The sequence below is a fragment of the Leiobunum rupestre genome, chromosome 2, assembly GCF_980474605.1.
Source record: "Leiobunum rupestre chromosome 2, qqLeiRupe1.1.hap1, whole genome shotgun sequence".
NCBI lineage: Eukaryota > Metazoa > Arthropoda > Arachnida > Opiliones > Sclerosomatidae > Leiobunum > Leiobunum rupestre.
In genome coordinates, this window is record NC_143385.1 from 50,193,394 (window position 1) to 50,265,482 (window position 72,089).

Sequence of the window (72,089 nt, forward strand, 5' to 3'; positions counted from 1 at the left end):
CCGGGCCGTTCAGTTAGGCAGTCGAGCGCTCTACCACAGAACCAACGATAACTTCAAGCTATACTGCAAATAAGACACTCATTGTAAGCATAATAGTTAACAAAGTCTTGAATTTTTTTACGAATGAAATTGTGAAGGCCTAATGTGGTTTTTTTACGAAAAAATTATAAAGACTTAATCTTGTTTAATATAATAAGTTGCTTTATTTCAATTTGGTACTTTTGTTTAGGGTTTTTTTAATGAATGGAGTTAAAGATTGTTTTCTTCTATTATTTGACGTTTTATTTTTGCGGTTGTATATTTGTTTTATCTTTTATTCTTTTAAAATTATTTACTTCTTCCGCAAAATGGTTCATTTTTTGGAGGAACCTTTTTACTTATTTTTTGTGTATTAATGTTTTGAGAACCTTTACGTTTGGGAAAGGATAATTTTTGACGGAACCTTCAAAGTGTATACGTCGCATTTTCAAAAAATTTAATGGCCAAATCTTGTTTTAGCGCAGTCAGCAGATAAGATAAAGGGTAGAACCCGTTAGTTTTTTTGTAATTTATTTAGTTTTTTCAGTCGTATATTCTTATCTATTAGGTTTAGCGTATTGGTTTTCAAGCTTAATAATTCATTTATTAACAACATATCGAGTTGGTCTGGTTTTCAACTCGGTCGTAATTTCTTTTAAACGTTTTCTCGGCTGATTAAGATGTTTAATGCAGTTCATCAATTGGGTTCGTTTGTGTTTATTTATAAAGAACCCTAACTATTCCCTCTACGGTCATTTATTGATATACGTTTAGTCAAGTGGCTTTCTGTGCTTTGTGAATTGTAAGTTTTTCGCTTCTTGTTAATAAGTTTTTTGGTGGTGTGGATATTTGGATATCTACGATTCCTAATGCAGTCATTGATATCCTGGGTGTGCGAGTCATTATATGATATTGGAAATTGGACGGTTTTGGTCTTTTTCATGCGGTATGTGTCCCAACGTCAACAGGATGGTTCCGACAGTCTACGAGTCGTCCACTACCAGATATCTACGGTATCTTGATCGGGCGAACGTTGAAATAAAATGAGCGTTAACTATGCGGCAAGTATTTCGTAAGCGACAAAAATACAAATACCCTCTGTAGATATTTCTTTCATTAAAATTGGCTTCGTATTATATTTAACTGCTAAACTTGTACCGTAAATAGGGTTAAAGTCAATTGTGCATTGTTTTAGTACGTCTAACTCACTGTTGTAACTACTTAATTTATAATATTCTGAATAAATTAATCTCGGTTGTTTCGTCTCAATTATTTTAATTCAAATTAAAATTTTATACCGGGCGGGATTGAACCGGGATTACGTTATTAGTAAATAACTCTGAATTGGGGAGATATAACTTTGAGGGTCATATCGAGAAATTAATACCGCTAGTTGTATTTTAATTTTGATTGTGTTGAGCTTTTGGGCGGTATTGTTGGCTTTAATTATCATTTTTTCGTGTGAAGTGGTTTAAAGATGGTTTTCTGTGTTGTTATATTGTAAGTGATAAAAATACAAATACCCTCTGTAGATATTTCTTTTATTAAAGTTTGCTTCGTATTACATTTAACTGATAAAATTATTCTGTAAATAGGGTCAAATTCAATTGTGCGTTGTTCTAGTTCGTCTAACTCACTGTTGTAACTACTTAATTTATAATATTCTGAACAAATTAATCTCGGTTGTTTTGTTTCAATTATTTTAATTCAAATTAAAATTTTATACCGGGTGGGATTGAACCGGGATTACGTTATTAGTAAATAACTCTGAATTGGGGAGATTTAACTTAGAGGGTCATCTCGAGAAATTAATACCACTAGGGACAATGCTTCCGAGGAGAGGTATATTTTGGCTTGCCAACTTGTTTCTTGGATGCATTTAATCCACTTAATTTCGGCCGCTGCCATTTCCTCCGCGGTTATTGGGCCTATTTGTCTTTTTGGTTTATGGGAACGATCTACATTTCTTAAGACGTACGCCGTGACTCGAAGAGCCTTATCCAACAAGCTAAATCTGTTTAAATTTATTATCTTATCAAGACCAGGTTTTTGGGCGAAGCTTATTACTAAAGCGTGAGCGCGCCTTTCCCTGTCTAGCTCGTCTTTATCTACCTGTCGCTCTTCTTGGTTATTACTGGGCCACTGCGTCTTGGGCTCTCGAAGACACCTCGGACCTCCCTCCCACATTTCGTGGGCGTTTAGTTTTTCAGCTGAAATTCCCCTTGTCGGGATGTCTGCGGGATTTTGTAATCCAGGACAGTGATTCCAATCCCCAGGATTGGTGAATTTTCCAATTTCTAATACCCTATTGCTAACGAAAGGCTTCCAATTAGTAGGAGTGTCTTTAAGCCAGTGTAAAGCGATTGTGGAATCTGTCCACAGATAATTCTTAACATTTAGATTCGAAAATACGTCTCTGATGTAGTTCGTTAATCTGGCACCAAGGAAGCAGCCCATTAATTCTAAACGAGGTATAGTCAATTTCTTGAGGGGTGCTACTCTTGTTTTGGAGGCTACGAATGAGACTCCTATTTCTTCGGAACTAGTTACGTAACGGACATTTATTGTAGTGGCGTACGCGCTTTGGCTAGCGTCGCAAAAGGTATGTATTTCTAATTCAGTGACGTTACCGTTCCCTTTAAAATAGTGTCTAGATAACCTAACGTTACGTAGGAGTGGGAGCTCACTGTACCAAACCCTAAATTCATCGCGAAGTTCCCCCGTAATTTCTTGGTCCCAGGTTAATTGTTTTTCCCTTAATTTTTGGAAAATTATTTTGGCCCTAATTGTAAAGGGGCCCAAAACTCCTATAGGGTCAAATATTCTGGCCATCGCGCTTAAGACGTGTCTCTTCGTGGGCCTAATAGTAGTATGTCCATTAGGGCATCCAAATTAAATGAAAACGTATCTTCGTCCGTTAACCATTTTAATCCTAATACTTTTAGATTACCCGGGTTTTCTTTTCCCTCGAATAAAGGAACGTGTTTTCGGGTTTGTTATTTCTCACCCCAGAGGGCTCTTAATTCGGGAGAGTTCGTTTGCCATTTACGAAAGTTCATGTTAGCGCTGCTAATTAGCTTGTTGACGTTTACTGATAGGTCAAACGCTTCGCTGACACTTTTGTCCCCTCCCGTTAGATCGTCTACGTATAAATCGTGGTCCAGGGTTGTTACCGCCTTTTTATCGGCCTCCTTCGTGTGGTGAATGTGGTATTTGATAGTATTTGCCAGTAAAAATGGACTAGCGGTGATTCCGAATGGCACGCGTGTCATTCGAAGATGGATAAAATGATTTTCCATTAGTTTGTTACTCGAGTCCTCGTTATACCACAAAAACCTCACGGAGTCCCTTTCGTTTTCTGATAGCGCGATTTGTAAGAACGCCTTTTCTATATCTGCTATAAACGCGATTTTATGAATTCTAAACCTCAACAAAATTAGTAGTAAGTCGGGGTTTAAGTTAGGTCCGCTGAATAATAGGTCATTCAACGAGGGTGCGCCCATAGCGTGTGAGGAGCCATCTAGAACCACTCTCACCTTAGTCGTGACGCTGTCGCGTTTTACGGCCTGTGGTGGGAGATAATACGTGCCCGGGGGTTTTATTTCCGGTTGGGGGACCTTCTCGACTATTCCTAAACGTAATTGTTCGTCAACAACCGCCTTGCATTCTTCGTACAATATTGGGTCTTTATTAAATTTTTTAATCAAGCTATTTCCCCTAATAGTGGCCTGTCCTAAATTATCTGGTAACGCTAATTTATCAGTTTTCCAGGGAAACGTTACGTGATATCTACCGTCAATCATTTTAATTTCACGGTTGAAATTTTCCACTATTTCGGAATTCTTTAGATCCATATTTGTTTGTTCCCCATCTTCTATACCCATGCTTTCTAAAGTCCAATGTTTTCCATTGTTTTGGAAATTTCCCTTTCGGTTACGCTAATTCGGAGAGCGCTGATTTGGTTGCAGTGTACTCCAATTCCCCCTTCTTTTTCTCCGCAGGGACCTTGTACGGTCCATCCGAAACAAGTTTCTAGCGCCACTAGTCTTGAACTAAATCTTTCCGGTCACTATCGCGTAATAGTAATCTCCTCCAATAAGGACGTCCATGCTAGAGCTATCCATCAATTTTTTACTAGGTTTATCGGCTAATTGTAGGCCTTTCATTTGCATGTAATTTTCTACTTCCTCACAGTTTAGAGACGTTACGGCATTACAAACGTACGGAACCTCAATGGCGATAATTTCTACCCTTTGTTTAGGGTTGCGCGTATTTTCTAAAGTTAACCTAACTTTATTTCGAATATCTTGCGAAGTACTTTTCGATCCAAATTTACTTATTTCTATTTCAATTCTTCCCACGATGGGTAATTCTAGTTTTTTTCGATAAATCTTGTCGTATAAAGCAAGCTTGAGCCCCAGTATCTAACAAACATCGGATTTCCACCCCCTCCGAATTATTGGGAGGTCTAGCTATGGCGAGGGCCGTTTGCAGTAGTACGGTTTTCCCCCTTCCCCGATTGATGCCTTGGCGCAAGCTACGTTGGCTGAAGCTTTCTCGTCGTCTTTCCCCATTTCGCTATTGTTATCCAACCCTTTATTCACTTCGTTTTGTTCACATAGCGCGAAATGATGCCTTCTCTTACATTTGCGGCAATTTTTAAATTTGGAGTAACAATTTTGCATTTGATGCGAGACCTTGAGACAGATATAACACCTTTGTTGGTCCCTAATTATTTGCCTTTTTCTTTCTAGAGAGTGTTTAACGCAATTAAAGCTTTTGTGGGAATTTTCTTGGCAAAATACGCAATAAATGTTGTCTAAATAATTAGTATTATTTCTGCTGTTTTGGAAATTAGGTTTTTCTACAACGGTAGTGAGCGCCGAAGCTGAATTTGCATATTTAAAGGGTTTTTTAGACTGATTTTCGTTTAAATTATAGGAATTATACTCCTTGAAATTATTAGAAACCCCCGCGCCTAAAAGGGCCGAAGTTTCTCGGCTTTCTACTTCTTGTTTTAAAAACTCTAATAGAGCATCTACATTCCAATTAGCATCTTTCACGTGCTTCCTACTGTATTCGAGTCTTATTTCGTCAGGAAGACATTTTAATAACGTGGGGCATAAAAATGTACCGTTAGCGACCGTGCTCACACCGAGCGACCTCAGACTTCTGATATTAAGTTCACGAGAGTCAAATAGTCGCCGGAGTGCTTTATGATCGTTAACTTTTCTAACGGGTTCCATGTCAAGCAATTTACTCATGTGAGTATGAATAATTAAATCGGTACGCCCAAATCGATTATTTAGAATTTTTATGGCTTCGTCGTACGTTTCATTTGACGCGTACAATCCCGCTAAAGCTAACTTAGCGTTGCCTTCTAAATAAGACAATAAGTAGTTGAATTTTTCAACTTTTGGTAAACTCACATTATCATGGATTGCGGTCTTAAATTGATTCCAAAAACTGTTGAATTGGGTGATGTCTCCGTTGTACTTCTGAAGGACGAGTGTAGGTAGTTTCGTCCCCGTCTGGAATGATGCGTTTGTTCCGGTTGCTCCTGCAGTGTTGGGGCTCGTAAGTCCGGTTCCGCCATTGATGGGGTTTGTAGATCCGGTACCGCCGTTGATGGAGATTGTAGAGCCGGTACTGCCGTTAATGGAGTTCGTAGAGCCGGTACCGCCGTTAATGGGGTTCGTAAGGCCGGTAGCGCCGTTGATGGAGATTGTAGTGCCGGTACCGCCGCCGGTAGTATTTGCGGGCAATGTGGAGCTGGTACCGCCGCCGATAGTATTTGCTGAGCCGATACCGCCGTTATTCGTGAGAACCGCACTGCCGGTTATATCACCGAGTTTCCGGATTTGGCGCTGGGCTTTTCTGGTGATTAAAGTGATTTTTTCCCTGTATGTTTCGTAGGCTGTCTGTATATCTCTCTCCATATCCTCATCGTTGTCGATGAGTACCACTATTTTGGAGTCGTATTGAATTAGGTCGGCCTCCTTTTGTTGTAGTATCAGGATCGCGTCGTCTAGATCCTCCGCAGTAGTGTGTGAATCGTTAATGAGGGTCTCGATTGAAGTTATTTGTCTAGTAACGAGACATCTAACGATTTTGCGTGATGACTTTAGATTCATCAACTGGGCTTCACGTTTCGCCTTCGCCTGGTCGGGCTGTTGAGCTGGATCCGGCATTGTAGTTTAGGTTCCCGTAGTCTGGGATGGTTGATCCTCAAGTATTGGATCCGCTGGTTCCCGTAGTCTGGGCTGGTTAATTAGATTTTTGTTGAAAGATCTCCTGAGTATCGGATCTTTATTTTTCTCTCGATAACTATTCCCTAATCTGGTTTTACTTCCCGGGTTTCGGCACCATGTAGTTTTTAGTTTTAGGAACTACCGGGGTTGGGAGAGCTAATTATTTTTACCATAGCGCCGACTGAAAAACGCTAGGTTTACTTTTGCCTGCTCGATTAGGGACTTAAAGTATAGTTAAATAATAACGATGTTGGTGAAAAAGAAACATTTTATTTCGCGTCAAGTCATGAGAGAATTTTAGAAAGAGACAGTGGTTACATTTTTGCGGAGGAGGTATTTATAGATTTACAAGAGGGGGGAGAGGGACCAAGGGGTCAGGTGGCGCCACTGGTGGAAAGAATATCTAAATCTTTCCCTTCCAACCCGTGACGCTGCACTTTTCCCACCTTGACCCTCGTGTTGCAATTCACGGGGGCGCGTACAATGGGTAAGATATTTCGGCTTATAACTATACAAGAAAATAGACAAATACATTAGTGGAAATTTTACTTCCAGACAATCTGGCGCCTTAATATTTTCTCGCGACAACTTGTTTTATTTTTAGTTCTTTAACAAATTATTAAAGGTTTTCACAATTATAGGCTTCTGTTATTGAATTAATTGTACCTAGTCCCAACCGAAATCCGAACTGAGAGTCTGAGATAAGTTTATATTTATTGCTAAATGATAGTAATCGATTGTTAAATGCTTTATCAAAGAGTTTAGATATAGAAGGTAAAATTGAAATTGGCCTATAATTTTTACAGTCGAAGGTATCGCCTTCAGTGGCGGATTTACCATAAGGCTGAAAAGGCTGGAGCCTAGGGCGGCAGATTTTAGGGGCGGCAAATTTGGGGACCGAATTTTTTTAGCCGTCTCACAGAAATCAAAAAGATTTCTGTTCGGCGGTTTTCTGATGTCTTGCAACTAAAGAAGTCTACAAGACATTTTCCGGTGACTTTTCCCTTTTCAATTTCATTGTACATTTAACGTACCGCAAATTTCTATCAGTTCTATAAGCTCTATGCTAAAACACCCAGTTCCCGGCCCACAACCAGTAATAGGCTTCTGCGTCTCTGCCTGTATACTTTGTATGATTGAGAAGAGAGCAAAATTGCGGCAAATATATTTTACACTCTTCCCGAGACTACCCCCCACTCATACAAGTCCGCCTACTGGTCAGGGGCGGCTAAATAGGGTACGCAGGGTACGCAACTGCGTACGAGCGCAAGGGTTTTTTGGGGCGCAAAAAATTCTAGGATTATTAAGTAAGCAATTTTTTTTAGTTGGCGCAGTGGCAGCGTTTGGAAGTTGTTTTAATTTAATTTAAAAAATAGAAACATTTATCCTGCAAAATGTATCTGATACACGTTAAAAAATTAAGTTACGGAGTAAAATATAAATAATAAATAAATTAAATAATAAATATAAATGCATCTGTATTAGTATTATCGAAGATTCCAAATACGTTGTTTTCCTGAGTCAGGCGGCTATTAACGTAGTAATAGCCGTTCGTGCTACTCCGTCGAAGTTTTAGCCGTTCGTGTGTAGTTTTTAGATTAAAGGGAATATAACCTGCAAAGCAATCTTTATGGAAGACCCCTTCAATTTTTCAAATTACCCTGTACAGTGGCGCCCAATATTTCTAAAGCCAAAGGCAAGAGCGGCCAGAGCTGCAAACGTTGGTGTTCCACACCAAATACCTGAAAATTGCGGAGTTTAACGGTAATAGTAAGTGTAGGGAGCTGACGGTAAGCTCGCGTGGCATGAAGGGCCACTCGTAAATAAGGCAATAAAAGTCGTTTGCGACTTGGAGCCTGTGGTGGTGCCTAAGGTATTAGTCTAGTTAATTATTAAAAAAAATAGATACCCAAAAACTATTTCTTGTGTAATTTCAACCAAGTTGTTGTATTGTAAAAAAATGGGAACTGACAATTGTAAAGGAAAGGGCGGCAAAATGTGAACAGCCTACTTTTGGGAAATGTGTAAATCCGCCACTGAATTCGCCTTTTTTGTGAATAGGAGTAATAATAGTGCGTTTAAGTGCTTCCGGGTATTTGCATGTACTAAAAGAAAGATTTATCATAAATACTATTGGTAGTAAAATATAGGGAAGTATAAGTTTGATTGGTTTTGTTTGTAGATCATCGAATCCGGCGGCCGAGTTGTTAGGAATAGTAGCGGAAATGGAGCGAATTTCATCAGCTCTTTCACTCTGTGACGGGGCCTGCTGTATTTGCAAGTCAACTTGATGATTTACAGATTTTTGATTTGTCATTGTAGACGTATCTCCCACAGCCTGAGGCGTGTTAATCGGCGTTCCCATGTTATTTTTGTTATCCTTTAATGTGTTGCCAGTGGCGGCCTAAGGGGGGGGGAGGGTGGTCCGCCCCGGGTACCAGGGCAGCAGGGGATGCCATCGGAGAAGCTCGAGGAGGGGGGGGGGGGTGCAAATCAGAACGATTACACTTGAAGAAGACGGACCCTTGAAAACTTCTGCACGGTCCTGGGGGTGTCAGAAAACACTGCCGCCGCCCCGGGGACCCAGCCTTCTTAAGCCGCCACTGTGGTTTGCGGGTGAAATATTCAAACTGTACGGCCCAATCTGGCTCTTTATTCTCCAAACACTTGGGATCTTTTCTTGATTTTGTATTATCATGTGACATTTGTTCTGGTGCGTTACATTGTTTCAGTTGGGTAATTTCTTGATTACAATCTTTGTCTTGAATTGGTCGAAAATGGTAACTGTTTCTTCGGTATTTACTACTATTTAGCACCTCGAGCTGTTATGATATGAAATAGCGTACGTTTTGTCCTATTTCGTATTGCTTTGATGGACGATTTGTTGGATTCATCATGCGATTGCGTCGGGCTGTTAAGCCTTCATGTATGCTCTTTATGGGATAGTGTGATTGAAGCTTTGCTGATGATGCCATGGTAGCTGGTGTCCTTATTAACCTTCCCATTAGCATTTCAGACGGTGAGGGTAGATGGTGCGATGGCGTAGCTCTGTACTCCAACAAAATGTAGTGAGGGTCCACCCCTGCAATGTTTGCTTTATCTAGTAAATTATTGATTGTTTGGATGTGTCTTTCCGTCATTCCCTTACTTTGTGGAAAGTGGGGACTTGATGTTACGTGAGTAACTCCCCACTGTCGCAAAAAAGTTGCGAACTCTTGTGAGTTAAATTGTGGTCCATTGTCCGTAATTACACGCTCTGGACATCCGTGTCTTGAAAAATGTGGTTTTATTGCACTTATTATAGCTGCCGCATTCGTATTTCTGAGTTCATCGATTTCCACATATTTCGAATAGTAGTCTACACACAGTAATGCCGGCTTTTGATTTTGGTATCTCTGGAGCGGGGGACGGAGAGGGAACGTTGTGTGTGTTTCTTCTATCCTTTGAGCGACGAATTTCGCATGCTTTAATGAAATTGGTTAGGTCTACAGTCATTCCGGGCCAGAATGTGTGTAGCTTGGCTTTAAACAAACACACATTTGTTCCTTGGTGTGCCCCGTGCAATTGCTTCATAATCTCAGTTCTCATATTTTTGGGGATTATTAGTCTGTCTCCTCGATATGCGAGTCCTTCATCCATCATCCATGTGGATTTCATCTTTGTGTGCCTTTTTTTTTATCATCTCCATATTTACTCCATTAAGATGTTTTGGCCATCCCTGAGCACAATATTGGGCTAGCTTCTGCATTTCCGGATCACTTGCCACCTCTTGTTTCATCTGGGCCTCATTTGTTTCAGACATTGCTGTCAGAGAGTGTAACGCTGCTTGCGCTCCTTCTAATTGGGAACTATCGGCAACCATTGTTGAGAGTGGTACTCGTGATAAGGCATCTGCTATGTACATCTGCGTACCTGGTACGTATGTGAGAGTTATATGGAAGCGGCTAAGTCTTAAAACCAATCTTTGTAGCCTCGGAGATAGAAGGTGCAATGGTTTATTGACAATCGCAAGGAGTGGCTCGTGATCTGTATGAATAACAACTCATGTTCCGCTGATATAATATTTGAAATGTTCAACGGCGTAAACAATTGCCAATAGTTCCTTTTCGATCTGGGCATATCTTTGTTGAGTTGGATTAAGTGATGTTGAGACGTAGTGTACAGGGTGTCCTTCCTGTAATAGTACTCCGCCCAACCCGAATTGGCTTGCGTCAGCTGATATGATGGTTTGCTTCGATGAATCGTGAAATGCCAGGACAGGTGCTGCCCTAATTTCATACTTGAGAATTTCCGTCCCATACAAATTCCGAAGTTTTCTTCAACATATCTCGTAATTGTTTAGTTTTTTTCTGCGTGATGAGATATAAATTTGCTTAGAAAATTTATAACCCCCAGGAAGCTCTGTAGCTCCTTTTTAGTGGCCGGAGGTGCCATATCCTGGATAGCCTTAATTCGATCATGATGAATTTGAACTCCTGAAGCTGAAACGGTATGTGCGAGGTAGGTAATCTTTGATTTTGCTAGCTGTAGTTTCTTTTCTCCAAAAGTAATCCCTTTTTCTCTTGAAGCGAGTTACTTTCTTTTGCTAACAGCAAGTCATCTGTTGCTATATTCATGTTGAGAATTCCATCGAAGGCTTGGTGCATGTAGCGCTGAAAAATATCCGATGCACTCGCAATCCCATAAGGCATTTGTAGGAAACGGAATCTCCCATACGGTGTTGAGAATGTACAGAGTTTTATTTTGTATAATACACAGCCTGACAGTGTTGGTGTTCCAAGCTGGTCTCTTTTTCTTGTAGTCCTGACTAAGTCAAGCAGAAACAAGGCTTCGTCATCTTCTGCTGCAGCATCATTAATAATAGTCGTAAGTCTTTGAAACGGTTTTATTAGCGTAATGTTGTAATAGCTAGTGTAGGGAGCTGTTGGCTCGCGTGGCTTGCAGGGCTTGCCACCACCCTCCTACGCATTGTAACCCGGCCACCTGAATTTAAAGGCTTTAAAAGTCGCTCGTTGACTTAGGCCTAAGGTGGTGCCTTGGGTATTAGCCCTAGCTGATTATTATTATTATTATTATTAGTTTCTAAAGAATCAATTTTATCTCGTTGGACTTGCAATTTGTTATTTAAACGCCATATTTTTGTGCGAAGGTTACGCAATTCCAATTGCAGGATTAGCAAAGTCTCCAACAGCTTGGCATGATTGTCAGGAGATACAATTCTAATTACCGGTGGGAAATTATCTGCATCAGTGCGTAGTGTTTTAGATGGTGGATCTGGACCATTTTTATTTCTATTGGGAAGTTTTCTCTTGTGTAGCGGATTCGGTATCATAGAAGTTGGATATTGTGGGAATACCATAGGTATTGCCGTTTATTCAAGCTTTCGTAATTTAAGACCTTTACGGTAACCTGTTTCACAAAAGTGTAAACTACATAACGCTCGATTCTGAAACTATAGGGGTTTTGCCTTTTACCGAAGGGCAATAGGGAACACAACACTAAGACATTTTTGGGTAATTTCTAAAAACCTTATTGATGTGTAACAACTTTAAATAATAATTGAAAAATGAAATAAATATCTTTTTACATTAATCAAATACCATTCAGCATTAAGTAATTATCAAGTATTTGAATTTATCGCCGGGAAAATTGTTTTTAAAGACGACAAATCTAAAATCCAACAAGGCTTAACTATTCAGATAAAATATTTAAAAATTACGTAACTATAATAATGAAGTAATTGAGGGGTTATATGTGGAAATTGAACCTTTAAGTTAAAACCTAAGTATAAAATAACTATAATTTTGCCATATTATAGTCAAGTTTCGCGCCATCGAAACCATGTTTTTTATATCGTAAAAGTAGCTGACTTTAAGGTACGGAGGTGGCGCTCCCGGCGGCCGACGAAGAAAATAAAAACCAAACTTTTGATTCGTGGCAATACATGGATTTGAAATTCTTTGGGCAGGCCGCCTGGTGCGAGCGTAGTGAGCGCACGAAGTTGACCATGCCCCGGGTGAGCCTGAGGCCCCGCAATCACGGCCAACTTCGACACTCGCGCAATTGCAGCCAGAGGTGGGCAAAAGATGTGTGTTCATAAATTTATAATCTCGCTTAAAGATTAAGATAAAAAATCTTATCCTTATCACATTAACTCAAAAAGTAAGCAAACAAAAATATATTTTACTTAGCTTGCTAACAGCGAAAACTGCAATAATCCTAAAATTTCGAGTGAACATGAGTAGTCGATTTTTAAGAAAGTGTTTTCTGCGAGCAACTCAAGTCCTCGAGCCATGTCGCTCTCGTTACAAAGAGCGTGTTCTCTCTAATAACCTCAGCTTCGCTTACGGCGCGGCGAGCGAGCTTAGTGCGAGCGGAGGACTTCTATTTTATCGTTTAGTGCTTTCTGCGCCGAGAGTGGTCTATTCCGATCATTTTGACGTGGCGTTCACGAGCTACCTCTTTCGAACGGCGAGCGTTTTTCGCGAACAGAGGGAAATGCTGTTCTCTCCTATTGTTCTCAGAGCTGGATTATGTCGCTACGGATTAAATCGGCGTCAGGTTCGCATGCAGCTGCCGACGTCACGGCGAACAAATTTACCTCTCACGGCTACATAGTGTCTACGTTCAGTAGCTTGCAACAAATTAAACGTTGAAGGACTTCGGAACCGGTTTTCTACTGTACGCTTTTTTCCATTTCCGGTGTGACGTAGCGTTGCTGAACCGTTGCTGAAACATTTGAACCTGCTCTTCCAGCCGGTTTCTTCGTTGTTAAACGGAATCGTTACGTTACAGCACGCGGGAAGGCTAGCTGCGGACGACACAACAGACGATATTTTATAAAAATTACAACAATCATAAAAAAGCGTTCAACAGGCCAGGATAAAAAATCTCAACGCAAACGTAAAACGGTATAAGACCGTTAAGCTTCACTGAACGTAGCCAGTGTAGACGATATAAACGTTTAAACAGCAGAATAAAGCATAACCAACTATTATAACTAACCAAATAGTGGTTAGCTTTGAATTTGCTATCCTCGCTAGTTTATTTCGGTGTCCTTATATATTTATCAAACGGAAAATGGGTCACTCTTCAATCTTGTCATCTTCATACTTTATATTACCTCTTTAAGGCTTTATTTTTTAAACGGTTTCATATTGGCAGACCACAATTCATCTACTAACTACTGGTCAGCTCATTTCGGGAAACGTAAGTCGTAATACCATAAGTCTATAATATTGTTCCATAAATTTGTCACTTTTTACTGAGAGTTAGCAACCAAGTGACGTCATCACAAGAAGCAAATCTTACCTTATCGAGGCGCTCTCAAAGGCTACGTGTGACGCGTTAGAAAGCGGATGCAAAACGGTGACGAAGCCCGTAATGCAGTCTGTCCTGTCAGTAAAACTTTTGCATGTGAAGAATAGGAAGTTTCACACTTATGTAACAAAAATATTATACACTTATGGTAATACCTATATCCATTTTTAGCCTCACCACTCTTGGTGAGGAGGAATTGTTAGCCACACACCTCTTGTTAATGAGGGATTGTTAGCCTCACTTGCTATAGAGGAATTGAAGCTGTTATTTTAACTCATACGGTGTTCGGTGTAATTAACGGTGTCGTTAGCGGTGAGGACTTAGTGAAAGTCAACTGCTCCTCAACGGCACTCAATAGAAATGTAATTTATACGTCCTTTGATTGGTTTTATTTTTCTCTGTATAACTACGCCAAAGCAGCACCGTTGTTATTAATCGTAATAGTTTTCGTCCCCAAAAACAAATGTTACTTTTAAGTCGGGGATTGACATCAACGGCACTCGATCAGAAATTTATTGAAACGTCCGTTTCCCACAAAGATCACCCGAGTATTCACGAAGATCACGCGTGGTTACGCAATTAGCGAATCACGTGAATGTCTTATATTTGAACTGTGATTATAAACTCTGTTTGGGACTCTTTGGTATGAAATTTTATGCCGGGTGAATGTTTAATGTCGGACTCTATTCTATGATGAGTACTTCCAACCGCAAATTTTGGGACTGCATTGCAATTGAGTAGTCTAATTAGATAGATTTTTTTTAACAGAGTGAATGTTCTATATCGGGCTGCGATTATTTATTATGTGTATTACTTTTTGGTGTTACTTTTTGTACAGGGTGAAAGTAATATGTCGGAATGTATTCTTAACAAATCAGCGGGATTGTGTGTACGGAAATGTCCGTGACATCTTGTTCATGTACTCCATAAGGTATATTTCGAGACAGCGGCTCTCGGACTAACTTGCAACTAGGAACGTTCTTTTCTCTCTCTTTCTCACGTGTTGCCGAAAAATATTGTAAAACCAATAGGAATTACTAATATTGATAGGAAAATTTTTAATATTTCTAGAAATGTGATTTATATTTTTTTTCGGTTTGGCGCCCCATATGTATTTAATAAGTCACGAGACAGCGCGATTTGAAAGAGCAATAAAAACCGCACGCCCGGTGATAGTTCTGCCGTTCGGGTTTCGCGCTAAAATTATAATTAATAGGAAGCTAGCTCGTTATTGTGGCGTATTTTGGTACAACCACAAAGCGACTTTTAAAGAGGTAGTAGAAATGATTTACTGCCATGGCCCACGGTCAACAGCGTGGCTATGGTGAATCATTTCTACTGTTGATTCATAAGTAGCTTTTTGTTTCATGGTAGTATCATGCTCTCTAAAATACGCCACACCGACGAGCGAGTTCCCTATTTATTATAGAAAACCACCTCAAAGTAACTATGCCCTGTAATTTTCTGCGTGAAACTCGAACAGCATAATTCTGATGGTACTTGTACCGTTGATGAAAGTACTTGAACCATCACCGACGGTGCAAGTACCATCATCGACGGTCCAGGTACCATCATCGACGGTCCAGGTACCATCACCGACGGTCCAGGTACCATCATCGACGGTCCAGGTACCATCATCGACGGTCCAGGTACCATCACCGACGGTCCAGGTACCATCACCGACGGTCCAGGTACCATCACCGACGGTCCAGGTACCATCACCGACGGTCCAGGTACCATCACCGACGGTCCAGGTACCATCACCGACGGTCCAGGTACCATCACCGACGGTCCAGGTACCATCACCGACGGTCCAGGTACCATCACCGACGGTCCAAGTACCATCACCGACGGTCCAAGTACCATCACCGACGGTCCAAGTACCATCACCGACGGTCCAAGTACCATCACCGACGGTCCAAGTACCATCACCGACGGTCCAAGTACCATCACCGACGGTCCAAGTACCATCACCGACGGTCCAAGTACCATCACCGACGGTCCAAGTACCATCACCGACGGTCCAAGTACCATCACCGACGGTCCAAGTACCATCACCGACGGTCCAAGTACCATCACCGACGGTCCAAGTACCATCACCGACGGTCCAAGTACCATCACCGACGGTCCAAGTACCATCACCGACGGTCCAAGTACCATCACCGACGGTCCAAGTACCATCACCGACGGTCCAAGTACCATCACCGACGGTCCAAGTACCATCACCGACGGTCCAAGTACCATCACCGACGGTCCAAGTACCATCACCGACGGTCCAAGTACCATCACCGACGGTCCAAGTACCATCACCGACGGTCCAAGTACCATCACCGACGGTCCAAGTACCATCACCGACGGTCCAAGTACCATCACCGACGGTCCAAGTACCATCACCGACGGTCCAAGTACCATCACCGACGGTCCAAGTACCATCACCGACGGTCCAAGTACCATCACCGACGGTCCAAGTACCATCACCGACGGTCCAAGTACCATCACCGACGGTCCAAGTACCATCACCGACGGTCCAAGTACCATCACCGACGGTCCAAGTACCATCACCGACGGTCCAAGTACCATCACCGACGGTCCAAGTACCATCACCGACGGTCCAAGTACCATCACCGACGGTCCAAGTACCATCACCGACGGTCCAAGTACCATCACCGACGGTCCAAGTACCATCACCGACGGTCCAAGTACCATCACCGACGGTCCAAGTACCATCACCGACGGTCCAAGTACCATCACCGACGGTTCAAGTACCATCACCGACGGTTCAAGTACCATCACCGACGGTTCAAGTACCATCACCGACGGTTCAAGTACCACCATCGACGGTTCAAGTACCACCATCGACGGTTCAAGTACCACCACCGACGGTTCAAGTACCATCATCGACGGTCCAGGTACCATCATCGACGGTCCAGGTACCATCATCGACGGTCCAGGTACCATCATCGACGGTCCAGGTACCATCATCGACGGTCCAAGTACCATCACCGACGGTCCAAGTACCATCACCGACGGTCCAAGTACCATCACCGACGGTCCAAGTACCATCACCGACGGTCCAAGTACCATCACCGACGGTCCAAGTACCATCACCGACGGTCCAAGTACCATCACCGACGGTCCAAGTACCATCACCGACGGTCCAAGTACCATCACCGACGGTCCAAGTACCATCACCGACGGTCCAAGTACCATCACCGACGGTCCAAGTACCATCACCGACGGTCCAAGTACCATCACCGACGGTCCAAGTACCATCACCGACGGTCCAAGTACCATCACCGACGGTCCAAGTACCATCACCGACGGTCCAAGTACCATCACCGACGGTCCAAGTACCATCACCGACGGTCCAAGTACCATCACCGACGGTCCAAGTACCATCACCGACGGTCCAAGTACCATCACCGACGGTCCAAGTACCATCACCGACGGTCCAAGTACCATCACCGACGGTCCAAGTACCATCACCGACGGTCCAAGTACCATCACCGACGGTCCAAGTACCATCACCGACGGTCCAAGTACCATCACCGACGGTCCAAGTACCATCACCGACGGTCCAAGTACCATCACCGACGGTCCAAGTACCATCACCGACGGTCCAAGTACCATCACCGACGGTCCAAGTACCATCACCGACGGTCCAAGTACCATCACCGACGGTCCAAGTACCATCACCGACGGTCCAAGTACCATCACCGACGGTCCAAGTACCATCACCGACGGTCCAAGTACCATCACCGACGGTCCAAGTACCATCACCGACGGTCCAAGTACCATCACCGACGGTCCAAGTACCATCACCGACGGTCCAAGTACCATCACCGACGGTCCAAGTACCATCACCGACGGTCCAAGTACCATCACCGACGGTCCAAGTACCATCACCGACGGTCCAAGTACCATCACCGACGGTCCAAGTACCATCACCGACGGTCCAAGTACCATCACCGACGGTCCAAGTACCATCACCGACGGTCCAAGTACCATCACCGACGGTCCAAGTACCATCACCGACGGTCCAAGTACCATCACCGACGGTCCAAGTACCATCACCGACGGTCCAAGTACCATCACCGACGGTCCAAGTACCATCACCGACGGTCCAAGTACCATCACCGACGGTCCAAGTACCATCACCGACGGTCCAAGTACCATCACCGACGGTCCAAGTACCATCACCGACGGTCCAAGTACCATCACCGACGGTCCAAGTACCATCACCGACGGTCCAAGTACCATCACCGACGGTCCAAGTACCATCACCGACGGTCCAAGTACCATCACCGACGGTCCAAGTACCATCACCGACGGTCCAAGTACCATCACCGACGGTCCAAGTACCATCACCGACGGTCCAAGTACCATCACCGACGGTCCAAGTACCATCACCGACGGTCCAAGTACCATCACCGACGGTCCAAGTACCATCACCGACGGTCCAAGTACCATCACCGACGGTCCAAGTACCATCACCGACGGTCCAAGTACCATCACCGACGGTCCAAGTACCATCACCGACGGTCCAAGTACCATCACCGACGGTCCAAGTACCATCACCGACGGTCCAAGTACCATCACCGACGGTCCAAGTACCATCACCGACGGTCCAAGTACCATCACCGACGGTCCAAGTACCATCACCGACGGTCCAAGTACCATCACCGACGGTCCAGGTACCATCATCGACGGTCCAAGTACCATCACCGACGGTCCAAGTACCATCACCGACGGTCCAAGTACCATCACCGACGGTCCAAGTACCATCACCGACGGTCCAAGTACCATCACCGACGGTCCAAGTACCATCACCGACGGTCCAAGTACCATCACCGACGGTCCAAGTACCATCACCGACGGTCCAAGTACCATCACCGACGGTCCAAGTACCATCACCGACGGTCCAAGTACCATCACCGACGGTCCAAGTACCATCACCGACGGTCCAAGTACCATCACCGACGGTCCAAGTACCATCACCGACGGTCCAAGTACCATCACCGACGGTCCAAGTACCATCACCGACGGTCCAAGTACCATCACCGACGGTTCAAGTACCATCACCGACGGTTCAAGTACCACCATCGACGGTTCAAGTACCACCATCGACGGTTCAAGTACCACCACCGACGGTTCAAGTACCATCATCGACGGTCCAGGTACAATCATCGACGGTCCAGGTACAATCATCGACGGTCCAGGTACCATCATCGACGGTCCAGGTACAATCATCGACGGTCCAGGTACCATCACCGACGGTCCAAGTACCATCACCGACGGTCCAAGTACCATCACCGACGGTCCAAGTACCATCACCGACGGTCCAAGTACCATCACCGACGGTCCAAGTACCATCACCGACGGTCCAAGTACCATCACCGACGGTCCAAGTACCATCACCGACGGTCCAAGTACCATCACCGACGGTCCAAGTACCATCACCGACGGTCCAAGTACCATCACCGACGGTCCAAGTACCATCACCGACGGTCCAAGTACCATCACCGACGGTCCAAGTACCATCACCGACGGTCCAAGTACCATCACCGACGGTCCAAGTACCATCACCGACGGTCCAAGTACCATCACCGACGGTTCAAGTACCATCACCGACGGTTCAAGTACCATCACCGACGGTTCAAGTACCACCATCGACGGTTCAAGTACCACCATCGACGGTTCAAGTACCACCACCGACGGTTCAAGTACCATCATCGACGGTTCAAGTACCATCATCGACGGTCCAGGTACAATCATCGACGGTCCAGGTACAATCATCGACGGTCCAGGTACCATCATCGACGGTCCAGGTACCATCACCGACGGTCCAGGTACCATCACCGACGGTCCAAGTACCATCACCGACGGTCCAAGTACCATCACCGACGGTCCAAGTACCATCACCGACGGTCCAAGTACCATCACCGACGGTCCAAGTACCATCACCGACGGTCCAAGTACCATCACCGACGGTCCAAGTACCATCACCGACGGTCCAAGTACCATCACCGACGGTCCAAGTACCATCACCGACGGTCCAAGTACCATCACCGACGGTCCAAGTACCATCACCGACGGTCCAAGTACCATCACCGACGGTCCAAGTACCATCACCGACGGTCCAAGTACCATCACCGACGGTCCAAGTACCATCACCGACGGTCCAAGTACCATCACCGACGGTCCAAGTACCATCACCGACGGTCCAAGTACCATCACCGACGGTCCAAGTACCATCACCGACGGTCCAAGTACCATCACCGACGGTCCAAGTACCATCACCGACGGTCCAAGTACCATCACCGACGGTCCAAGTACCATCACCGACGGTTCAAGTACCATCACCGACGGTTCAAGTACCATCACCGACGGTTCAAGTACCACCATCGACGGTTCAAGTACCACCATCGACGGTTCAAGTACCACCACCGACGGTTCAAGTACCATCATCGACGGTTCAAGTACCACCACCGACGGTTCAAGTACCATCATCGACGGTCCAGGTACAATCATCGACGGTCCAGGTACAATCATCGACGGTCCAGGTACCATCATCGACGGTCCAGGTACCATCACCGACGGTTCAAGTACCATCACCGACGGTTCAAGTACCACCACCGACGGTTCAAGTACCACCATCGACGGTTCAAGTACCATCACCGACGGTCCAAGTACCATCACCGACGGTCCAAGTACCATCACCGACGGTCCAAGTACCATCACCGACGGTTCAAGTACCATCACCGACGGTTCAAGTACCACCATCGACGGTTCAAGTACCACCACCGACGGTTCAAGTACCACCACCGACGGTTCAAGTACCACCACCGACGGTTCAAGTACCACCACCGACGGTTCAAGTACCACCATCGACGGTTCAAGTACCATCACCGACGGTCCAAGTACCATCACCGACGGTCCAAGTACCATCACCGACGGTCCAAGTACCATCACCGACGGTCCAAGTACCATCACCGACGGTCCAAGTACCATCACCGACGGTCCAAGTACCATCACCGACGGTCCAAGTACCATCACCGACGGTCCAAGTACCATCACCGACGGTCCAAGTACCATCACCGACGGTCCAAGTACCATCACCGACGGTCCAAGTACCATCACCGACGGTCCAAGTACCATCACCGACGGTTCAAGTACCATCACCGACGGTTCAAGTACCATCACCGACGGTTCAAGTACCATCACCGACGGTTCAAGTACCACCATCGACGGTTCAAGTACCACCATCGACGGTTCAAGTACCACCACCGACGGTTCAAGTACCATCATCGACGGTCCAGGTACAATCATCGACGGTCCAGGTACAATCATCGACGGTCCAGGTACAATCATCGACGGTCCAGGTACCATCATCGACGGTCCAGGTACCATCACCGACGGTCCAAGTACCATCACCGACGGTCCAAGTACCATCACCGACGGTCCAAGTACCATCACCGACGGTCCAAGTACCATCACCGACGGTCCAAGTACCATCACCGACGGTCCAAGTACCATCACCGACGGTCCAAGTACCATCACCGACGGTCCAAGTACCATCACCGACGGTCCAAGTACCATCACCGACGGTCCAAGTACCATCACCGACGGTTCAAGTACCATCACCGACGGTTCAAGTACCATCACCGACGGTTCAAGTACCATCACCGACGGTCCAAGTACCATCACCGACGGTCCAAGTACCATCACCGACGGTCCAAGTACCATCACCGACGGTCCAAGTACCATCACCGACGGTCCAAGTACCATCACCGACGGTCCAAGTACCATCACCGACGGTTCAAGTACCATCACCGACGGTTCAAGTACCATCACCGACGGTTCAAGTACCACCATCGACGGTTCAAGTACCATCACCGACGGTCCAAGTACCATCACCGACGGTCCAAGTACCATCACCGACGGTCCAAGTACCATCACCGACGGTCCAAGTACCATCACCGACGGTCCAAGTACCATCACCGACGGTCCAAGTACCATCACCGACGGTCCAAGTACCATCATCGACAATTCACAATTTTTAGATGACCACTGACTGAAAACATAGTATATTAGAAGCTTAAAGGGGCTCCAAAGTTCGGTGGCAAAAAAAAAGAAAATTGAGAATGCTTTCCTTCCCCCCAACCCCTAAATTTCGCACTTTACTGACTTTACACACATTTTGCCACCGAACTTTAGAGCCCCTTTAAAATAAGGCAGGTCCTTTTAGACTGTGATAAAGCAGTCCGTAACTAATGCAAAAAAAATGTGTTGGATATAAAAATCAAAGGTTCCTATGTTGAATTGTACTACCTTGGGTTTTACGCTTTTTTAAACGCATATTTGGTCAACATTATGTAGCCGTAACTTGATTCGCCGTGCGAACCGGACGCCGATTTACTGGCTCTGAGAACAACATTAGATAACAAAATTTCTCTCTGTTCGCGATAAAATACTCGCCGTTTTAAAAAAGGTAGCTTGTGAACGCAACGTCAAAATGATTGGAATCGACCTTTCTCGGCGCCGAAAGCACTAAAAAATAAAAATAATCCCTCCGAACTCGCTAAGCTCGCTCGCAGCGCCGTAAGCGAAACTGAGAGAACATGGCGTCAGCGTTGCCAGACTTGAAAAACGAAATTATTGTATTCTTGCTTAAAAATTATTGATTCTTGGAATAAATTATTGCAATTCTGAAATGGCCAATTTTAGCGTTAGCCGCGCGAAATTCAAAAATAAAATAGTGTAAATATTTAAATTTGAACTATCTACGTTATACTTATTTTACACTATAACACTGAAGTATAAGTATTGCAAAATTTATTGCACATATTAAAAAAATTACAAATTAAAATTTTTAAAATAGGAATGCGAGTCTAAGAAAAACATATCTCTACAGAATCAGATTCTTCAGACAATAATTCAACTGTAAATATTAATTTGTTTTAAGAAAGAGTTTCAATAACAATTCCAAAATGAAAACTTACCGTTATTAGAAGTCGCCATTCGTTTTAGAAAATAATAATTGGTATAATGTTACCCATGTATCCCTAAACTGCTTTCAACGTGATTCTCAACCACTAACCTAAGATTACTAGACTTGTCCAAACATGGAGGAAGAAACTACTATCCTGGAGAAGAAAAGCAAGCGCGCGAACAGCGGCCCAATACACCTTTGTGCCTAGTAGAGTGTCGCCACCTTTTAATGAATGGAACAACTATAACTTTATAAAAAATCCGTAATGACTGTCTTAAAATAGGAGTCGCTAAAAACCTACGAACCAGGCTGAACGCCTGCCGAATCTAGCGAATTTTCGTGCCGCACTTCGAACAATCGGCCCGTGCTAGAGGTATCATACTTTCTTTCTCCATTGTCCAAAGAACTCCAAACCCAATGATAAGTGATAAGCACATAAGTACATAAAATATCCATGGGCGCACTGAACAAGGGAACTGAGACCAGGGTGGGAAATAAGGATTCTTGTGAAAGTGAACATGTTACCATAGTCTATGGGCGAGGCCCGGGCTTACGGCGAAGCCGAAATTCTCCGAACTGCCATAACCAAAAAAAAACTAACGAGACTGGAAAAAACCTTCTTAAACTAAAATTATTGAAATTATGGTACACAACTTTAAAATTATTGTAAATAAGCGTACAATATTGCACAAGCCTAAAATTATTGTACGACCAAAATTTTGGGCTAAAATTATTGTTTTGTACAATAATTATGGTACGTCTGGCAACGCTGCATGGCGTCTCTTCGCTTATCACGCCCTGCGAAGCGAGAGCGAACCGGCCCGGAGCGAGATAGCTCTTGCACTCATGGAACACGTTCTTTTAGAGGTAGCTGGGGCCAACTTTGGTCTTCAGCGCATTTGCTCTAAAATCAAGCAACTATTAGCCACTTCAACACTCACACGTTCGAGAGTAATCATATCTTTTGCCCACCTCTGATTGCAGACAACCCATTCGTTGAAGTTTCTATGTTAACCTACGAGGCTACGAACAAAAATATCTCTCAGCTCTGAGCGCCCCTAACGGAAAATTATTTTTAGAATAGTTTTTGCATTGAAGCCAATATAAAAACGAGCGTGGCGCTGAACGCCAATAGTTTATAGCATGGTTCATAGCGGGAAAATCCTTGTTCGTGGAATTTCGTCGAATGAGTTGGCCGCTATTGCGCGAGTGTCAAAGTTGGCCGTACCGAAATAGACGGCAGCATTCTACGTACCTGGATGTTAAAAATAGCAAGGAGGATTAAGGGAAGGGGAGTTGTATTGAGGCTCCTCTTATGGCTGCATCCGTAGTCAGAGAGCGTGAGACGCCCAGTGGGTGGGAGCGGGAGGAAAACGTATGTAAAATACCGGATCGCGTTCCTGTTTTGAGCGCCCTCTAGTTCAAAACAATTGTTGAAAGTTATTTCGGATTTTATTTTGAGAATTTTGCTGCTTCGGTGTTTCGTCGTGAATACGCTAAAAATGTATGTCGACTAGATTTACTTAGTAAATAAAATTCGAATTTTTTTATCACGCGAAGATTAATATCATATAACTAAAGTAAGAGCATTTTCCATATAAAAAAATATTTTGAGTTTTGCAAATTGTTTACTAATTTACGGCATTAGAAAAACAAACACCAAAGCAGCCGAATTCTCAAAATAAAAACCGAAATAACTTTCAACAGTTTATTTTAACTAGAGGGCGCTCAAAACAGGAACGCGAGCCGGTATTTTACATACATTTTCGTCCAGCTCCCACCCACTGGTCGTCTCACGCTCTCTGACTACGGATGCAGCCATAAGAGGCGCCTCAATACAGCTCCCCTTCCCTTAATCCTCCTTGAAAATAGTAAACAAAATTTTTAGTGGATTAGATAGTTTATCTTGAAATAGTATTAAAGATTAATGTCAATTTCTAATGTTTTACGCCGTAGTTATATGCCCATAACTTAATTCGAGACCGAAACTATCGCTACGCCCCCTATGGATCGCCATTGAAACCTAGATAGGTAGCGGCCAAAGAAATATTAGATTTTCCTCATCGTTATTCGTAAATTTGACATAATAAATTTAAGAAAAAACGTTCTTATGACTTTTTAATTTTTCAATAGTAGACGCTAGATCATAGGCGCTACCTCGGAGAAGCTAGCTCCGTTACGACACCTATACTCGTTTCGGTCGCGAATTCTGTTCCGTCAGGTACTCCACTGCAACGTTAATTTCATCTTTTTCAACTTTCAGAATTATGACAGATTGGCGTTGTTATTTTTCTGGTTAGTCGTAAAGTGGGATACGCGACGAAATAAAATGGTTTTGTTACATATCAAGGTTCCGAATGTTTTTACCATTTTAATATTAAAATGAAAAGTAATGAAATGGCCGACTTCGTAAAAGAGTGTATAGAATTTGGGCTTGTTTATAAAATATGGCCTATTTTAAATTGGGCTGGAAATTGGACTTCTTTGAAGAGCTGTTGGGCGGTAGAGGTAAAATTATCTGGCAGCTCTGGTAAGGGCTTACAGAAGTTACAGTAATTACGTGGTCTACGCCTTCCTTTGGTATATTTAATCGGGTATTTTTTGTGATTGTATTAATGAAAAGAGTGCACTTGGAAGACCCTTTTCTTAATTGGTTCTGTTGAATGAACCTTAACTGTCATTGTGACTTCTTAAAATAATGGTTTACAGAAGTTACAGAACTAAATTGCCTGCAAATTTCGAAAACTCTGAGAGATATACCAAGCCTTGGTTTTGGCATTACTAGCCAAGGTATGTTGTTCAGTGATTCGGTGAGATGGATTACATTTTGAGGGGTAGGGTTAAAAACACTCGCAAATGGAAAGAGTGTACGACCAATTGGCAATCAAGCCTTATTGGGGAAGCCTAAGACATACAATTTTGACTGAAAGTTGGAAAGTTCAAAATAAAGAAGAAATCTTACTTCTTTAATGCTCTAGATTCTTAAAAATATTTGACTAATATAGTACCAAGATTTGATAGGCCACATATTTCATAGGTTTTTATTCATTTGGAATTGATGCATAATAACTGTTGTCAGAAAGAGGAAACAAGTTTAAAAGGATGAATTTTTTTTTAAAGTAATAATTAGTAATAGGTGTTTCTATAAAATACAGGAAATCACTTGCAAATGTTTTTTCACTGGCTATAGTTATTAAAGATAAGAGAGCACATGCTAGAGTTGATAAAGGTTTTGATATTTTAAGTTCATATGCAAAATGGTAGTGCCAATAAAGTACTAAAATGCTTAAGCCTGTGACGCAAAGAAAAACACAAATTTAATTTTTTTATTGTTTTGTGGAATCACCAATTGTTTCACACAAATTAACAAATTGAAAGTAAATCAACAAGTAATGTTATCCTAAAGGATTTGATTAGTGTTCTGAGGTAAAAAGGTATTCACAATTAGCGAAATTCTAAATCATATTTCAATGGTTCTCATATCTTTTCAATTTTTTAAAACATAAAAATCTTTTTTGTGACAAACATGTCAATTTGCATGTTCCATTTTCAATTCAATAGTATACAAAGGAAATAAAAATCTCCAAGTCGCAGTCCCTAAAATAGCTTGAAAGGGGCCATAAATGTTGACTACTCATGTGAGTCATCTGCTAGATAATATACTAACTCTTGAATCCGTAATGTTTTTTTTTTAAATTGAAGCTCAATTTGTAGTCAATTTAAATTTCAATTGTAAATAATTTTAAAAGTTACAGCAGTGATTTTCTGGGTCAAGAATGTATTCAGCAGGTGAACTGAGAATATGTGCTATTTATTCTTTGCCTACACGGAGTGATAGCCTGTGATTGTTCCAGCTAGGAGCAACAAACACAACACCCCACACAAGGAGAACGCAACCCGTCAAAAGTCGTGGATTTTCTTGTGTACATTTTTCATTGGCTAGACGCTTTTGCGCCTGCTGCCGTTGGAAGGGGAAAATTTGGAAATTGTCTTCCCCCCGCCCGTAAAACATTCAGCGTAAAGGCTCGTGACGCTCGTCCAATGAAATTTGTACACAACCTGTTAGCGTGTTTAAAGGCTAGCTGCGTTCTCCTTGTGTTTGTTGCTCCTAGGTTCCAGTCCCCCCCAATTTTTTTGGAGAAAGGGGATAAATTATACAGAGTGGTTTTTCTTCTGGAAATGACAAGGTCAACAGGGTGCTGCCCACATATTCTCTGTTAGCATGAATACATTTTTACTATGGTCAAGCTGTCTCAATTAATTCTAACACATTATAGCCAAGAATGTATTAATTTATACTTGGAGAGAATGACTTTATCATTGTTCCCAATCCCTCTCAATCCTGAAAAGAAAGCTCCTTCCCTAAAAAAAAATCAACCAACCCAGTGTCTCAATCGCTTGCTTAAAATTACTATTTCAGGATGGGATTGAAGTGCACTGGTGATGGTTTTCTTTCCCCCCTTGTGCTGAGGAAAACTTAAGCCAAGTTGCCCTTGGATCTACCCAGCATAGTAATTTTTCGTAAAGTATTAAAGGGAATATAACCTCAGGTATTTGGTGTGGAACACCAACGCTTGCAGCTTTGGCCGCTCTTGCCTTTGGCATTAGAAATGTTTGGCGCCACTGTGCAGGGAAATTTGAAATATTGAAGGGATCTTCCATAAAGATGGCTTTGCAGGTTATATTCCCTTTAATTAATACATTCTTGTTATAGCTCATACCAAATATTCAAGAATTAAATGAAAAATTACATCTTAACATAACATTTAATCAATTTACATAAAATAATTTTGTGTTTCAGATTGATGGTAAAGTTCAAAGGAAAGCATTTTCATAATTTCTGTAAACATCAGTGCAAGATCTTAACTCAACATTCATTAAATTAGGTAAACAAATCTCGTAATCTAAGCATTAGTTTGAAATATGTTATATGAACTTTGAAGTAGTTTAGCAATTAATATACATTAATATATATGTATTGAAATGTATAATGACAAAATAACTTGGTACAAGTGCCAAAAATGTAGTTACTTTGAAGAATGCATCTTTATGCTTGATAGCCATAAATTAACCCAGAAACTTGGTAAAGAGAGAAGTTTCATATGCAACGTATGTGGAACGAACACTTTGAGAAATTGAATACGGGCATGAACTTGCGTAGATCTGAAGCTGTTGGAAAGGAAGCGACTAAATGTCTCCTGAAATATAGCTATTGTCTGTATGCTACAATTGACAAAGGTAGCCTGGCGGAACATAAACAAAGTCACAGCCTGTTCAAACCAATAGTGGTGGTGTGCATTTTCCAAGTAAGCAACTGCTTATTAAACACTAAGCTCAAACACTGTCTAAAAGATGTAAAATTGATTTGTGGTATATTCAACTTGCTATCTCATAAAAACTGTACAAGAAACACATGATTTCATTTGAAACCCATTATCAAGCAAGAAACACGTCAAGCTTAATTCCAAATCCAATGCTGTACAACAGTTAAAACTCATTACCGAGAACTCTGATACCAGTATCAGAAAATAGGTTCATTGATAAAAACTGATGAAAATATTGAAAGACTGCATATGGGTGTTAATGCAAAAAAATTTTAAAATGAAATTGCAAAAATTCTATGAAACAAATCTAAGAAACATTCGTATCATTGCAATCTGTACTTATGTCCGTGGCTGTAAAAGATTTCATCAACGGACATTACCTCTGTTTCTTTAATTTCTTAAGAAATCTTATCTGTCCAAGTTAAATTATAAAGCTGATCCCGGGAATAAAGAATACAAACTACTTAAGGCTATCAAAGTGCGTTGATGTTCGGTTTTTCAACACTGGATCACAGATTTGAACACGAATAAACTTATCCTAATCCACTCTTTATTTTCTGAAATTCGAACTAGCCAATCATATGTTGGCTACACATTGAAAGCTGAACAAGAGTGGTAGGAAATGTGGAAGCTACGATACTAACACCTCTCAGTTGGAAAAAAGTTTAATTATTTTAGGAGCTGCTTGTACTGGCCTGATTTTATTTTTATAGGGGAAAGAGCTTAGTTTTTGAGCATGAGTTGAATATTGAACAACGCTTAAAATTGTTTGAACATAGTCATTCTTCCATAGTATTAATAGATTCATTCTTGACCATACTATGAGTGGAAGTATTTGAGTTATTTCTTCCCTTACCAAAAAATAAGTTGGCTAAAAACCACTTACGACAACTTGTATTTCAACTTGGTTTTCAGTTTGTATTTGGGACAAATGCCTACTAAAAAATAACTTAAATCGTCTTTATTAATCAACTTATTTCCAACTAAACCAGAATCAACTTTTACATTTAACTACTTAAAACCAACTTAAAAATAATATGTAACTTCCTGACTACTAAAAACCAACGAATTACAAACTTATCAAAAGAAGTATTTTCCTACCAAGTACCAACTGAATAACAACTTATTACCCCTTCAACTAGTAACTTGAAATATGCTGACAACTTCAGCTTACTTAATACCAAGTTAATATCAACTAATAATGTGTATACAAACTAAATACAAACTGAAATCCAACTTATTTTTTGGTAATTAAGTGTTGTTCTTATTGCTTTCAACAGGCCTATTGGGAGAGAGAGCCATTAATGTAGGTCCTAAAAGTTATGTTTTGATTCAGATTCTAATAGGTGTGTATTTATCAACAACCCAAAAATATTCCTCGAAGAACTACCTGAAAATATGTACTATGTATTACTTGGTTTAACAATATAAAATGAAAAAATTACAATACGTAAGGGAAGTTTATAAATTTTGTTTAATATTAGTAAATCATATATATTCCCAGTGTATAGTTTCTACAATATAGAAAGGTAATATAATGTCTCCAGCAGTTTTTTTTCTTTTGAAATGTATTTTGGAAAAGCAGTGTGAGCCTGCGGAAGGTTTTAAACCAATAACATTATTGGTATAGGCAAAAGTGACATAAGACCAAAAAGTGTGCCAGAACTCTACATTTTGTTATTGAGCGATCATTGCGAAGTAAAAATAATTTAGGAGAGGGGTTAACTCCAGTGCCACCAAGTGTGGCGTTTTAGAATGTATCTCTATACGAGAGTGAAGGGAAGAGATAAAATAGTGTCAAGGCAAAGTAGTCCATAGACCAAAGAGAACGCATCTAGTAGAAAGTCATGTAGTTGGCTTTTGAAGTCGATGTTGAGACTAGCTTTCAGTATGTATTTCAAAAGGTACAAAGGTAGGGCTGACACACTTTGGGTGTTATGTCACTTTGGTATATGTAGATAGACATTTATGAATAATTTAATTATGATTAAACATCTTATCAAGTATATTTTGAATGTGTTTACTATTGAGACCTATAAATGTATTTTTGTAAATGATATAATATTTTGGTGTGCACTTCAGATGTAACCAAATCTGTTTTAACCAAATTCTAGGCATGTGCGAGTACTCGATTTTGTTCGAGTACTCGATCGAGCTTCAAGCCGAGTACTCGGCTCGAAGCTCGAAAATCATTTTTTGAAAAGCTCGAAAAAGGTTCGAGCCTCAAATCGAGGCCTAGGCTTAAATTTAGAGTACTCGAAACTATTTTTCTTACCAAGGCACTACTCGCGAGCTTATAAAAATGGCGGGAAAAGTTACAAAAAAATATATATAGTCCCGCCTAATGATTTCTTATTGGGTGAGGTACAAGTCCTAGTTATTTCTGATTGGTCACCAATTTTAAATATAGAAAATGAAACTAAAACCGTAAGTTACATTACGTGTAGTGCCCTAGCTGTTTATTGTTAGTTTTTTGGTGGTTCATCAGTCCACTATTTTATTGTTGTAATCCCTTGTATGGCCAGTTATTAATTTAGACTTCTCAAATATGGCTTCAAATAAACGTAAAAGCTCTGGCAGTAATTAATAAATATAGTTTATTTATTTAATGTTTTACTTAATAAACCCAATTATTCAGAGCCTTTTTAAGCTAAATCTATCACTGAGTACTCGAAACCCCCTTTATAAAGCTAGGTCTTAGTAATTATCCAAGTACTCGAAACTCTTTTTAAACTAAGCCTAATTCTTCGAGTACTCGAAACCACATTTTAAGCTATGCCTAAAAGCTCGAAAGCTCGGTAAGATGTTAAAGCTCGGCTCGATACTCGAAAAGTGAAATTTTTAATACTCGAAGCTCGACTCGAAACCCAAAAATCAAGGCTCGCACATGCCTACCAAATTCCCTTCCAATATTTTGGTTGTGTTTTGTTATACAGACAACAGACTATAAATACTATTAGAATTTATTTATTACAGGGCTACTGGTACAAATTGGAAATGGATGTTGAAACACTTACGTGCCATAAATGCTCAATGGGTTTTAGAGATGAAAATGAGTTGACCATACACTGTTTAAATCATCCGGTAGCTCCTATTCCAGTGATAATAGAACCTACATCGTTGAAAAAAATTGATGTTAAACCCATAAATATTGTGGTAGAAGAAATTGATAAGAAATCTGAAACTAAGGAATCTAACAAACAGGCAAATATCAATGTAGAATCTGAATCAAACAATTCATTTAAACAGTTGAATTACAATACTGAACTTGGACCATCAAATTATTTTGAAAAACAACACCGCAACGCAGACCTTGGACAATCCAATTCATTTCAAATATCGAATCTTAATGCAGAACCTGGCCCATCAAATTCATTCCAACAAGTTACTGCACGGCATCAAAATGATTTGGAAACTTACTTATTACCACATGACAAACCCTCAGCCGCTAAGAAGTCTAAAATTGAATGTAGACCAAACAATGAAACTTTATCAAGGCCTAATATCGCAATTCAGGGTTGTAGCAAGTTAGGTGAAACTGCCTCCTCTCATGTCAAGAATAAAAATGTAACTAAAACCCTTAGTGACAATGAGAAGCCTAATAATAATGAACTTTTTAACTGTGATGAATGTGACCTTTGCTTTCGAAATACAACGCGCCTCAAGGAACACAAGTTAAAGATGCATAGTGACAAAAGGTTTTTTCAATGTGATATGTGCAACAGGTTTGTTGACACTAAAGCGGCGTTTTTGAGCCATATCAAAGTACACACTCTTATTGTTGATACTGATAATTGCCCCAAAGAGTTTCTTAAAGCATGCAACACCTGCACTTTTAAAACTCGGGATCCGTACCTCCTAATCCTACACAAAAACATTCATTCAATTCAAACGATTAATTGCAAACTGTGCCAAGTGAAATTTTTAAGCCAAGAATCGTTCAATATCCATATGAGAAAGGCTCATAAAGTTGTACAGAAGCCCAAGAGAACTTGGACTTGTCATAGATGTAAAGAAACCTTCAACGCCTCACTGGATTTTGGTCTGCACCTTTTAAATAGTCATAACACACAAAAAAGTCTGCCAACATCTGTGGAGAAAATGTTAAATAATAGTAATCCTCAAAATGATAGTTCTGAATGTGATATGGAACAGGTTAAGACCTCAAATGAAAATTACCTCTCTCGACCTGGGTCATCTCAAGAAAGCGATAAATTACATTGTGATGAGTGCATTTACACAACTACTTCAAAATCTTGCTTGTCCAAACATAAGGAAACTCATACGAAATATAAGCCAGCTAACTGTGTGTACTGTGACATTACCTGCAAAAATGCCGAAGTTTTAAAAAAACACTTGGAAAGTGTACACAAAGTGTTTTCAGTTAAGAAAAAATATTGAAAAATTTTGTTGTTCAAACTAGGGGTATAAAAGCAAAATTATCTAAAAGTGGTTTAAAAAGTACTTCGAAAGTGTACACAAAGTACTATAAATTAAATATTTAAATAGGCGCGTACCTCAATTTTTACCATTGTCTCTATCTAATTTTAAAAACTTAAACAATTTAATGACTTTTCAGATCAGGGTTGGCTTGTTTAAACCAAGGTTTTGTTTTTTTTTTAACTTGGCTGCTATTCACTTAAAATCATTACCAATTATTTGTACCAAAACACTATGACGTCTTTTTTGCCAAAATATTTGTATATAATATAAACTTAAACGTTGTTTCTGGCTAGATTGTTTTAATATTGAAAACATTTTAAAGCGATACTGCTGTTCTATAGTTTGTTGTTGGCTAATACTAATCGACTAGCTAGGCACAGTTAAGGTATCTAAATTTGTGTTAGTTTAAAGACTTTTACAAAGATGTTAAAGAGAGTCAAAGAAGTGCATGTAATCCCATTGAGTGGGGAATATAGTTTTTCTAGAGCGAAAATTTTGCATTTGATGACTGTGGGCACTTTCTTAAAATCATGTACGAACCAAAGCCGTTATCATAAGTCAGTGGCGTCATTTACTAGCATTAAATGAGTATAACTAGCAGATGACGTTTAAAAACCAATTATATTTTCTTTGAAAGGTGATGCCACCTAGGAATGATAACTATTTCAGTTCGTAAATTATTTCAAGAAAGTTTCCTCAAGACCCCAGCCACAGCAGATATAAATTGTGAAAGTACTATATTCCCAACTCAATGGGTAATCCCTTTTAGTATAGAAGCAGAAAATAAAAAAGTTAATTTTTTCATCTGGGCATATTATCTTGGTATTTTAATTTTTTTACTTAAATTAAGAACAGTATGTACAGTTAAAAAGAATTAACGCAAGCAAAGAAAACAATTTAAAAGCAATGTAAACCAGTGTTTTGAAAAAAACCTGATTTAAACCAAAAAAACGCTCATGAAAACCAGGTTTTTCCCAACCCTGCTATAGATTAGATTCGTTGTTTCTACAATGTTTCATTACTCAATAGACAAAAGTTTAGAACTATTAATATTACATGAAAATTTCCTGTAAATACAATATTATAGTGTAAGATATCAGTAGAAAAATATCAGGGTAAGTTTTTAAATTAGCATTATGTCATAAGCGTTAGTTTAAAGATGTATTTTGGCGAAACAGTATATTTCTGCGCATTTTGGAAACTAGCTCCTTTTAATTCATAAAGCTATTATAACTCACATGAAATCTTTTCTTTATTTTCTTCTCAATTATGGCTGCCAACCATTTCAATAATAATAGTTATCAGCTAGGCTAATACTCACTACCCTAGGCCCAAGTCATCCAGCGACTTTTATTACCTTTATCGGAGGTTGCCGGGTTAAATTACATAGGAATGTGGTGGGCAGCACTTCGTGCCACGTGAGCCAACCGCTCTCTACACTTAATATTACGAAAATCGACATAAGACCCAAAAGTGTGTCAGTACGGTATATTGTTCAATGAGAGATTGTTGCGAAGTAAAAAGTGGGAGTGGAAGAGGGTGTGAAGACTACATGGTCAAAATTTTAAATTTTATCCACCCCAGTGCCGCCTAGTTAGGCTTTTTAGAACGTATGGCTACGGGCGAGTAAATCAAAGAGAAAAAATATATTTTTATACTAAATATATTGTTGCTAGTATTATTCCTACTAGTAGGTTATGTAGTCTATTGTGAGACTAGCTCTCAGTAGATATTTTACAGGGCGCAAAGGTAGAGTTGACACACTTTTGGGTCTTATGTCACTTTTCAGAGATGGAAAATATCATTATATTTTGATAAATATCATATTTGATATTTTAATATATATAATGATATTTTTTATATTTTGATATTTTCAGCTATTTGGTTTATGTTTCGATAACTTCAAAAAGTGGTTATACAAATTATCACATTGCTCAAATCTCAAGAATGCAGGGTGACCTCAAAATTCCTTTAAAGGGGTAAAAATCTTATCTTCGCGTATTTTTCTTACACATGTTTCCTCCCGCATTTAATGGAAAAAATAAAGTATAAAAAATGTTGGATATTTTCCCCCAGACTAAAACTCAAAAATAAACAAAATATAACCTGATATCAAAAATAAATAGGGGGAGAAAGTCTGGCACTTGGGTTCAACCGCACGACGTCTTATTTGAGGGGTAAAATTTTTGGGCTTCGGAAATGACTTCCCCCTCGCCTCTTTACAGGGACACAAAGGTATCGGTTGTACTGCGCCACGATGCAAAATAGTACTCTATAAAATACGTGAATATTAAACTTTTGCTTTCGATAATTTGGTTAATTTAGTTCCTAAATAAAGTAAATATATCATAGAAACTAAAATGCGACATTTTAAAAATAATAACATGACTTTTGAAAAGAAATAAACCGTAACTAGAATAACACTCGCTTAAATCGTGGAGAGCGTGGTGCCATCTAAGAGCAGAGATCGGGACTAATTGGTAAATCTACGATGTTAAGGCCTAACAATTGGCAAGTTTAACTGAAATAATAGCTATAGCTACGAGCTTTTTTGTTTATTTTACAATTGATATAGTAATTATTAATTAAAATCAACCGTTTTCGAAGGAAATAATGGTCAGCATTTGTCAGAGAGACTATTTGAAATCGCGAGGCGGTGACATGGTTGCCAGGGAATAAAATTCAAAATTTTCATCTTGAGCGCGGACCGGAATACCACAAATGCACTACTTCGCACGTAATGTGCTATCCTTATTGGTTAGAAATATCACGTGATCACTAGCTCTTCAAAAAGGGTGTCAAGCATGGTGGAAGGTAAAATCTGAAGGCATTGATAGACTTTCTCCCCATATTTACTTTTGCTGATATTTATTGGATATATTAAGTGCCATCTCTGTCGCTTTTGCTGTTAGTTAACCACTTGTTAAATTTTTTATCATTTGCTGTCTCCATTTTTTATCATTTGCTGTCTCCATTGTTAGATGAATAAAATTCAAACTGCACTTGAACATATAGTACAAATGTTTTAGAGAATTTGTCGCTTGACAGATTTGACACAATTACCAATTATCATGTAACATTGCTACTTTTATATTTTGTTTGTTTGGATTTTACTGACTTACCATTTATTACGTAAATTTTTTGGGTACTCTTGGATATTACTAAATTACTAATGATCATGCAAATGTTTTGGTACTATTGGTTTGGTTTTGGTTGGATTTTACTGGAATATTAATTTACATGTAAAATATATTGGTACTATTGGATTTTGTTTGTTTCAGACTGTACAATATCATGGAAGAATCAATTTTGCCTCATAATGATTCCGATACAGATGAAACGTTAAATACATATCATGAACAAGACGTTAAACCTATCTTGTGTAGAGGATGCTATTGTTGTTTTCCAAACCTTAGTGAATACCAAAAACATCAAAGTGTGTGCTCCCGCAGTGATAACCACAAATATAGGCCTAACATTCTTAAGTTTAAATCTGAAATCAAAGATGAGAGTGTACAAATTGAAAACGGGGACACATTTACGAAAAGAGTTGCTACAGTAACAACAAAACCATCAACTTCAAATACTATGGTTAGACCATCAAAATATTACTGTGACTTATGCTACGTTACCCTGCCTAATAGAGTGAAATTCAAAGAGCACAAGAAAGAACACGTTAATAAGGTATGACATGTGTGACCATTGCAGGAAATTAATAGTATTATATATTATTATTATGTATTTAACATTACTTAATGTTAATGTTGTTAAAAATTAAATACAGGGTGTCCACCGGAAAAAGATCCAGAGTTAATAATTTAAAATGTTATTGAATTATTAGCCCTGGATGGTTTTTATTTAGTGAACATCCTGTATATATTATCTACAAAATAATATTTGCATTTTACAATATAAATTCATTAATAAGGTACGACATTTATGTGAAAATTGCGGGTACTTCACACTTTCACCCTGGAAACTGGAGGAACACAAGAAAAAGCACAAAGATGTGAAAAAGAAATCGTTTAAATGTTACATTTGTGGAGCCATGCTACGTACCCATCAAGGTTATAAGACACATTTACAGGTAATTGGTCAGCCTTGAAGAGTTTCATTTTTGGAAGGCGATTTCAAAATGCATGGTCTTAATTTTATGTCAAATTGGACATTTTTTGCTATAAAACTACCAAAGTTTCAAATATGAATTTTTTAAAGTCATTTTCTAACTACCATTGAATGTTTAAATTGAGTATAAAAAGGTTTTTTTAGAAATTTTAAGTTCATTTAAAGAAAATTGATAAAATAATATTGGAAGTTACATGTAGTTATAGATTTACCCTTACCAAAAAATAAGTTGGTTTTTAGTTGGTATTCACATTTAAGTTGATATTAAGTTGGTTTTAAGTGGTCAGCATATTTCAGTAAACTAGTTAAGTTGGTTTTAAGTTGGTGGGAAAATGCCTCTTTCTTTAAGTTGGTATTTAGTTGGTTTTTAGTAGTCAGAAAATTACATATTATTTTTTAAGTTGGCTTTAAGTGGTCTTTATTAAGTAACATTTTAAGAAAGTTTTAAGTTGGCTTTAAGTGGTCTTTATTAAGTAACATTTTAAGTAAGTTTTTAGTTGGTGTTAAGTTGTTTTTAAGTAGGTTTTTAGTTGGTATTTGTCTTAAATACAAACTTAAAACCAACTTAAATAGTTCTTAGACCACTTATTTTTTGGTAAGGGTAGAATGCGCTGAAGCATGGTTGAACCAGTTAACAAAGAATTTGCCCGAAGTACTGGTATCGGTGCCTCTAGTAAACTTTTTACTGGACAGAGTATTTCATTCTGCAATTCCTTTGTAATTAGGTAGATTCACAAAGTTATTTTCGTCATATATAACAATTGGTATGTCATAAATTCCTTTTTGTTATTTTAGTGATTTCTCAGTGAATCTTTTTGAAATCACAGTTAACTGTTAGGGTGATTTGAATCAATTTCTGAATGAAACCTCCACTTGATATCACAAGTAAATTATGATTTATCTCTTAGTTAAATGGGTTTCAGTAAAATTGCTTTTGAAAACACTAAATTGAGTTTTGCCAATGTTGGTTGCAAGAAAATCGGATAAAAATTCAACTTCGTTAATATAGTTTTCATTTTAAGATCTGAATCTTTTTATTTTATAGTTCGATTCACCTCTAAGTTAATTATTTTTCATTTTAAAACTAAATCGTAGCGAGTTTCAATCCAAATTTTATCCTACACCAAAGCACGATTGATATTACCCTTACCAAAAAATAAGTTGGCTAAAAACCACTTAGGACAACTTGTTTTTCAACTTGGTTTTCAGTTTGTATTTGGGACAAATGCCTACTTAAAAATAACTTAAATCCTCTTTATTATTCAACTTATTTCCAACTAAACCAGAATCAACATTTACACTTAACTACTTAAAAGCAACTTAAATCCTATTAGGGAAACATCTAAAAACCAACTTAAAAATATTATGTAATTTCCTGACTACTAAAAACCAACTAATTATAAACTTAGCAAAAGAAGTATTTTCCTACCAGCTGAATAACAACTTATTACCCCTTTAATAGTAACTTGAAATATGCTGACAACTTGAGCCTACTTAATACCAACTCAATATCAACTAATAATGTGTATACAAACTAAATACAAACTAAAATCCAACTTATTTTTTGGTAAGGGTTGTAATGATACTCTCATTACTTCAGCAGTTGCTTGCAAAAGGTTATGAACCAAAAAAGAAATAAATTAAAAATTTTGTATTGCCAACACCTAAGATGTCCAATGACATAAAAATTTCTGATTTGAAACTTGATAAAATTAAGGTTTTTAAGGAAAATGCCAGGTCAAAACCAAATGACTACCATGTATATAATTGTACCATTTTACAGATACATGAAAAAGTTTGTCCATCAGAAATAACGGAAATATTGGAATCCGGTGTTAGCTTCATTGATTATTCCGCTTCAAGTAGTGACCAAAAATCGAAACAATTTAATTCCAAACCCACAGTAACCTATAATTGTGAAGAATGTGACTTTTCAACTACCTCTAGTATTCAGTTATCCATGCATAAAATTTCTCACTTGAACAATTCAGAAGTAAATCCGGGAATCAATTATAAATGTAAAGAATGTGATTTTATGACGACTAACAACATACAACTCTCTCGCCACAAACTAATTCATGCTGAAAATTGTGAATCAAACACTATGAATGCGTTAGAAACCGATCCCAAACACCACAAAATCTTCAAATGCGAGCAATGCATTTTCCAGACTCACATTCGAAATTCCATGGTATTGCATAAGGCTGTTCACGATAAATACAAACCTATAAACTGTCCCGAGTGTAATGAGGTGTGCAAAGGTGCTTCAGCACTTGAAAATCACTTGAAAATGATTCATCATAAAATTCAAAATGCGAGAATGGCAAAAACTTATTCTAGTAGCACTCCCGTGCAGTTTAAATATAATTGCAAAGAATGTGATTTTACTTGTTCTAGTAAAAAAGATATTGAACGTCACAGAGCCAGCCATGGTATGCATCCATACCATTGCCAATTTTGTGGTGCCAGGTTTAAATACGGAGGAAATGTGTTATTGAACCATATTCGAAAGTGGCATTCGGAGCAAATTATGGAATCTGAAGATTATGGTGCAGACACCAGTGATCCCACTTTGATCACGCCCATTTGCTTCGAAGCAAATTTATTGAATGTGCAATTACAGGAAAATGTTCCAGTGGAACCTGACTGGTTGGAAAAAGTTCTGAAAACAAGAGCAAAAAGTCCGGATCACCTAGGCCTTTCTATCAAATCAGAACCACAGTAATTTCCTAGAACCTGTAAATCAACCACCATATTTATCATTTTTTTTCAAAACATTTGATTTTACAATTTTTCTAACTGGAGTGCAAAAACAGTTTTTAATTAAATATTTTAGTCCACATTTTTGAGGACTCAAGTTTGCACGCAGAAGTATGGTAACTTAATAATATAACATATTTTACAAAATCTAAGCTAGCATATTTTTGTGTTGTGGTCTTGGATCAAATTATGGAATCAATCCATGCAGTGGCAATCATTTAAAAAAACCGTTGCATCCCTGTTTATCAAAGGTCTGATTTAGCCCCACAAATCACCATTAAAAATTTTGTTAATGTATAACATCATGTTAATTTTAATTATATAAACTATTAGAAGTTTATATTGAATCCCATTCGTGATCGGGTAGTATCTAATGGCGATTTTCTCCAGCTCGGATTTCTATGAACTCTAGAGATCTTTTGCGATTTGCGAATTACGCTATAGGAAGTGTCATACTTCTACTTTTATGATACTTATGGAATAGATGTTTCTATAAAATAAAATTACTAAAATGTTGATACAAGTTCGTCTTATGTCTCAAACTCGATTTACCAAATCAAAGAAAGGTCAATTTTATGCTTCCCCTGAAAGGATTTTAATATAAACTTCTGATATAATTACAGGATAATATTGTATTATATCTAAGTTCGATGAGCGATCACAACCCTAAATGTTAAATAAATGTTTATAATACAGAAAGCCTGCGCTCTTTTTACATAATAATAATAATAATAATATTAATAAGCTTTTATTGGATAAATCCTACTAAGTTGAAAAACTTTTTTACAGAGGGATCCATTACATTAAAATTAAATTAAATCTAAGAGATATACCAAAAATGATAAAATTGTCCAATTACGTAGTCTTTAGCATTCTGACGAAAACTCCCTAATGATTGACTATTTTTTTTAAATCTCTGGGCGTTCATTCCAATATTTTACCCCAGAGACACTCAGATTTTGCTTACTGAATTTATTGACCTTAGGGGCCAGAGAGAAGTTAGTCAGTTTCTCACGAGTACTGTACTTATGATGTACATTTTTTCAAATAAGTCCAGAATATATTCTGGTACTTTTGATATATTCACCCTGAGCATGAAAGTTAGAAGCATTTCTGTTGCAGATGATCTTCTATTTTTATGCAACATAAATTTACCACATTTATTGTGGATTACTTGAAGTTTCCTGATGTATAATTTAGGTCCGTTCATATATAGAAGGTTGCCGTAATCAATTATTGGCATTATTAATAAGTCATGCAATAACTTGATATTATATATATCCAAGATCTTGAAGAATCGATTTAACAACCATAGTCGCTTATTGACTTTTGAAATAACATAGTCTATATGTGGTTTCCACGATAGGTCCTCATCAAATATCAACCCTAAAGATTTATATGTTTTCACTCTTTTCAGACCAGTATTTCCGAGGGATTCGATTAAGTTAGTGCTAGATTTAAAGCGCTGAGGGGAGAAAATCATAAAAACAGTTTTCGCTAGATTGACCTGCATATTTTTAGCCTCTAAAACTTTTTAAGGGAGTTAGTCACTCTCCAGATTATTTTTTAAAATATTAATATTAGTAACATGGTCAGAATTCAAAATGGAATTGTCATCAGCGTATTCAAAGGATTTTGAGGTTGATAAGGATTTGTAGTTATTGATATATATGTTAAACATCAACGGGCCTAGGATGCTTCCTTGTGGAACACCAGACACATTGTTAATTTTATTTAAGTGTTGGTTGCACGGAATTTTAGCTATGGATAATTAATGATTCATTAGAAAGAGCAAACATTTTATAGCAAGTACAGAAAATTTCATCAAAATCGGTTAAGCGGTCTTTGAATTATTATAAAAAGAAGTCAAAACAACAGACGGCTATGGTCAAAATGGTGGATATTAAGTTTTTCGGCCAATTTCCACAGACTTCTAAAAATATTTTCCGCACCCGTGACGTCAGAAAAAACAGCGTTTAAAAGCAGGTTGATTTATAACTAGGGCCATAGAAATCTCATAGGTAACTAGAATGCTGCCGTGTAACTGGCAAATGGGCCAAACGCCGTGGCAGACGATAGCTCGATCTCAGCCAATCAGAGCTCAAAGAGTGGTTCTGCCAAGAATTTAATGTCACCCGAGAGAATGACGTCACCTATCTCCCGCTATAGTAGCGGATCCAAGGAGGATTATTATCCTCCTTGGCGGAACCACTCTACGGCCTCTCATTGGCTGAAGGTTCAAGGCGAACTGGCGTCAAGCTCGGCCGTAGGCGGCAGCATTCTAGTTACCTATGAGATTTCTATGACTAGGGCTGTGCGAATAGTGTTTTTTAGACATTTGGCGAATACCAAATATGTCGGTTTTTAGGAACTATCATTCTGTCGGATCGAATTTCGATAATGACTAAATAGCACGACGTTTAAAAATTTGGACCAAATTAATTTTTTTTATCAAATACCAAATTTTAGTTTGAAAAAGGTTTTTAGGTAAAAGGATTTAAAGGGAGTAGTATTACCGCAAGGTTCCTACAAGCGCTTGAACGCACTATTAGGTTGGCCTCAGCGTTGCCAGGTCCCAAAACTGAAATTATAGTATCGAAGCCCAAAAATTATCGAATTTCCTAGAAAATTATAGTACACAAGTACGGCCAGCTTTGATTACTCGCTATACCATGGTAGCACTTTATCATAGTTGGCCGTTACTAACATATTTCGTTTTCGTTAGGCTACAACACGCTTGATTAGTCAAGTCAGCCGTATTTTCGAGAACAAACCAAACACTCCGAGTATAATATTTCAATTCTTAGCCTACTTAAGAAACTGGAAACGCCGTTCTTATGTAAACAAAAAGGAACTTTCTAATATTTCTTAAATTATCGCACAAATATCGGAAATATAGTAAAACTATAATACAATTATCGCAAAAAGCGTACTATATAGTACGCGATTGAAATTGTAGTACGGAAAAATTCGAAAGGTATAATTATCGAAATGTACTATAATTATAGTACGGTTGGCAACGCTGGTTGGCCTATAGAAGCCCCACTTGAGCCGGAGAGCCAGAGAGAACTGGTGGGGGAAAACATTGAGATGATATTCCCCCGTTTTGACGTCAGTGGTTGTCGGACTTTCGGAAACAAGCCGTGGCAAGCGGTAACCATATACCCCCTTTAAAAGGGGGGGGGGTTTCTTCGAATTATCTCCTCTCTCTTTCTTCACAATGGAGCCCTACCCAAATTTCGTTAATTCCACCATTATTCCCGATTTACAACTTTCCGCTGTAACGATCACAGTTTACAAACGCGTGCCTGTTGCTAGACGTGCTTTAGTTTATTAGTTGAATGTCTTTCAAGGCGATAAGAAAGAATTGAAACGTTTACACAAGTTAACTGATCTACATTTCAAATGCGCAAACACTCATAGACAAAATGTGCGATTAGCCGCCGAACTCATGTCGAACAAAGTAGCAGTAGCAGGGCGTAAAGAGGGAGGGGCCGATCCAACTGCAGATTTCATTGATTTAGTTAATAGCTGGTTTGATACAATGAATAGTTACGTTCGATTAGACACCACAACCTCAAAATGTGGATATGGGGTAAATTTGAAAGAACAAGTACCGACCCTTGACGAAATGTCCAGAGTAATGAGCGAGACGAGATGTATAGGCAAAAATGCATTGCAACAATTTCAGAAGGGAATAATTCTGTCATGCAAATCTATGAAGGACCTTTTTTGGGATATTCGGAATAAGTTCGACGTAGACTACATTTTAACTCACCGATTGAACCAGGACTGCCTCGACAACTTTTTTTCGCAGTTAAGGACGCGAGGAGGGCTAGATGATTACCCTACCCCATTGAACGCGCTCTATAGGATAAGGCATAGCCAACTAAATTATACAAGGCCCGTGCGCGCTCCCCAAAGTAGGGGCGGCATTAAGAAATATTCTACTAGTTAGTTTTTCTCCCGATAGATGGCGCAGCTACCTGTCCCCGAGTAAGGGATAAACTGTTAAATTTCAAATAATATGGAATTTTATTTTTTTCTAGGGGATAAACTTCAAAATACAAATTATTAAATATTAAATTACAAATTTCATTTCAAAATACTTTTACATTTCTAATTATAAAATACTTTTACCTTTTGCAAAATAGGAACTAAGTTTACATTTTAATTTTAAAAACTGTTACATTTTTAATTTTAAAAATACACTATAATTTAGTTGGCGCGTTCAATGGGGTAGGGTGATCATCTAGCCCTCCACTACGCTACGTGTTGCCGCCATAATAATTTAGTTGGCTATGGATAAGGATGATTATCCTCGGAAAGAACCCTGGAGTCGTGCAAAGCAATGCAAACACGGTTTCTCAAATACCTGACGAGTATTTCGTTACAGGCATGTTAAAGGGGTCTGAAGATTCAGTTGATGAAAATGATTCGGATACTTTTAATTTATCACAAGAACCCACTTGCATTAGTCCTTTACAATCGCCTTTAAAAGAATGTCAAAATAGACCCTACAGTTCTACCAAAATATATCAAGTTGAAGACGGGAAATTAAGGAGTCCTGAGCATTCATCCACCAGAGGGCGTTCAAGGTCAAAATGGCCGCATTTGCAAAAATCAATTACAATAAATTGAAAGGTCGATTCTAGGTGAAAAATGGCGCTGATTTCGAAAAAAATAGTCTTACGAGTGTCAGCCTGACCCTTCAGCCACCAGAGGGCGCATAATGTCATAATGGCCGCTACATTTTTGCAAATGTTGGGTGCAATACACTCAAAGATTGATTTCAGGTAAAAATAGTCTTAAATTTGTCGGAATGGGCGTTTTGCCGCCTTAGGGCAAATTTCTTGCTTAAATCAAAAACATTCAAATTTAAATGCGATCGCATCAGTTTAAAAACTGTTTCTATATTAACATTCAAATACATTCTATGGAACTAAATTTAATTTACTTAATTTATTGACTAGTTTTTCTTGCCTAGAATAAAATTACACTTGTTAATAACAAAGTTTTTTCGTGACTAGTAATTGTTAAATAAAAAAAGCATTAATTTTCAATATTACTTTCCGAATCTTCAGACTCACATTCGGAATCTTCATTTATAACTTCTTCTATAAACGTCTCATCCAGTTCATTTGTAATACTGCAAGGTATCTGATCACCTTCAAACCATTTTATTTGATAAATATTTTCTGTTAAATTCCATCCGTGTTCCCAAGGATGGAAATGCTTCATTAGCGTGTTTCCAGGTACGTGTCACGAAGTTGGTTCTTTTGAGATGTTCTATCAAAGACGGCAATGATGGCGGCAACATTCCTGGATCAATTCCTTTTGCTTTGAAGGTATTTGCTGAGGTTTGATTCGAATATTTTTCGTTAAAAATTGTATATCTTGCTTCGCCAACTTCATAATTTTTGCGTTTCCATACATTTGGCAAACAAACGATTGTACAGATTTTACTGTACGATCAGATTGTTGCTCTGACTCGCCAAGGCTTCCAAATGTAGACAGGTACTCTCGAGACTTTTCAAGTAGTAACAGAGGTCGGAGTTTACCTTTGCGTAAAAACGCTGACGTGTAGTCGGATCCTGTAAAAGCGTGAAAACCTGGTAGGGCTAAACACAACTCCAAGCCGAGTTTTTCTTGCAAGTTGCTGATATCAACGAAACGTCGATTATTACTACTTGAGAGACCAAGCTCCATGAAAATGTGGGTTTCATATTTGTGACTATGAGCTAGAAGTATAATGAAAACGTCAGTATCATTGCTTCGTACTACTATTGTGGGATTGGATACCACTCGAGAAATGTGTTCGGCGTGAAAAATTATTCTAGTGTCGGCTTCTTCGTGAAAGCAGCAAAGAGAAGAAATTTGTTCCCGTTTTAAACAGTCATCTTGTTTAAAAAAATGGTAACATTTATCGAGTAGTCCAACGTACAGGTTGAAATCAAAAAATGTCTCTTTATAACATTCGTTCCGCCATTCATTCACAAAGAAATTCAGCAAGGATGTTTTAAATTTAGTAGAACGTAAGGTTTTGTGGAAATCTCGAGGACACTTCTGATTTTGGCCACTAACTACTATATTTGCGTCGTCTTCATTTCTGTTGGCCCTTTCCAAATCTTTAATCGATGGCTGTATATAAGTGTCGCAGACGAAGTGAACGACTTTTCCCAATTTCTTTAATAGAACAAGTATCATTCTAGCTAGCCCGCCGAATGTTTTTGGAATGTTTGTCAAAGTTTGGACGAGAAACATAGCATCAACTATGTATGCATCGATGGTTATGGGAGCTGATACCTCAGTTCTCATCTCCAAAGCCTTTATTAGAGTTGACTTCACAGTTTTGTTCATGGTTCCGTCAACTTGCGAAAGGGTTAACGGAACTGGAGTTAAGGGATAATTAAATACAATTTTCAGATCGAGACCCTTTTTTGAAACAAGGTACAACAGTCTCCCAAACAAATCTCTTGTCCCTTAAAGCTCTACTAATTTCTTGTCTTTGGCAAAAACAGTTGTCTTCACTTCGTTTACTGCAAAGTTACCTATTTTCTTTCTAGGTATTGGTTTTTCAAAGGCGTTCGGATCGACTAAACACTTTTCCTTGAAATCAGAATACCATTTTTGCCCCAGTTCCCGAACATTAACAATCTCTTCGGCGATTTTAGTTGGAAGGGCCTTGCCTGTAGATATACATCTTAGGTCTTCATCGTCATTGTCTTGAGAAAATGGATTCATATTTCGTTGAATGCTTTCAATGAGGTTTTGACGATCAGTGTTGTCTCGAGAAATTCTGTATGGTTTAAGCTCATGTCCAGGGGTTTCGCAACAATTAATTCCAGCTATTTGCATTAGATGACTTACAATTTGACTTTTCGCGGCTCTAGTTAACATCCAACGTTTAGTGGCTCCGTCAGATTGAGAAAAAGCGGTAATTCCAGTTAATCGCGAGGCGGCATCGGCATTAACAGTTTCCTCCAACGCCATGTCGACCGGTACACGAGAAAAGTGCTTCGTTGTTCGTCTAACCGACAAACCCCCATTTCCTAATATTTCTCTTAAACCTGGATGCGTGTTATCGATATTTAAAAGAGACAGGTGATAACGTGTCATCCATCTAGCATAGTTTACACGACTTGCCGCAAAAAAAATTGGAATAATTTTTTCGAGACTATGGATATACAATTTTAAATCGTTGGTTCGACAGGCCCGACTAAACATCAAATAGTTCTACGAGATCAATGTACTGCATCCAGAAGCTTTCCGTGAAGAGTGTCAGTTGTGAACGATTCGTATTCAGAGAGAACCGACTTTACCTCGTCCAAATTTTCAAATTCTTCAAGATTTCCCGAGGATAGTTTTTTCACCAACGAAGTTAGCGTTGAGGAAAATTCATCAAGAAAGCGCCCTCGCTCTTGTAAAAATCTTCTGAAATGCAAGGTTCGGAACGCTAGGGCAAGAAGTACATGAACTCTCTTGCAACGGTTAAAATGCTTTCCGGAAAGAAATCCATTAAGTGAGCCATGGGCCAATACTTGGGTTTCCGATAATATGTGAGGTCCACCCGAGCCATCTAGTATATGTCCAAGCCCCGCGAAGTAAGCCATAATAATGTGAAAAGCGCCAAAGCACACAAAAACCCGCTCGTACAAAGGTCTTTCTTGTTCTTGAATTTGGATAGCTAATTTAGCCACTGCAAGGTCATACGTCACGGGTATATATGTCTCGCCGCATTCATCAGCCAGTTTTAGGGAAATACGTAGAGTTTCGGCCACAACGTCTAATCTTGTAGCTGGTAATTTAATATTTTCCATGTACCCAATTTGTTGAATTGGCAAACAATCCACCGTAGAGAGACTATTCCAGCCAATCCACATTGGTGTTTCATTAGACCAATTGGTTGACATCATCCATAATAAATCTCGCCTTCTCATTTGTTCCCAATTTCCTGGTAAAACTGATAACTTATTAACAAATTCAAAGGTTGAAATTTTTGGTTTAATTCGATAGGGTTCAATGTCAGAAATATTATCCACTGTTAAAGAGCGCCGTTTTAAAATTCTTGGTTTCTTAATTTGCTCAATTTCTTCGTTAGCTCGGGGTGTATCCAATGAAATATTCTGGACGCAAATTCCGGACAAAGTTTCGGTATTTTCATCGTAGTTGTCCCAAGCCAACGCTGTCGCCAAGTTTGGAAGAGGGACAAGAGGTTCTGGTGTAAGTCTGGAACGTTCAGATATTGAGCGAGCGAGATCAGTTTCAAGTTCCTCCGCCACGTGATAACTTACTGCATGACCAAACCTGTTGAGTAAATTTAAAACTTTCTTGCTAACAACCATACTTTTTACACCAAGTCCCAGACAAAGATGTTTCGCAGGTTTTACATGTCCTCTAGTAACAGCGAAAATGGCATCGCTAGCAGCTGAAGTAACGTATCTTTCAACACGATCGTTATCGCTAGAAGTCTCACTCGAACCAGTGTAAAGAGTACGATAAAACATTAACAATTCGTCTGGAATTGTTACTTCCCCTTTCTCTAGATCCTGCGTCGATAGTGGGAACGGTAACCTTTCAGTGGTTTTCTTAAGATCCAAGAGGGTTGATCTAAGATATAAAGCAGATGCTTTTAGATGCGCACATGATGACGTCGCTAAATCAAAAGCCTTTTGCAAGTTCCCGCCATCTTCAAGGGCGTGTGAATACAACACATTCCCATGTTTTTTATTTAAATTTCCTATTTTTAACTTTCCATTAAAGTGGCTTTTTAATTTTTCGCCTAGATAGGATGGTCTATAGGCGAAAGAGCAGTCGACGCCTTCCTCTGAGAGATAACAAAGATATACGGAATAAACTGATTGAAGAAGTTCAGCTTTCTCTCTAATAATGATTTCATTTTCAACGTAACGAAGAACTTTTCGGAAGGCAGTCTGATTAGCTTCTTTCTCTTCGGTATGGTGAGAATTAGAAATAGCTGATCTTCTAATCCTTTCCGCCGAAGATAAATAAGACTTTCGACAAGAGTGGTGATAACATATTTCTTTAGCAACAAAATCAATTCCACTTATTCCGCTTAACATGTTGCTATCGTCGAGAATCTCTGCTGCCTCTTTAATTTTGTCTTCCGCTTCGGTGGTTTCACATTTTCCCAAATATTCCTTCGAGCCCGTAATAGTGTTTTTTCGATATTTTGAACAAAATAGACATACTTGTTTAAATACTCCTGAAGAACTTGCTACCGAATGGTCGACTTCATAACGAAGTATCGGTTTTTGGCTCGTAAGAGAGTTCTCAGTGGAAACGCTTTGGGATTTTGGTACCGCAGTCCAGTTTTTATAGCACGTTTGGTGGTATCCATTTAAATCGGAGTACTCACTGGGTAAAGATTCACAAATAACAGTATACTTAAGGCCTTTTCACACGAGCCAACTTTTTGACCCAACTAGATGAGTCAACTTGAGTTGAGTCAACTAGTTGGTTCGTGTGAATAAAAGTTCGATGAGTTGATCCACCAAAAAAGTACGCGAGTAAAAAATGGATCACTGATCCATTTTTGCTGACTCAGCATTTTGATTTGAAAAGTTGGCTCGTGTGAAAAGGCCTTTAGACAATTTAATTGTGTTCTTTCTTATTACGGCCACTTCTAAAACACGGTTCCACGTAGACGCTGTAAACGATGATATTTTTTCTTTTTCGTTCTTCGAAGATTCCAAATGTAATATACAAGATTTGCTGCCCATTTTAAAAGATAAATTGTCTACCAAAACTTAAGAGAGTCGTCGCTGCCGCCATTTGCTTTTAGGAACGTATTAAGCCCGCCTGGTGGCCTGATGGCGAACTGTTTTAATATAACAGCGCCATCTATTAGGTTTTGTTTAACAGAGGATTATATTTACTTTAGACGGCTATTGCTTTAAATACATTATAAAATTAAAAAAAAACTGTATAAATTTATATCAAAAACGTTTGACACTAATTTTAAAATTGAATATGTGTTCCCGAATTTCGCACGCTCATATTCGTCTATCGTAAGTTTTGATAAAATTTCACCGTGACGGCACAATGAGGTAGCTGGTGCCCTCAGTGACAAAATGTTGTTGTTCAGTGTTATAACTCTAGTAAGAATCGAAACTTTTGTTGAGTTTTTACTGTTATTTCATGTATTTCGATTTCAGCAGAAATTTGCATTTACACGCCATCTGGCGGCAAAACGCCTATTCCGACCAATTCAAGACTATTTCTAACTCACTCAGCGCCTTCTTTCTTTACCTGAATTCAATCTTTGAGTGTATTGCACCCAACATTTGCAAAACTGTAGCGGCCATTTTGACCCTGTACGCCCTCTGGTGGCTAAATGACCAGGCTGACACTCGTAAGACTATTTTTTCCAAAATCAGCGCCATTTTTTCACCCAGAATCGTCCTTTCAATTTATTGTAAGGGATTTTTGCAAATGCGGCCATTTTGACCTTGAACGCCCTCTGGTGGCTAAATTCCCATTCTGATACCCATAAGACTATTTTTTCCGAAATCAGCGCCATTGTTTCAGAGGTACAATAATTATTGTACAAAACAATAATCTTAGGTTAAAATTTTGGTCGTACCATCATGTTAGGCTTGCACAATATTGTACGCTTATTTACAGTAATATAATATTATATTATATATACTTTACATTGCGTTTTGGCTCTTTAGGAAATTGGGTGGGGCGGCAAATTCATGACCCGCCCCGGGCGTCAAAGGGTCTAGGTACGCCACGGTGACCATAACATGTAGAGGTATTTTCACGCGCAAAATGAATTTTAAAAGACGTCAATTATTATTAAAAATCTCGAGTTTGGAAACAGAATCCCTCCAATTCAGCTTCTTCTACTTTAGAATTAAAACTATAGCTTCGATTTGCTCGTGTTACGGAGGATAAAAATTGGCGCAAAATATCTGGATTTTGGGGAGCAGGAAAGGTAAGTTTCGGACCCAAAATTAGTACACTTAGGCTTAGAAATTTGTTTCTACCATGCCTTTTTGGAAATAGAACTTCCAGGGCTTCAAAACAAGCCCTCATTCATTCGATTCTGTTACTATCGACATTTGAAGAAATTTAAAAACTTACAAATAGCTATTTGTAAGTTTTTAAATTTCTTCAAATTGGTTTAGGGTTTAGCTTTTTGATCCCTTTTCTTAATGGACTTATCTACTTTTTCGCTAATTTTTTCATCCTTTTAACGTTACATTTCGTTTAAAGAAATATAAACCACATGAGTAGTTTACCCCCCTCTTTCTGGATACGCGTGGGGGGCGCACCGTGCTTTCCCCCACGCGTCCACAGCTGCGTGACGGGGGGAATGAAGCGGAGAATCGCGATTCCGCCCCCCGCGGGCGCGTGTCACGCGCGCGTGACCTGAATAATTAATGAGATTAGCAGGTGTTAATTAATTAGCCTAGTTAGTCGACCTGTCAGTCAACCTGTTCAAGGTCAATTAAAAAAGGGTGAATATTAATGAGCGTGGTTTACCGTTATGGGTCATTGACCTGTTATATAGATAGTATAGTAACATGTGTTTGGTAAGCGCGAAAAGGATCAATGAACAAGTGGAGGGGAGGTAAAGTTTGTATTTACTAGTTATAAAGTTTGTACCTTTATAATTAACCGTTAGGGGTATTTGATCTGGTAGCTATATGGTTAACAACTCATTAGCATTTTTTGCGTGAATTTAACATGTGTTTTGGGAAAGCGACGCGAGGATCAGTAAACAAGTGGTTAAACTCTATAGGTCTATTACATGTTTGACATGATTTTGGCGGGGAAACGGGTATAGTTTGTACTCTATAGGTCTATTACATGTTTGTACCTTTATAATTAACCGTTAGGGGTATTTGACCTGGTTGCTATATGGTTAACAACTCATTAGCATTTTTGGCGGGGATTTAACATGCGTTTATGATGATGTAAGCGCGAAAAGGATCAATGAACAAGTGGAGGGGGGTAAAGTTTTTATTTAATAGTATAAAAGTTTGCATGGTTTAATTACCTGACAACGGTTAGGAAGCGTCTTTGGGATTATGGACCTGAACAAGTGATCTCTTTTAGTGGATGTTATATGGTTGAACTCTTAGCCATTTGGCGGGTAAATCAGTATATTTGTTTATAACAGTTAGGTAACGTCTTGGGGGTTAATCAACAAGTGGTCTTAAGTAGTAAATATTAAAGAGTTTTATAAGCTGTGTTTTAACGTTAGGAAGCGCGGTAAAAAAGACTTAACAGAACGGGGTAAAGTTTGGAGGCTGGTCTCTCTTTTAACGGTTGTTATATGAACTCTTAGTAATTTTGGTTGGAAATTCACGTGTTTTGGCAGCCATCTTTAATGATTCATATTTAAACGGGTTCTGTAGGGCGTATTGAAAAGGGTGTCCATGTCTGTTATTTTTAGGAAATTTGCCATATATACTTTAGATCAAGTTTGTGTTTAACAAGTTGTTGCTAACAATTTTTTATATATATTAACCTAAAACGTCGAATTTAAAGTCGCTAGGCCTAAGGTAGTGCCTTGGGTGTAAGCTGATAAATATTATGACAATGCATCATGTATTAATTTTATATTACCGTTAATGAGGACGCGCGAGAAACATTGTGCATTACGTGGTAAAGTTTTATTGTTAAGCCTGGCCATCGTTAATAATAAGCCTAAAATTTATGAAATGTAAACTGGGTATTCAAGGTTATTTTTGGGGTGAAGAAATTAGGGAGTTTAGTTTTTTATTGGATATCTCAAGTTTTTAGCATAGTCAATACGTTAATAACGTGGTAAAGATAGTATATCCTGTCGTCCGTTAGGAAGGGTCTTTGGGGTCATCTCACGTAAACATGTGTTGAAAATGGGGAATTACATTAGCGTGGCCAAAAGACATTTCAAGAACACGTTTTCCCTAGATAGTTCGATCAAAAAGCCGCGTCACGTGATCATCTGATTTACGGTTATTGAAAGGGGTCTTCCATAAATTAAATTATTATAATCATGCAATGCTGCCATTTTTCGCCACTAGGCTGGTATATATGGATTCGGGTACATGTTTTCAAATATAAGTCACCCCTAATAGGGGTCCCTTTTAAAGATTTTATAGGTTATTAATCTAACATTGTCTTTAAGCACATAATTCGTTTTGTCTTACACAGTGTATTCAAGGGTATTTTTGGGGTGAAGAAATTAACTAGGGAGTTAAAGTTTTTAGTGGCCATCTTGGATATTTCAAGTTTTTAACATAGTCAATGCGTTAATGGCATCTTACATAACGGGGTAAAATTTGTATTACTTGTCGAGCGTGATCATCGTGAATAATATTTTTAATAAGCCTTAGAAAACTAAGTTCAATGTTAAATTCGTTAACCTCGCAGTTTGAAACAAGTTGTCCCTATATTAAGAATAAGCTTGGTATTATTAACAACGTCTGCAGCTCTGGCCTTATAAATGTTTCACTGTATACAATGTCTTTACGCACATCGTGTACATTTACTTCAAAAATATTAGTTTACGTATATCCGTAACATATAACCTTTTAGTTTTACCAATCGGACATGTTTTAGTTATGGGACAATGATAGGAAACTATCGTCTTTAATCATATAATAAACTAAGTATTTACTCTTAGGATTAGCCAATACTTTCAGGGCGCGGGGTCAAGACTTTTGTTATTATCTGGATATGTTACTATTGAAACATTAACGATTCTTTATAAATCCGTGTAAATATAATGAATGTATAAGTTCGTGTATACAAATTATATATAATGCATTTATAAGTCCCTGTATACAAGTTATAGTATTTTTAACATGCAATGCTAGGCTGGTATCGAATAGAAACCGTTACTTAAACAAGTCGCCCCTATATGAACTTTTAAACGGTTAATGATGACCCACACGCGCCACGATGACTTGCCAAAATAAAAAGCTAAGCCTAACATTTGTTAGTATAATGTTAGTAAAAACAACCTATGGACTATAATACAGTGAAATGACCGAAAAGGTAGAAACGGTCATAATAAAAAGGGGCAACATGCTAACCATTTTAAAGATAATACACTTCAAGAATAAAACTCGGACCAAAGAGTCAAAAAGCTATAACTATTATTGAAAACATTAACAGTTACGCTTTGTTATAATTAGAGTATTATAATTCACCCTTTTAACGCATACTATTATTATTTTATCGTCACAAGATTGACTTAGTTAAATATAAAATGGTCGTTGGTATTTCATAACGTCATGCTTCATGGAATAATTTACTGGCAGGTGTTTCAATTTTTAAAAAGCGTCGTTTTTACCCGAGAGGTAATGGAAATGGTTGAAAGGAAATATTTAAGTTGCGGAAAGTCGATAAGTATGACATTCTAAGTTAAGTCAAATACAGAGCTATTTAGAGGGTGATTTGTTATCTTTTTAAACATATAGGTGTACAATATTTTTGGAAAAAGTACAGCTTGTTTGAATTTCAAAATTTTACATAACACAAATACAACATTATTTTATTTGGATTATAAATATAACACTCAGTTAATCAAGTTAAATTTTAACGAAACATGCAAACAATTAGCAGCCTATCGATTTGGAATTTTAGTTAATATTGTTGGCAATTAAACTTTAGGTTCATTTCACAGAATATCATGTGTAGTTATACAACAACTTAAACACAAGTTTTTTTTGTTTGATACCTGTTTAATGTTAAAGCCGCTTCATGATTTGGTGGCGCTTTGGGTTTTAGCCTGGCAATTATTTAATATACTAGTTTCTTAATCTTTCAGGACTTTTTTGTTAGTAGATTTCATAAACATATTGCGGCAAAGAATACGTTTCTTTGTATAAAAAGCGAATAAGAAAAAAAATCGTTGTGTTTTACGACTACCTATCTATCATAATTTTTTAATCTATGTTTTCGATGTGTCTGTATTCAAATTATTCCAATGAAATTTAATAGCACATTGAATATTTTTAATGGCAATGGAAATAAATTCTAAAAGTACATGGTTGATATAGAACATTACGTGACGTTTTTCAACTTTAAGGCAGGTTACTATCTAGCTTTGAAGTTTTTGAAACTTGAGATATAAAATATGAATTCAATCTATTTGGGATACTATAAAAATAGCTCTAAGTAATTGTTTTTGAAAGTTCATATTCTACCAGAAATATTAATAAAATATATTATAACAAATTCAAGTAGTTTACGGTTATCAGATATTTACAAAGTTTTAAATCTGTTTAGGTCTACGATTTGTATTACTTTTTGTTGTACGAGTTGATAATCGGCTATTTTGTATACTAAATCAATCAAACACCTACTAAGTTTTATTTATAAAAAGAATAAAAATCCGAAATGAGATATTCAGATCACGTTTTTCATGAGCTGTTATTCCTCCGGATGTCACGGACATTTAAGTACAATCCCCCCGATGTTAAAACCGATGCTCTAATTGTATTAGAGTTTATATAACGGTTGTGAGATATTTTAATAAAAACATTTTTTTTCGTAGAATGAGGAATGTGTGTTTTGAATAGCTTCACCGCGTGCGTAACGCCTCCCTCTGTCTTCCCTCTCGCCAAACCGCCAGCGCCGAGATATCCTGCGGGCTTAGACAGGGCGGATGGAGAGCGGCCGTTTAACGTATAGAGCTAGAACGGCAACAACTTGCGCTTTTTACACGCCAGCTTGTCCCAGCCTTTTGATCAGTGTCTTTTTAAGAGAAACTAATCATTTTCGACACTATTCAGCGGCCCCATTTTTCGAAATGAATCAATTTTTATAGATACATTTTTAATTTATTAAAAAACACAAGTAATTTATACAATTAAAATATTTTTAATTACATTCAAATTTATTGAAAAACTCAATGCATATTTTTATAGATACAATTAATTTTAAATGATATTTTTGTAGCCAAAAGGGATACTGGTACCGTCGCTTCTAAAGATCCGCTTGTTAGACGTAAATCCAACGAGTTTTTCAGCTGGTTTTTGGAAAAGCTGCCCCGTTTTTAAACGTTTCACGTTAAATGGGACGCTGTATTTCAATTGCTGGTTGCGTGTAGCAAGGTCTTTTAAAGCTTGAAAGTTTAGAATTGACTGATTTTTTTAGTCAACGTAATGCCTTTCAGTTTAGTGACAATCTTTCCAGATTCGAATAAAATTGAATAAGCTTTACATCCCAAGGAAACAAAGGCTTTTATATTTTCATTGGGATACTGGTCAGCCAATGTACCTAGGGTAGTCCCTAGCGGTATATTCAAGTCTTTACTCATATAAAGAAAAGCAGAGTCAGTATCGACGTAATTTAAATTAGGACCAATTTGAGCCATTAATTTGTATAATTTAATACGGCCGTAACTAGCTACAAACGCGCCTATCGTTGGTGACCCTTTCCGATAAGTTGGAACGTAGTCTTCCCGAAAACGAGTGGTGACTAAGGCTATATCATCGTCTAGTAGTTTAAAATCCGTTAATTCTTTGGTTTTATCGGCCAAAATTTCGACTAATTCCTTATAAGAATTAATAAAAACACTTTGGCCTCGATTTAAATTAATGGAATTTTTGCCCCACAGACTGTTTAGACTAAGTTTACCAATAGCCTTTAAAGCGGGATTATCGGTTATATCGTCTAAATTTAAATCTAACCCGTCAATTTCATTAAAGTCTCGTAAATAATTAAGTTTTTGTTCTAATGTAATTATGTCTTTTGGATACGACGAATTTTGAACTTTGATTTTGTAAAAAAGGCGAATATAGTCATCGAATAGCGGAAATCTTTATCGAATGTCTCTTGATAATGATGTACTTCGTGAATTGTAATAATTTTGTAACCGTACTCTATCGCTAGATAAAACTCGGGGGTCGTCCACACATCGGTTATGCTACGCTCTCGATCAGTATGGGTACATTCGAAACATTGTTCAGCTGCACATTTGTAGCAGAGAGTATAATAAATTTTACTATTAATTTTAGCTGAGAGAATAGGGAGGTTTAAATTGGTAGGTGGCAGCACCGTAGCTTTAATCAGACCAAAATAAGCGTTATCGGAAAAATTAAAGTTACAAGTTATAATTTCGGGGCTCGATTTTGGATATTTATAGGAACTCATCTGGACGGATCGGTACATGCTATTAAAATCCACGACTTTGATTGGTCGATCGGGAGTGGCTTCGGCGTAAATTACAAAGTTTTCGACCCTCCCCCCACGAATGGCGTCTCTCGCTCCTATCGGTTTGGTAAAGGGTAGGGAATCGCAAAAACTCGCAATTGCTGGGTCTTCTACTAACTCATCATATTCGTGTTCCCATATACTAATAAACTGCGCATTAGGTCTTTCCTTTTTTTTAAATTTTCGCGGTCTAAGATTTTGAGATAAATATTAAAATTTGAATCTTTTAACTGTTTATCGTAAGCCTGATGGTCAGTGTGCAGTGGGCATTTATGGTAATGGCAGCCGTAAAATTCGGCAATTATTTCGGGCGAGGAACAATAACCGTCTAATCGATAGGGATAAATGACATGTTCGCCACCTAGCGATCGCGCCGTTTGAAATGTCACGTTGAGTTTTTTTCCCAAATAAGCTAACCATTTTAGGGCCTTGACACTATGGCGTTTCCTATAACCCGTCCCCGGAACAATCGCGATAGTGTTTGGTTCGACAAATCTACTAAGGAATAAATTTGTTACGGTTCCCGGCAACGTTATGGCGTTTGACCCTAACAAATCAAAATCGACGGTTTTTAAAAATAAATTTCTAAAACTATCGAATCCTTTCTGTAAAAGTTTAACGTCATCGATCGCGTATTCGGATAAAACTTTATTTAGATCAAAAACGACGTAACGTTGGGAATCGTACCATTGATTAAATTCTACGATTTCCTCGTCCGTAAATTTGTCGATATCAAAATATTCTTTCTCGGGGAGGGCGCCGATGTAATCTAAATTGTCTTCCGTAGCAAAAGAATAACAAAAATAACCTTTCTTTTGGACAATCTTAAAAGTTTTCGAGAAATTTCGAAGGGCTGTAGGTAGGAACATGAAACTATCGATAAAGGCTATTTTAAATTGGGCGAGAAACATACCCAGGGCTTTGGAACCGGTATAAATTATCTCGGGTTTTATTTTTCGTTTTAATAGACCGTTAAGAATAAGGAGCGTATCGAAACCACTCCCGAAATGGCTAATTAATATGACGTTTTCAAAGAGAGGCCGCGTAACTCTTTTGCGACCATTAACTGTCACCTGGCATGCTAATAAATAATCTAAAAAATTTTGAACGCAATCAAAGCCGTGAAATTTCCGGTAATCATAATTGGTCGAAAATGGCGCTTCTTGCATCGCGGAAATGATTAAAATGGGTCTAATTGCAGTGTCAGTCGTTATTGTCTCAAAATCAAAATAACATAGTCGTTTCTCATTTGATTTTATTTCTAATGGGCGGACGTGACACTCGTTTTTGGGATGCTCAATTTTGCAAAAAGCGCATTTGTTGTCGCAATTATTATTACCTTCATAGTCTTTCCCGCAATTCAAGCACCGTTTTAAAACCTGACAGGTTCCTAGTTCTACGTGTTGGGAGAAACAATTTGGTCCGGCAAAATACCGATTACAGTCATTACAACGGGTAACCTGTTCTATACTGGGGTGGAATTCGGGGCCGCGACATCGGCGACATTTAAGATGGGGTCCGCAGTCGTGACTTTTTTTTTCTTTGTTTTTGTATAAAAGGACTAGACAAAATTACAATAATATTTTGCCCCAAACATGGCCGAATAAGATCGTACGACGTGGGTGTGGTCTTTAATTTTTAAGAGGAAAATTTGTTTTTCTTTGAAGGGCCCAATAAACACTTTATCGAAATTATCGTCCACCGAGATTAATATAATTTGGTAATCGGGTAATATATTTTGGAATCGGTTAATATCAATTATTTCTACGGGGCCTTCGGGAACCACCGCTTGGGCGTGTAATTTTTTGGCTTCAAGTTATTGTTCGGGTTTTGTCCCGTTTCTAATTGTCTTTAATTGGTATTCGTTAAAACTAGCACCCTGTCCTAAACTTTTCAAATGCTGATAGTCGGCCAAAACTCTCCCCACCGCCAGGGCTCTCGTAAAACATAAATTGTCCGTATTTCTAATGGGGATAAATGTGTTACCCTGGTTGATATACTGATCTAAACATTCATAGCTTCTTGTTCTAACGCTGCGAGGGGGACCTCTCATAGGGGTATCTTGAAGAAATATTAGGTCAAATCGGAGGGGTGAATCTAGATATATTGTCTTAACGGACTGCGCTACCTTTTCAATCCCCGTTAAAATTCTCTCAGCTGTCAACTCATTAATATTCATTAATTGGAAATTTATCGGATCTTGCAGCTCATCGGAAATTACCACCACCCTGACGCGCGTGTAGCCTAAGTTATCGGCCGTAATTCTATCTAATATTGATTGGAAAATACGGGTCAGTTGGTTACTGATATCCGCGTGGTTTAATTGGTCAAAATTTTTAAAATTACACTCGAATAGCATAGATTTACACCTATACTTTCGAGAAGAACTGGCAATGATTTTATCTATTGAGTAAAAATTTTTAGAGTTGAAACGGGTGCTAAGATCGAGGGCCATGGTGTTTTTAAATATTTAATACGGTTTGAATCGTTGTCGCGACGTCGCCGGAATTCTGCAAGTTTAATAGTTTTTCGTAGGCACGTCCACGATTTTTATAGACGTCTCTTGCACGACAGGTGAGCGTTCTACCGCAGAACCACGGATACAGTTACGCTTCACTGAACTCTTCCGAGGAGAGTTATATTTTGGCTTGCCAACTTGTTATACTGGCAATTTTTATCCCGAAATTTTTATGGCGGGAAAACTCTACGACTATATCCGTCCAGCCGTCGTCTACTTGCTTAGATGGACCGGACTTGGATGGGGTTGTTTCGATGAGACTTGTTTAGATGAGTTGTCGAGAACCTCGTGGCATAATAAGTCTTCTTGTAGAAAAGCTTTTCGCCTTTATATTCGAGACCACGTTTGACCTTATTGGTGAACAGTTGGGTGTTTCGGTGCAATGCACGAACTTTTTCTAAAATTCAATTAAAACAGACTGAATAAACTATTATTTTGCGGTCAAAATCCATCGTGCCAGAATAATAACAATAAACGGTCATTTAAAAAAGGTAATTCCCCAAATTTTAAAATGTACTTACAATTTCTTCGCGTCGAATGCAAGTTGTGAAATAAATGCAAATAAAGCGCGTCCCTCTATTTATAGTCGCAAAATCCTCTAGCCGGACGCTTAGGAACTTCTATAACACATGCTAATTTATCTAACGCTTTTTATTAATACATGCGTAATTTTTCGTAATAAACAAAAATCCCCTAGCGGGACGCTTAGGAACTTCTATAACACATGTGTAATTATTTGTAACGGTTTTTTCAAATCGATAGGCTGCTAATTGTTTGCATGTTTCGTTAAAAATTAACTTGATTAACTGAGTGTTATATTTATAATCCAAATAAAATAATGTTGTATTTGTGTTATGTAAAATTTTGAAATTCAAACAAGCTGTACTTTTTCCAAAAATATTGTACACCTATATGTTTAAAAAGATAACAAATCACCCTCTAAATAGCTCTGTATTTGACGTAACTTAGAATGTCATACTTATCGACTTTCCGCAACTTAAATATTTCCTTTCAACCATTTCCATTACCTCTCGGGTAAAAACGACGCTTTTTAAAAATTGAAACACCTGCCAGTAAATTATTCCATGAAGCATGACGTTATGAAATACCAACGACCATTTTATATTTAACTAAGTCAATCTTGTGACGATAAAATAATAATAGTATGCGTTAAAAGGGTGAATTATAATACTCTAATTATAACAAAGCGTAACTGTTAATGTTTTCAATAATAGTTATAGCTTTTTGACTCTTTGGTCCGAGTTTTATTCTTGAAGTGTATTATCTTTAAAATGGTTAGCATGTTGCCCCTTTTTATTATGACCGTTTCTACCTTTTCGGTCATTTCACTGTATTATAGTCCATAGGTTGTTTTTACTAACATTATACTAACAAATGTTAGGCTTAGCTTTTTATTTTGGCAAGTCATCGTGGCGCGTGTGGGTCATCATTAACCGTTTAAAAGTTCATATAGGGGCGACTTGTTTAAGTAACGGTTTCTATTCGATACCAGCCTAGCATTGCATGTTAAAAATACTATAACTTGTATACAGGGACTTATAAATGCATTATATATAATTTGTATACACGAACTTATACATTCATTATATTTACACGGATTTATAAAGAATCGTTAATGTTTCAATAGTAACATATCCAGATAATAACAAAAGTCTTGACCCCGCGCCCTGAAAGTATTGGCTAATCCTAAGAGTAAATACTTAGTTTATTATATGATTAAAGACGATAGTTTCCTATCATTGTCCCATAACTAAAATATGTCCGATTGGTAAAACTAAAAGGTTATATGTTACGGATATACGTAAACTAATATTTTTGAAGTAAATGTACACGATGTGCGTAAAGACATTGTATACAGTGAAACATTTATAAGGCCAGAGCTGCAGACGTTGTTAATAATACCAAGCTTATTCTTAATATAGGGACAACTTGTTTCAAACTGCGAGGTTAACGAATTTAACATTGAACTTAGTTTTCTAAGGCTTATTAAAAATATTATTCACGATGATCACGCTCGACAAGTAATACAAATTTTACCCCGTTATGTAAGATGCCATTAACGCATTGACTATGTTAAAAACTTGAAATATCCAAGATTGCCACTAAAAACTTTAACTCCCTAGTTAATTTCTTCACCCCAAAAATACCCTTGAATACACTGTGTAAGACAAAACGAATTATGTGCTTAAAGACAATGTTAGATTAATAACCTATAAAATCTTTAAAAGGGACCCCTATTAGGGGTGACTTATATTTGAAAACATGTACCCGAATCCATATATACCAGCCTAGTGGCGAAAAATGGCAGCATTGCATGATTATAATAATTTAATTTATGGAAGACCCCTTTCAATAACCGTAAATCAGATGATCACGTGACGCGGCTTTTTGATCGAACTATCTAGGGAAAACGTGTTCTTGAAATGTCTTTTGGCCACGCTAATGTAATTCCCCATTTTCAACACATGTTTACGTGAGATGACCCCAAAGACCCTTCCTAACGGACGACAGGATATACTATCTTTACCACGTTATTAACGTATTGACTATGCTAAAAACTTGAAATATCCAATAAAAAACTAAACTCCCTAATTTCTTCACCCCAAAAATAACCTTGAATACCCAGTTTACATTTCATAAATTTTAGGCTTATTATTAACGATGGCCAGGCTTAACAATAAAACTTTACCACGTAATGCACAATGTTTCTCGCGCGTCCTCATTAACGGTAATATAAAATTAATACATGATGCATTGTCATAATATTTATCAGCTTACACCCAAGGCACTACCTTAGGCCTAGCGACTTTAAATTCGACGTTTTAGGTTAATATATATAAAAAATTGTTAGCAACAACTTGTTAAACACAAACTTGATCTAAAGTATATATGGCAAATTTCCTAAAAATAACAGACATGGACACCCTTTTCAATACGCCCTACAGAACCCGTTTAAATATGAATCATTAAAGATGGCTGCCAAAACACGTGAATTTCCAACCAAAATTACTAAGAGTTCATATAACAACCGTTAAAAGAGAGACCAGCCTCCAAACTTTACCCCGTTCTGTTAAGTCTTTTTTACCGCGCTTCCTAACGTTAAAACACAGCTTATAAAACTCTTTAATATTTACTACTTAAGACCACTTGTTGATTAACCCCCAAGACGTTACCTAACTGTTATAAACAAATATACTGATTTACCCGCCAAATGGCTAAGAGTTCAACCATATAACATCCACTAAAAGAGATCACTTGTTCAGGTCCATAATCCCAAAGACGCTTCCTAACCGTTGTCAGGTAATTAAACCATGCAAACTTTTATACTATTAAATAAAAACTTTACCCCCCTCCACTTGTTCATTGATCCTTTTCGCGCTTACATCATCATAAACGCATGTTAAATCCCCGCCAAAAATGCTAATGAGTTGTTAACCATATAGCAACCAGGTCAAATACCCCTAACGGTTAATTATAAAGGTACAAACATGTAATAGACCTATAGAGTACAAACTATACCCGTTTCCCCGCCAAAATCATGTCAAACATGTAATAGACCTATAGAGTTTAACCACTTGTTTACTGATCCTCGCGTCGCTTTCCCAAAACACATGTTAAATTCACGCAAAAAATGCTAATGAGTTGTTAACCATATAGCTACCAGATCAAATACCCCTAACGGTTAATTATAAAGGTACAAACTTTATAACTAGTAAATACAAACTTTACCTCCCCTCCACTTGTTCATTGATCCTTTTCGCGCTTACCAAACACATGTTACTATACTATCTATATAACAGGTCAATGACCCATAACGGTAAACCACGCTCATTAATATTCACCCTTTTTTAATTGACCTTGAACAGGTTGACTGACAGGTCGACTAACTAGGCTAATTAATTAACACCTGTTAATCTCATTAATTATTCAGGTCACGCGCGCGTGACACGCGCCCGCGGGGGGGGCGTATCGCGATTCTCCGCTTCATTCCCCCCGTCACGCAGCTGTGGACGCGTGGGGGAAAGCACGGTGCGCCCCCCACGCGTATCCAGAAAGAGGGGGGTAAACTACTCACATGCTCTTTCTAAACTTAGGGAGGTTTAGTATTTGGAGATGATATTATTGATATATTAATTTTACCCCAGACAGTATGCTTTAAATTCAGTTAAATCGGCTCGCTATCTAACTGGCTCCCGAAAATAACTTTTCTTCGTCATGGTAAACATACATTTTAGCATATTTGCAAGAAAGTGTTAAAAAATAAATGTAGGCAATTTCACGAGCTCGGCCACGTCCGTCTCGAGATCTGCTCTCGCGCTCAAAGCGGCCCTGGAATGGCCCACTTGTGCGCTTAAAGACGGCTACATGGTTTTCTATGGCGCGAAATTTGAAAACATAATGAGTACATTTATTTATTGAGAAATATATATAAGATAAATGCGGTATGGCGAGTTAAAGAAAGGTCATAAAAAATAAAGCAAAACAGATAACTCAGTCATTATTATAATGAGGGTTTGTCAGTGGCGCCGCCATGATTTTTTCCCACGTAGGCACTACAATTTGGGGCCCCTCTTGCCCACCAATTTTTAATTTATTTACTTTAACCATAAGCAACATAATAAACATAAGTATGTCACTACCTATTTACCTAATGCATTTTTTAAATAATGGTCTGTTTCGCCATTGTAAATTATTATGTGACTAAAGACTAATAACTCTCGGCGAATTCCTCTTAGTCTTTGGAAATCGCCGAGTGATACAGCCAAGGCCCATTAAAAATTGAAATGTTTTCAAAAATGTAAATAACGCTTACTTTGTGTGAAAATATTTATGCATTATTATTATATAAGGAGATAAAAATAACTATTATAAACATTAGCTAGTTATTTTCGAATTTTAAACATGTGTTTTCGCTGGTATGAATAACCATCTGAAACTATACTATTACGAAAACTAACAAAGTTTCTTTGTCAACTTATATACAGGGTGATTCAATGGGTAAATATGTGCATTAGTTGATAGTCACAAGTTTGAAATTTTTCAGCAATTTATCTATTAATTCGGCTACGGAAAATTTACCAATATGAAAAATAGGGCCCCCTTTATTTAATAAATTTGGGGCCCCCTCTAGTTTTCCACGTAGGCACGTGCCTACCCGTGCCTATTGCTGGCGGCGCCACTGGGGTTTGTTTTTGGGTAATAATGCATAAAAGGGGAAAGTAAAGATTAAAAGTTAAGCAAACTGATCAAGCTTAGGTCACACAATCTCCAACAGAGCGACGGAGAGTATGGCGAATGGTACATGAGAGAACATCAACTGGTAAGGAATTCCATAGTTCGATTGTTCGGTGGGAAAAATGCCATTTGCGCAGGGATGTCTTGGTCGTGGGCTTAAAGATTTTGGCGTCGTGTCCTCGAGTGCGATGTTGAGAATCAAACCGAAAGAAGGAGTTGGGGTCGACTGATGAAACGCCTTTCCACATACTCCAGAGTTGTAAGATATCATGCACTACATGTCTGAGTTTGGGGGAATCGAGTTGGAGTGTGGTGTCTTTTAGTAAGCCAAATTGTTCCAAACCCCGTTTTTAAAATGTGCTCATTGTAGAGTATAGTTTTATGTTTTTATTACGATTATCACTTTAATTTTTAGGTTTTTTCGAAACTAGTGTCATTCAAGTGTGATTTAATTGGGAAAAATAAAGCCCATTGCATTTTTTCCTTTGTTTATTTTCATACTACCATAAGGTCTACCTAACCCCCGAGTTTCAACAAAATCGGTGAAAACCACCACGCGTAGTCTCCTTTTCAGTGGAGTCCGGGGACGAGACATTCTGGGGCTCTCCAATTAGGATATATATGTCGTAATTGGAGAGCCCCAGAATGTTGCCTATCAGTGATGAAGCTTGAGAGTCACAATAGCGCCTTGTCAGTTATTCCAGCTACTGATAGTGCATTTACGAGTTCTTGATGAGAGATGGTGTCAAAGGATTTACAAAAATCCAGACTGATTTCCCTCCATCGAGCCAAAAGTAGGTTTGTTTTGCAAGAATGTTTAGGTTGAAACTAGGGATGTTAATTTTCCGGAAAAATAAAATGCGGAAAATTTTCCAAATCGGAAAAATAAAAATTTTAAACATAAATTACCTTTTAAGGGTTTTTAATGTTTTTAATTTTATCGATATAAAATGTCTAATATCAGTAAACATTAATAGCGTTACATTGTTAATCAGTTTAAACTAGTCTAGAGGTTTAGTTTTACTTTCAGATTCGAAAAAATGAGGCGAAAATACCGCTTTATTTCAATTTGCAAACAATATATTAGACTAATCACTTTTTTTTATTTTTTTCGGAAAAATACGAAAAATTTTCCGGTAAAAAGGCCTCGGTCATTTTCCGGAAAATTTTCCGAGCGGGAAATTTTCCGACTTACAACACTAGTTGAAACCCATGCTGTTAAAGGTTAATAAAGTCAGTTTCGTCCAAGAAATGACGAATGTCGCTCAGAGGTTCGTGCAACATGGCTAGTATTAGCAGTGGGTCTGTAGTTAGAAGGGCTGGTACGAATCCCGTCCTTGTGGATAGATGTGATAGTGGCTTGTTTCCAAGAGCCTGGCACAATTCCCGTACTATTAAATTGATTATTGTGGTGAGCGGGTGGGAAAGATATTGGGCTAGTCGTTTTAACAGGTGTAAGCCATCGGACCCAGCCGCTTGGTTGTGGTACTAAAAGTTATCATATATCGCAAAATTATAATTATTTTATGCTTAGGTTATAATTTGAAGTTCAATTTCCATATATAACCCCTCAAATACTTCAGTACACAGTTAATTTTTAAATGGTTTATCTGAATAGTTATGCCTTGTCGAATTGTAGATTAGTTGTCTTTTAAAACCATTTTCGAGGCGGGGAATTCAAACACTTGATGATTACTTAAAGGGCAACGCAAGCTTCGTGACAAAAAAGAAAAGAAAAAGCATGGTGCTTTTTAACCCCCTCCACCCCCACTCGGTACTGGCGAGACCATGCAGAGTTTACCGTAAATTTGGCACTTTGCATACATAGGCACACAAATGCCAGCTGACTTGCGTTGCCCTTTAATGCTAAATGGTATTTGATTTATGTAAAAAGATATTAATTTAATTTTTAAATTATTTTTAATGTTTTGATTTAGTTTTAAGTACTTACATATCATTACTGAAAAATGCCTTTGTGTTGTGTTCCCTTTTGCCCTTCTGTAAAAGGTAAAACTCCTGAATTTTCTTTCCACGAGTTTCCTTCTGATGGGACGTCGAGAGGCATGTGACTGGAAAATATCTCGGGATAATTTTCAAATAAATGGAAGATTAGAAGCGAGCATGGTGCTTTTTAACCCCCTCCACCCCCACTCGGTACTGGCGAGACCATGCAGAGTTTACCGTAAATTTGGCACTTTGCATACATAGGCACACAAATGCCAGCTGACTTGCGTTGCCCTTTAATGCTGAATGGTATTTGATTTATGTAAAAAGATATTAATTTAATTTTTAAATTATTTTTAATGTTTTGATTTAGTTTTAAGTACTTACATATCATTACCGAAAAATGCCTTTGTGTTGTGTTCCCTTTTGCCCTTCTGTAAAAGGTAAAACTCCTGAATTTTCTTTCCACGAGTTTCCTTCTGATGGGACGTCGAGAGGCATGTGACTGGAAAATATCTCGGGATAATTTTCAAATAAATGGAAGATTAGAAGCGAGCTTTGTATGCAGTTTACACTTTTGTGAAACAGATTACTGTAAAGGTCTTCAAGAACGAACACTTGAAAAAACGGCAGTACCTACGGTATTCCCACAGTATCCAGCTTATAGGATACCGAAACAGCCACGCAAGAGGAAATTTTCTAATCGAAATATTAATTGTGCAGATCCATCAACTAAAACCTTACGCTCACACCGGTAATTAGAATTGTATCTTATGTAGTGTTGACCTTCATTGAGGCAGCAGTTCCTTATTTACGAGAATCAGCAAGAATTAGCGAAAAAATCGAAGCTCACGTGTTGCCGAAACGTTCCAGGTGCAATCTCAACGCCAATCATGCCTCAATATCTGCGAACCCACCGTAGTTGATAATATTACTAGGACAATTTCAGCACGATTTGTAAAGGAACTAGTTTACAAGCCTGAATCGAGAAAGCTTCTGGAAATGTGAAAGGCTTTCAATTTCATTATGGGTGTTCATTTTTTGATTCAGTAAGGGACAGAGCTGCATTCACCATACACCAGGGATATTTCATTGTTTTCCTAAAGTTTTCCAGAATTCTTTCATATCTACCGTTCATATTTACCAGTGTTCATTCATATTACCATTCATATTTACCAGTGTTCATTCATATTACTATTCATATTACCATTCATATTTACCAGTGTTCATTCATATTACCATTCATTTTTAACAGTGTTCATTCATATCTACCGTTCATATTTTCCAGTATTCATTTTTATTTACCAATGTTCATTCATGTCTTCGTTTATTATCACTATTCTCCAACTATATGTCACTAATTAAAAGAAAAAATTCAATTATTAACTTTTGCGTCAAACAATTTATTTCTTAAAGATATTTAAAGTATTCTAATGGGAGAAAAACACTTCATGCTCTTAATTTATTTTATTTTATTTTATGGAAACACCTATTCGTTTGGAAAGTGAAACTTATAGAAAAAGTCGCTATCTTTTCCGGTTTTATTTTGTATTTTTACTTTGTCCCAAGTTAAGTTATTGAATCTTTTGACATTTTGAGGTTTTAAAGTGACTAACGTTTGCATTGGATAATAACTTTCTTTGTAAGAGAGTTAAATAGTACAAAATTTGGCGGTATAGTGTTAGGCTTTTTCAGGCCTAGGTTTTTAAGTTTACAGAGTATTCGGCTTAGCGGAGTAGCCGTTTGTGGTATGCCCTATACATAGTACGGGGTAAGACGCATCGTCTTGCGGGCGGTAGGGTTTTTTTTTGTAGTAATGTCGCAAGCCTATGGTCTACGAAAGTGTCGTACTCTGCGTAAGGATGAAAGTCAAAAGTGCCAAACCTGTTTCAAATATGAGTGTGCTTTGAATAAAGGTACCGGTTTCAAGGATCTGTGGATTAACTGTGAAAAGTGTCTCTACTGGTACCATGTTGAGTGTGCCTCGATACAGTGTGTGGTGGTCGACAATGAGAGGACAATTCCAAGCGATGTTCAGGACTCTTCTAAATGTATGAAGTGCTTTACAACGGACGAAATATTCTCCAAAGGTTGATAATGGTACTAGCAACGCCTTAATGCACACCATTGGACATAATTTTACCTTGGTAATGGCCCCAAGGAAGTCATTGGTCGGTTTTTCGCTTGAAGTAATGCTAAATAGCAATGAATCTATGTTGGCGTCAAAGTTTGCCATACTGGAACACAGAGTGGCGAGTGCTGAGACGATTCTGGTAAATGAACTGGAACGACGGCACAGAGTATTCCAGGCACGGTACGATACACTTGAGAAAAGACAGGATGATCAGGAAGAAATTATTAAGGAACTGAGGATTCAAGTCGAAAGGCTACAGATATCAGTCGATAATACAGGGTGTCTTCATTTGATCGGCCCAGGCATTTTTCTCAAAAACTAAACCTTCTAGAATTGTGAAATTTTCGGAATGTACTCTCTCGGTGGAGATCGTTGTTATTTGTGAATTTCAGAAAAATCGTGAAATTTGTCACGGTTTGGACTTGTCAAAATATTATGTCTGGAGTGTCCTTAACCACCATAATTTTAAACCATTCCGTGCCACGCTCCACCAAGCACTTCACGATGGTGATCAGCACCTTAGGTTGGATTTTGGAAACTGGTTCAGTACCATGGCGGATGCTAACGAAGATTTCCTCCGTTTGATCATGGCGTCCGACGAGTGTTCCTTTGGAAGGGACTGCCCATTTAACCGCCAGAATAACCATATGTGTAATTCCTTATTAAATTGCACTTGTTCTAACACTTTACAAATTAAGTGTTAGAACAAGTGAAATGTTACTAAAACGGACCCACATTTTAAACGAATCATAAGTGTAAAAAAAAGCTTTCGGAAATTCAGTTGGCATAAATTAGACATTTTGTAGACCCTAAAACTACTTTTTCTTGTTCAATAAAAAAACACCAACATTTGGTCCCTAGAGAACGTGTGCGGGGTCCTACTGTAATTCCTTATAAAATTGCACTTGTTCGAACACTTAATTTGTAAAGGTAAAACAATGATTTGGCTCAAAACATGTTCATTTTTCACAGACAATCATTACAATAACATGAGGCGTTAAAACATTTGGGTAGTACCAACTTGTTATTTTTCATGACCTATTATTTCAGTGACAAAATGTACGATTTTGACCATACCAACTCCATTAAATGTTTTCGAGTATGCTCTACAACTTACTCATTGAAACGTTTCGTCTACCACCTAGCGTTCAAAAACTACAAATTCTAAAACCGTGAAACATTTCACGATTTCTCTGAAATTCACAAATAACAACGATCTCCCCCGAGAGAGTACATACTGAAAATTTCACATTTCTAGAAGGTATAGTTTTTGAGAAAAATGCCTGGGCCGATCAAATTAAGACACCCTGTATACTATTTCAATATCAAAAAGAGGAGACTTTTAGAATCCGGCAGTCTTTTCAAGTGTTATCTCAGCAGGCGGCTACTCTTACTGATCAAATGACGGATCAATCGCAGAATCTTGCGCTAATATTGTTACCAAAGTGTCTGATACAGTGGCTACTTCAGCCTCTAAAGTGGTGGCCTTCCGAATGAAATTTGATGATTTGGATACGCCTGAAGGCGCTGAGAATTGGCTAAGGAAAAATCTTGAACTTGGTACTGATATACCTTAAGCGGTGAAAAGTTGTTCTCGGTTTGGTAGACGTACGGGGAAGATAAATAGACCTGTCTTGATAGAGCTAGATATTGCTGAAAGCAGGCAAATTATTCTAAGTGTGTCAGGTAGTCTACGAACCAATCAAGTGCTGGAATATAGACAGGTCAGGCTTGCTCCTGACTGCTCTACTAGTTTCAAATATGGAAGAATAAAGGTTTCACTAACAGAGTGAAGTCGCAGTGCACCCGGTCAACGTTGGACAGTGGTGGAGTTGAGTCAAACAATGCTCCCCAGGGATTGCCTCCGGGAACTCAAAAGACAGAAACGTTGCCGAAGTGGTGGTGCGACAAAAAATGTGCTACGGGGCCGGCCTTCTGGGAACCAGGTATGTTAGGCCGACAAGTCACCCCGACCTCTGATGTGACCATCTTCCATGGATTACGATAACGGTTTCACAAGGTACGCAGAGTTCTATAAAGTTTGGTTGCCTGAACATGCAAGTGTCCTCGCAAAAAAAAGCGGATGGAAGATACCACAACAATCATTGATAATAAATTGGACTTTCTCTGCCTGTCAGAAACGAATTTGAGGGACGGCAATTTACCACCTACGCTTCTCAGTTTATCGTGGTTTGTAGTAAATCGAGTGGGTAGTGGGAAAAGAGGCGGTTGACTTGAGTTCTTGCTCGTAACGATGGTTTGATTAAGCTACTTAAGACCTGCCCTGAGCATATTTGGTATTCCCATTAGTTCCAACCGGACATGGCTATTGCCTTGGTTTACTGTGCTACTGGAAAAGGAGCCAGAATATGGAATGATAAAATTTTATGCACGCTTGAGTGAAGATGTCTTATTATTATTATTATTATTATTATTTTTTATTATTATTTGTTTATTGTGCAAAGAAAAATGGTTACAAAAATATTCCAAGATCGAGTGCTAATGAAGATCGCCAATGGGTTCAAAAAGTCGCTGATTTCGTAATGGAAGAATATCAAAAGTCCATCAACAGGACGTGCTAGGTGGTACTTCATCCCAGTCCGCTGTTTTTACAGCAAGTACTTCCGAGCAGTGGCGTAGCCAGGATTTTGTTTCGGGGGGGGGGGGGGGCACACCATTGAAAAAAGTAAAAAAATAAAAATATTTTTCAATTTAATTTTCAATTTATTTTCACATCATAAGAATTGATTAACTAAGTTGAGAGGGGGCTTAGTCAACTTAGCGACTTGTAAGCCCTCGTATACAATAAGAACAATGAGGGAAAAAAATAGCACTTTTCTTTTTTATATTAATCATGACAAAAGATTTAACTAAAAAATTAACTAACAGATCACAAGTTAAAAATATAAAAATTAACAGGAAAAAACAAATACCCATTTGAGTATACACTGAGTTAAAACTGCACGAAATCAATATTATTATTAAGTATACCTCTTTTAATGATTTTCTTGAATAATGATTCAGTTGCAATATTTTTAATAGCTGGGCACACGCTATTAAAGTTTTTGACACCGGTATAGAAAAGATAGGCGAATTTTTTACTAGTTTAACAGATGGGTTCGATTAGCTGTTTTGCGAAACGTGTGTGGACTTTACTAGGATTTTTTGGAAAAAGACAGCGGACAGACTTAATGTCCTTGTGAATAAGTATTAATGAGGAGAATAATATTTGTTGGGTTACATTTAATATTTTGCTTTTTAAAAAAAATCTTTGGTATGCGCTAAAAATGGTAGGTTGTAAATTGATCGAATGTCATGATTCTTTTCTGAAGGAAAACAAGACGGTCTAAATTTTTTGGGAAGTATTACCCCATATACAGATACCATGTGAAATAGGGCGTGGTATAACATGAGTAACACTTTTTGGGGAAGCATTTATTGAGACATATAAGAGACCACAAACCCTAAATAGTTTTTTAGCAATGAACTTTACATGAAAGTCCCAAGTATTTCTATTTGGCAACTTTTTTCAGATTGTACTTATCAATACAAATGAGATTATCAGGGGTATTGATTTGTTTCCCCCGGTTACAAAATATCATATATTCGCTTTGATTTGTTTCCCCCGGTTACAAAATATCATATATTCGCTTTTATCATAATTTAGTGTAAGATCATTATGTTTTAGCCAAATGTAGATGTTAGAGAGACATAGATTAATCGATTCAGCGATGAAGCCAATACATTTACCGCCGAATAATAGTAAAGTGTCATCTGCATATAAAAAAGTGAACCCTCAGCGGTCAATTTTACAAGATCA

At 38.4% G+C, this 72,089-nt stretch overlaps 3 protein-coding genes across 4 annotated transcripts; 2 read left to right on the plus strand and 1 right to left on the minus strand.

The window, feature by feature from the left end:
- Positions 1 to 3,014: 3,014 nt before the first annotated feature.
- On the minus strand, positions 3,015 to 3,902 carry LOC149957802 (uncharacterized). The gene has a single exon (XM_090167140.1). It carries the CDS (start codon positions 3,900 to 3,902, stop codon positions 3,015 to 3,017), a length of 888 nt encoding a protein of 295 aa, XP_090023266.1.
- A 21,169-nt stretch (positions 3,903 to 25,071) lies between these two features.
- On the plus strand, positions 25,072 to 39,850 carry LOC149957803 (uncharacterized). 2 transcript variants are annotated; one of them, XM_090165742.1, is made up of 6 exons: positions 25,072 to 25,371; positions 27,383 to 27,467; positions 35,630 to 36,032; positions 36,277 to 36,435; positions 38,257 to 39,022; positions 39,097 to 39,850. In XM_090165742.1, the coding sequence occupies exons 3-6, from the start codon at positions 35,643 to 35,645 to the stop codon at positions 39,117 to 39,119; spliced, it is 1,338 nt and encodes a 445-aa protein (XP_090021868.1). In that variant the 5' UTR covers positions 25,072 to 25,371; positions 27,383 to 27,467; positions 35,630 to 35,642; the 3' UTR covers positions 39,120 to 39,850. The 2 variants fall into 2 exon arrangements, with proteins under 2 accessions (XP_090021868.1, XP_090021867.1); XM_090165741.1 differs by having other exon boundaries at positions 25,075 to 25,371; positions 38,257 to 39,682.
- On the plus strand, positions 27,551 to 32,472 carry LOC149957804 (uncharacterized). The gene is made up of 2 exons (XM_090165740.1): positions 27,551 to 27,887; positions 30,882 to 32,472. Exons 1-2 carry the CDS (start codon positions 27,684 to 27,686, stop codon positions 32,304 to 32,306), a joined length of 1,629 nt encoding a protein of 542 aa, XP_090021866.1. The 5' UTR covers positions 27,551 to 27,683; the 3' UTR covers positions 32,307 to 32,472.
- Positions 39,851 to 72,089: the final 32,239 nt, after the last annotated feature.

Coding starts and splice junctions, on each gene's coding strand:
- LOC149957804 (XM_090165740.1), top strand. CDS start 27,684: ATGCAACGTATGTGGAACGAACACTTTGAGAAATTGAATACGGGCATG. Junction 27,888..30,881: donor TGGTGGTGTGCATTTTCCAA/GTAAGCAACTGC, acceptor TATTTATTACAG/GGCTACTGGTACAAATTGGA.
- LOC149957802 (XM_090167140.1), bottom strand. CDS start 3,902: ATGGGTATAGAAGATGGGGAACAAACAAATATGGATCTAAAGAATTCC.
- LOC149957803 (XM_090165741.1), top strand. CDS start 35,643: ATGGAAGAATCAATTTTGCCTCATAATGATTCCGATACAGATGAAACG. Junction 36,033..36,276: donor AGAAAGAACACGTTAATAAG/GTATGACATGTG, acceptor TTCATTAATAAG/GTACGACATTTATGTGAAAA. Junction 36,436..38,256: donor GTTATAAGACACATTTACAG/GTAATTGGTCAG, acceptor ACCATTTTACAG/ATACATGAAAAAGTTTGTCC.